The sequence below is a fragment of the Phoca vitulina genome, unplaced genomic scaffold, assembly GCF_004348235.1.
Source record: "Phoca vitulina isolate PV1807 unplaced genomic scaffold, GSC_HSeal_1.0 scaffold56, whole genome shotgun sequence".
NCBI classification, from domain to species: Eukaryota; Metazoa; Chordata; class Mammalia; order Carnivora; family Phocidae; genus Phoca; species Phoca vitulina.
This window is the reverse complement of record NW_022589759.1, coordinates 1,724,620-1,787,248: the sequence shown is the minus strand read 5'-3', so window position 1 is coordinate 1,787,248 and position 62,629 is coordinate 1,724,620. Positions and strand designations below refer to the sequence as shown.

At 60.5% G+C, this 62,629-nt stretch overlaps 1 protein-coding gene across 1 annotated transcript; it reads right to left on the bottom strand.

Moving 5' to 3' along the window:
- Positions 1-27,039: 27,039 nt before the first annotated feature.
- SLC7A5 (solute carrier family 7 member 5) lies at positions 27,040-60,219 on the bottom strand. Its single transcript, XM_032389849.1, has 10 exons — positions 59,676-60,219; positions 46,125-46,250; positions 35,928-36,033; positions 35,092-35,136; positions 34,573-34,696; positions 33,566-33,669; positions 33,062-33,158; positions 32,499-32,648; positions 30,672-30,849; positions 27,040-29,290 (listed from the first exon to the last, which is right to left on the bottom strand). The coding sequence occupies exons 1-10, from the start codon at positions 60,217-60,219 to the stop codon at positions 29,235-29,237; spliced, it is 1,530 nt and encodes a 509-aa protein (XP_032245740.1). The 3' UTR covers positions 27,040-29,234.
- Between the last annotated feature and the right edge of the window lie 2,410 nt (positions 60,220-62,629).

Below are 62,629 nucleotides of genomic sequence, written 5' to 3'. Positions count from 1 at the left end.
TTGGTGTTGGATCTTTTTTGCCAATTTTCACAATTTCAAAGTTTCTTTCAAATCCTTTGAATTTGTTTTCTTTTGAATTTTAAACTGTCTCTCCTTTTGTTCTGCTCGTCCCCTAAAAGCATCGCTTCCTTGTGCGACCTTCACTCTTGGGCTTCTTCTGTTTAGTCTACATTTATGAAATAATCGTTCCTTTATTTTTAATTCTTTGCTTGAGTGTCTCACCTCACTTCTGAGTTTTAAACATTAACTTGCGGTGCTGGCATTTTCTTCCCCCTATATTTTGTATCATTTTCTCAAACAGTTTTAGTTTACTCTGAAACAGCATGTTACAATTTTGATATTTCCTTTTTTTTGTCCTGTTTTGAGCACATGCTTCTGCAATGCTCTCTTCTCTGTAAGGAAGGTCATTCTGCGGCATATTCTCATTTTTCTTGCAGTAACTTTGTATGGGATTTGCCCTTGATGCTTTTCTGTTGCTTGATGTGAATTTAAGGCTCTTGAGCCTCTTGAAGAAGACCTGTTACAGCTTTTGCCATTTCCCGGATGGCCCTCTCTTGTTGCTCTCCCAAGCAAACTGTGACTCCCGAGGCTTTAACAAACGTGGTCACTGGCCCTGCTCCCTCCCTGCTGTTGTCCACCGCTCTCCCTCGCTGCTCTCTGTTGTCCTTGTCCTGCTCGGTTCCGACCCAGCAGTATTCCCTCTGTGCGGGGCTCTGTCCTGAAAGGAGGTCCTGGCCACCAGGGGCTGGACCATCCATCCCCGTGAGACATTTCTTATTTTAAACACTTATTTATTAATTCATTTAAAACATTAATAACCATCCTATTACATGTTAACATAAACTACCTACTTTTAATGAAAAGCAACTATATCTCTTTTTAATAAAAAGTGACAGCATTTCATGAAAAGATGAGTGTGATTTGATGTTTCTGCAGATGTCTCAAAGGCTGGCTTTACAGACAACAGATAGATTTCTTATATCTGCTTGTGCATTTAATCTGTTGGGCGATAACATGTCCCCTGGCCTCTGGAAAACTCCACTGTACGCTCATGAGAGTCCCTGGAAATTTTACTTTTCTTTTTAGTTGTACTATCTGTTTTTATGTGGGGCTTCAGAATATCTAAAAACCATGAGGCCACGGCCATCTCTCCAGAACCCTTCATAGGCTTTTTGATGGGGGGAAGGAGGTAAGAAATTGGTGAATCGACAGCATCCTCTCTTACCACATAGATTTAACATGGCAAAGACAAGCTAGCCACACAAAAATGCAGGAAAAAACAAATAAAAGGCATAAGGTTTGAGAAAGGGGACTCTAAACTGTCATCACTCACACAGAACATAGTGTAAAAAAATCCAAAGGCATCTACCAATAATCTATTCAAATTAAGAGGTAAACTTAGCTAGGCTGCTGGATACAAGATCAACATATAAAAACTGGTTTTTGTTTTGCTTTGTTTTGTTTTATACCAGCAACAAATAAATGGAAAATAAAAAATCTTTAGAAGTGACCATTTATAGGAGCATCAAAACCATCAAATACCTAGGAACAGAGTGAGCAGGAGATGGACAAGACCTCTACACTGAGGACTACATTGCACCGTTGAGGAGAAACCTAAGCAGACCTACTATGTATGGAGAGAGAGGTCTGAGAGATGAGAGGAGACTCACTACTAGAAAGGTTTCAATCTCCCCAAAATGACCTATAGATTCAACACCACTTCACCAAAATCCCGGGGGGCTCTCTGCATACATGTGTGTGTGCGTGCGCACTCACAAACTGACAAGGCGATTCTAAAATTTAAACGGAAATGCCAAGGACTGAGAAGGACAAGGCAACATGCGAAGCCGAATAAGCTATTGTTTGCCACTTTCACTTGAAAAAACAAATGACTGATGAATCTTTGGACCACAGAGCGATGTCAGGAGCTGCTGGTGTTCTTTGCTCAGGGGAGGTACTATTGAAAGGGCCCACAAGTCTGCATTTGGCAGTTGCCCTTCTTTCTGAACCAAGACTCATGCACGGCCTGAAATCTTTGGCAAACTATCGAAAAATGACAGGATGAACGAAAGGCCAGGACGAAAGTCAGGTTGGTGGGAAGCAGCTCCCCGGACTTGTTGGATCGTGTTAGGGACTCCATTAATCTGTTGGAGTAAGAGCCAGCAACTCTTGGGCCCCTCCAGCGGCTTCATTCCTTGGGAATTAACGCACAGGATCCTGCAGGTTTCAACAAACAAATCCAGCAAAGGGGGTGGGGGCTGGATACGCCCCGAGCATCCGGGGCCACGGTCCCAGGGATGGCGCAAGGGAATGCTGCTCTGGACACATGAGGCCTGAGCTGCCGTGCCGGGTCCCTCCATCCACGAGACGGTCAGCAGTTGGTTTGGCTGTGCCTGTCACAGACCTGGCTTCACAGGGGTGCAGAAATTTGCCGGGCAGACCATGACACGGCACGGCTGCTGTGAAGGGCGCTGTGGGTGGGGAGGCTTCTGAGAATGTGCTCACCATGGCAGCCCCCATCCCATGGATGTAGTTGTAGAAGCTCCGTGGGACCCTGTGGACACCTTGCACCCTTTCCCATAGAAAGCAGGCTGATGCCCCCTGCTTGGGTGTTTGCTTTTGGCCTCTTTGCTTTGCTCTTTGGGGGTCTCCAGGGTTTTCAGAGGTCTCTTCCCTGGGGGAGCAAATGGAAATAAACTCACGTTAGGCTTGCCATTTGTATTAATCCAGAGAAGACTCTTGCTTCATTGGCCTTCTTTCTACTTGGCTAGTGGACACATCTTTCCAGCCTTGGGCAAAATCATGCAACGCTCTAATTCTCCGGAGATAATTGTAGGTCTCTGTAATTAACAACCACACCAGAATGGAGTGAAGGACCCTGCTGCTCGGGGCAGGGACGGTGAATGTGCTGAGACTCGGCTGCGCTTCTTGCCTCCCGGGCTTGGCTGAGCATCAGCACCTTCCTGGTTCCCCCAGGGCTCTCCTGCCTAGAAGGAACAAGCCATTTCCTGCTGCCAAGATGCAGGGCATCATTTATCTCGTGGTTACAAAGCTCAGTCAAGCAGAGGCACCCTGCCAATGAATACTATTCTGCGCTGCCGACAGCCAAGGCCAAACTCGGATTTGAAAGTGGCGGGTTGCAGAAGCAAGATTCCCAGATCACGCGTGGAGAAGACTCTGCAGAGGAGCATGGCTCCCTGATTCACTGGTCACTTCCTTACAGTCGGAGGGAAGTTCATCTGCTCAAGGAGCACAACGAGGGCCCAGAGCCCGGACACTCGGGCGTCCCCGCCACACACTGTGCCCTCTGTTTCCTCCAGCCGAGGCCAAGAGCGCTTTGTGCGTCTGAATCATTGGCCGGGAACTGGGTGACAAGCCCGTGCCAAGAAACAGACGACAGGGCTGGCTTTAACTCATGAGCCTCTGCAGGAATGCCTCGTTCATTCGACAAATATTTGTCGAGTGCCTGCCATGTCCTAGGCCTGCTCTGGGCTCCCTGGACCCTCGGCTGGGGAAGTCCGTTTCTGGAGGCCACACGGGTGGGAAACAAGTGAACGGAATCACAGATGGGTTTGGATAATGATCAGTGTGTGAATAAGTTAAACAGGACAGCACCGTATGGAGGAGGGGCTTCCTTCGGGGGAGGGCGGGAAGACTCTTGAGGACAGGCCCGGTGACAGAGTGATGTGGGCGTTGGGGGCTGCTAGGGTGTGGGTGAGGGTGGGTGGAGAGGCAGGGCCCCCTCCTCTGGGGTCACCAGCATGGGGAGGGGTCTGGATTTTGTTCTAAGCACCACGGGAGCTGCTGGTGGGTAGTAAGCAGGGCAGTGACAGGAAGGGACCCACCCTTTAGAGAAAGAGCACTGTAACCCCTGTGCACTGAGGGGTGGACGGTGAGGGCAGCAGGGTCACCGCGTTCTGATCCCCAGGAGGACCCTGTGGATGTGTGACCTTGTGCGGGCAGGTGCAGAGGGGACTTTGCATGTGGCAGTCAGCGGGGATCTTGAGTGGGGAGACCATCCCGGGCTGTCAGACTGGTCCCAGTGTCATCACTGGGGTCCTTACAACGGGAGGGGGGAGTCCGAGTCAGAGGGAGGTGGAAAGGCCCCCACGGCTGGCTCTGGACGTGGAGGGAGGCCACAGCTGAGGGTGTGGGTGGAGAGAACAGAGGAACCACCCCGCGGACACCTTGATTCTTGTTGGCCCCTAGAGACCCAGTTTGCACGTCTGACACCCAGAACGATAAGAGAATAAATATGTATGTTTTGAGACGCTAAATTGGTGGTGATTACAACAAAAGGAAACTAATACAGATGGCAAGAGGCCATTGGAGTGGCCCGGGTGAGAAAGGTGAGTGCCCAGGTGCCCAGCTGTGCCGACACGTTCACCTCGCAGCACACAAGAGAAGGGAGGTCACCGATGGCCACCAGGGCAGGTGGGTGATGTGGCCGACTGGGATGGGAGGGGCTCAGGGTCTCTGCATCGGTGGCCCTTGGCCTCCTGCGCTTCAGGGATGTTCTGGGCTGGAGTCCATGACAGGTGGGGGAGGAGGCTGAGTGAGAGGCCGAGTGAGAGGCCCAGGCAGACAGCTAAGGCCCAGGAGGCGTGTGATGCACTCTCCTCCGTGTCCTCCCTCTGCCTTCACCGGCTCCGCTCCCCACTGATCTGTAGGTGCTTCTGTCCGTGTATGCAAATACTCAGAAAAGGTGATTCTGGTTCTTTTGGTCAAAAAGTCAGATACTTTCCTAATATCCTGATTTCATGATAAATCAAGACAGAAACCGATGGTAAGGAAAATGTAGAACAAACAAGGTGGGTGCATAGCTTCAGTGTATTAGAAATAGGAACCAACAGGGTGTACAAGGGTCCTGGGGCCACCATAACAAACTGCCACAAAGTGGGAGGGGGTGCTGAAACACAGAAATCTATTGTCTCACAATTCTGGAGGCCAAACGTCCAAAATCAGGGTGCTGGTGGGGCTGTGCTCCCTCCAAAGGCTCTGGGAAGGATCTTCTCTCAACCCTGTGGCAGCCAGTGATCCCTGGTGATCCCTGGTGTTCCTAGGCCTGTGGCAGCTTCAGGCCAGGCTCTGCTTGTCTTCACATGGGTTTCTCTCTCTGTCTTCACATGTCTTCATACAAAGACACCAGTGGTTGGATTTAGGGCCACCTTCATCCAGGGTGAAGCAGTGAGTTGAAAAGCATCCCCCCAAAAGATATGTCCAAGTCCTAACCTCTGCTCCCTGGGGTGTGACCTCATTTGGAAATAGGGTCTTTCCAGATGTGATTAGTTTACAAAATCTTTGCTGAATCTCCTTGAAAGAGACAGGAGAGGGAGATCTGGGACATAGGGACACAGGGAGAGGCCATGTGAGAACAGAGGCAGAGAGTGGAGGGAGGTGGTCCACAAGCCCAGGGATCCCCGGAGCCACCAGACCCTAGAAGAGGCAAGAAGTGTGTGATGGATTTTATGTGTCAACTTGACTGGGTCACAGGGTGCCCTGATATTTGGTCAAACATTATTCTGAGTGTTTCTGTGAAGAGAGTTTTGGACGAGATTAATGGTAAAATCGGTAGACTGAGTAAAGCAAATTGTCCTTTGTCGTGACGGTGGGTCTCGTCTCATCAGCTGAAGGCCTGAGGAGATCCAAAGGCTGACCCTCCTCTGAGTAAGAGAGAATTCTTCCTGCTTGGAAGCCCTTTGTCCTGCCTTTGAATTCAAAGTGACATGCTGGTTCTTCCCGGATCTCCGATTGCCTGCTCCCTTGCCCTCTTGGCTCTCGGCACCTCCATAACCACGTCAGCCGGTTTTTTACGATAGATCTCTTCCCATCTACGTACATGTCCTCCTACTTCTTGCCTGCAGAGAAGCCTGACTAGTCCAGAAGGATCTAGCCTGCAGCGCTGGGAGGGAGCGCGGCCCTGCCCACACCCGACTTCAGCCTCTGGCCTCCACATTCCTGTCGCTGGAAGGCCCCAGGACACGCTCAAGAAACCCAACAAAATGCAGAGAGGCCACGCTCAGTTACCGGGAGACCTCTTTTCCAGAACCTCACTCTTCCTTCGAAACGCAGACTTACCCACGGGCACCGGTGACCCTCAGCGTGGAGGCGTCTCACCCCAGGGCCAGCCCTGCCCCTGCAGAAGGCCGGCTTCTGTGGGCTTGCCTGTCCCTGAGCTGCAGGGGGGATGCCAGGAGGGAGGGAGGGACGCAGTGGGCTCCCCTCCGGAACTCTCGCTTCCATCTCTATACTGTGCGTCTCCAACAGCCTCCAGCGGCCTCCAGGCGGGTTCTCGCACTTGCAGCTTTTAGGCCCAAAGGGAGGGAAGGCTCTGGGCCTGTCTCTTTGGCTTTCAAATGAGAGCTTTGACCGAGGAGCTCCCCCAGACTTCTGGCCCTTTCCATAGGTGTGACCCAGGAGTTCACACCTTAACGGAGTGTCCGGAGTGTCCGGGTGTGGATCCCCCTCTCCTGGGGCCTGCATGGCTCCATGGGCAAGTCCCCAGGCCACCGGGACGAGAGCTGCCCCTGGCTAAGGCGCCGGTGCCCCCACCCCCCGGCGGCCTGGGGTCCCCTCAGGGACACCTGAACATCTAGCAGGACGGAAGTCTATGCTCTCCTGGCTGTTTCAGTCTGAGAATGTTCCAGCACACAGAGCGCAACTGCCTGTTTGGGGTCACAGGCAGCGATGGGGGACAGTCCCCGGCGATGAATTGCTTACCCTGGATCTTGGGTCTCCCGCCTCCCCTGCTTGGGTCGGCGTCGATCCTTCGTTCTCCACCGCATCTGCCACTGTCACGTGCTGAGTGGCTCCTCGAGGCTCCAGCCAGGTCTGCTGCAAAGCCTCCCCTCCATCCTGCACGCTCGGGAGGCGGCTCCTGAGCCGTGCCCTTGACTCGCGGGAAGGTGTGAGGTTCAGTCCCTCCCAGGTGACCACGCAGATGTGGGAAGCCTAGAGATAGGACAGACGCTTCATTTTCCCTGGGGTCCCCTCCCTGGGCCGCCAGGCCCTGCCCACGGTGCACCTCAGCTACCCCTCGGGGGTGACCGTGTCACCCCATGAACACTCACCTGCCCAACAAGGCTGGGGGCTCCCAGAAAGCAGGGGTGGGGTTTTACTCATTTAGGGGTCCCTCCAGCTCCGAGTACGAGGTCCTGCCTTGGGCTGCCCCCTGGTCCATACGGGGAGGTCTTGGACTGAAATTGGCTGGACAGAGGCTTTGGGCCTCCTTGCCTCCAGGGGTGGGGTCCACAACCCCGACGCTCTGCCGGTTCTGGGCTGGGCCTTGGGAGCCTGGCAGCTTCCACTTCTGGTCTCTCGGAACAGTGATTCCTGGGGCCCAGAATTCCCACCAAAGAACCACGGAGAGGCTGGCAGGCTGTGGGGCTCCCCGCACCAGTCCCACGGAGAGGCTGCAGCCCGCACCAGTCCCACGGAGAGGCTGCAGGGAGACACACGTGCCCGACCAGGCCTTGCAGCTCCAGCCATCCCAGCCCAGGGGCCAGACGTGGGGACCAGGAGGCCGTGACCTGACTAGACCTAGCTGTCCTCTGACCCCGGCTGTACGTCAGACCCTGCAGGAGCGGTCCAGTTGGGCCGAACTGCCCGGAGCCATGAGCCTCATAATGAATTGTCTTAAGACACTAACTTTTGGGCTGATTTGTTACATGGCGATTGCTGGAGCAGATGGCTTGGCGAGAGCGGAAAAAAAGTCTTCCCCTCTGGGGTGACACACTGTTCAAAAGTACTCCCTCTGGGTGGGCACAGTGGATGGCTTGGCTATTGGGGGGGATTCTGTGCAAAGAAGCAGATGCCCTGTGCTCGAGCTGCAGGAGGCCCAGGCGAGGTCACACAGGGTGCACACGGAGCACTGGCCATGCCGCGTGCCTTTTGCAGTGTACAAACTGTGCAACTGTATGTGGCGCCCTGCGTAGAGGCCTCACTACCCACAGAGGGAGGCAGGAAGTGTCTGTTTCAGACGGGTGCTCCCTCACTGTTCCTCATCGCAGCTCCCTTGCTGTTCATCTCAGTCACAGCAGGCCCTTCCTTGAGCCGGCCACTTTTGGCGGCTGGGGAGCTCAGCCAAGTAGGGACCTGTAGGAATGCTCGCACAGAAGCAGGTCCAGGTGCCAGGAGGGCACAGAGGCGGTGCCGGGGAGTGCCAGCAAGGCTCTGCAGCTCTAAGATCGGGTCTTGACCCCACCTCCCAGGGCACGGTCTCTAGTCGCCGCTTGTCCAGCCCTGTGTATCCCAAAGAGCTCTTTTGAAGTCCGTTGCTGGGGAAGATCACAGGGGCCCTGATCCGGAACCGAGCACCCACCCCCAGCCCTCTAATCCCTGGCTGCCCCTCCTGGGGCGGATGTGGCTCTCCCACCTCTTCCCTGTGACCCCAGCCTGCCTGGAGCCACCTGGCCTCATAATCAGCCTGCTCTACCAGGGCCTGGAAGGACCTGAGCCGCCCTGCCTGAGGCTCCTCCAAGTCCTCCCTCTGCCTGCCCTCCCTCCGCCGTGTCCTCCCTCCTCCCTGTCCTCCCTCCGCCGTGTCCTCCCTCCGCCGTGTCCTCCCTCCACCCTGCCCTCCCTCTGCCCTGCCCTCCCTCCGCCGTGTCCTCCCTCCTCCCTGTCCTCCCTCCGCCGTGTCCTCCCTCCGCCGTGTCCTCCCTCCACCCTGCCTTCCCTCTGCCCTGCCCTCCCTCGGCCGTGCCCTCCCTCTGCGGTGGCCTCCATCCTGCACCTCGAGGCCTCTCTGGATGGGCAGCTCCCCGCTCTGGTGCCCACTGGCTGCCAGCAGGATTTGCCCAATGAGGATGGTACCGCAGGAGCCCTGGAGCTGATGTTGGAGAGGCAGGGAGGCCAGGGAAGGATGTGTTCCAGGCCCTTCCTGCAGGGTGCGGCCGCATGCCCTCGGAGGGCACCTACCAGGCGGCCCCTCCCGCAGCCGCGAGAATCTCTGGGTGCTCCTGACCTGGGCAGTCCTGGCTCCTAGTCTTGCCAGCCCCCTGGCCGTCATCTTGGTGACTAGCTCCTTGGCACCCCCATTGGGGGGCTGCCTGTCCCACTGGGACCCCGGCGGCGTGGAATTAAAGGGAAAACAAGCTGGCTTGAACAACCCGTGAGAAGGCCTCCATCCTTCCTCTGACTCAGAAAAACCCCAAAAGAAGGGGCCTCGGGAAGGCACCTCCCCCAAGACAGCTGTCCACTTCACCCCATGTCTTTGGGGTCGGATGGGGGCAGGGGCAGCATGTGCCGCAGAAAGGGAAAACCCGGCCCTCGCCCTCCCTCACCAGACTCCCACGTTTTGGGGTCACACATCCTCCCTGCGCCCCGTTCCTGCTGTGTGTGATAATAAGAGACTAGCAACACAATGTCCCCGGGCTTCGACGAAGACTCCTTGACCTGTGTCTAGTCAGGCTCCTCTGGGCACTTTTTCAGCTAGGCCTCATCAGCGGGCACGTCCTCAAGAGCGCTGTGTTAGCAGGAACACTGCTACGTCGGTTTACCCAGAACCCTCACGCTGAATATCTGGTCGCCTGTTTAGCCAGAGCCTCCCTCGCCCCGATGTTCCTCTTCGCGATTCACCACTCCTGACCCCAGGGCCCCTTGGCTGTAAATCCCACTCGCCCCCAGCGTGCTGGGAACGTACATCTCTCTCCCCTCCGGCCGGTCCCCGCTGCTCTGGTCCCTACGCCCAGCACAAAGCCTGCCTCCCCGTCCCCCGCTGATGAGTGTGATGCGCGAAAGCCCCAGCATGGCGCCTGCCGGATGCTGCCCCTCTCCTCGGTGGATGAACCCTTCGACTTTTGACCTTCGAGAGGGGACCCTGTTCTGGATGCCTGAGCAGGTGCTTCTCCCCTGGTCTTAGGGCCTCTCAGCAGAACTCTGAAGGGACCAAGATGAAACCTGAAGCTTGGAAATTCTGTCTTCACCTTGGACGAGTGGGGTGGGGGCTTCCCTGCTCCTGTGGACGTGTTAGTGGGAGTCCTTCCCTGGAGCCCAACCCAGCAGAGGGTGACGGAAGTGGAGGCAGGGGCTGGCCAGGCTTCAAAGAGGCCAGGGCCAAGAAGGCCAAGGGACGGGGAGATGTGTCTGTGGTGGGTGGGTGGCAGAGCTGGGGCAGGAGGGACAGGACGTTCCGCTGAGCAGAGGAGGGAAGGACCGTTCCAGGGATTTGCTCAGCTCAGGGCCCCGGGGCTGGCACTCACCCAGGGGACACTTGGGATGTTTGCTGACATCTGTCTATACGGGGAGTGGGTGGGGACCGTGCCATGGCACCTGCTGGGTGGGCCCGCCAGGGAAGCCGCTCGACATCCTGGATGCAAGGGACAGCCCCACCACGGAGCACTTCCAGCCCCAAATGTTTGTGGGGTGGGCATGAAACCCGCGATGAAGGGCACAGCTGCCTGACTCCGGTCTGTCACCGTCCCCCCCCCCCCGGGGGTCATGACAGTGAGGAGATTTCCTGTGTCCCAGGCCCCCAGGCGCCTACTCAACAGAGAGCTAGGAGGCGTGGGTGCTGTGCAAACCCAGCTCCCAGGCCACCGTCCCCGCCACGCCGGCCCCTCTGTCAGCCGCCGGGTGCGGCCCGCGCCTCTCCCGGCTCCAGGGGCTCAGCGCCTCCCCGGAGTTCCGGGGCAGGACTCCGCGGCCGGGTCCCGCTGAAGACTGGCGACGCTGTTTCCGTCCTTCTCGGGGCCACAGGCCCTACCGCCAGCCCCCACCCCGGGCTCGCGGGCTCTGTGTGGGGAGACGCGTGCGTGCGCGCCCGTTTTCCTTTCCGCCACCTGTGCCCCGAGCCTCCCGTCCCAGCTCCCCCTCGGCAGGGCCCCAGCAAGGCCCGTCGGACTCTGACCGCGGCCCACTCGCTTGCGGAGGCCCACGCGGCCCACGCGGCCGCCTCCCGCCTTCTGAGCAAGCGGCCGGCCGTTTGCGTTCATGCTTCCCCGCCGAGGGCAGTTCCGGGGAACAGAGCAATCCCGGGGCCTCTTGCATCAGCCGCCCTTTTGCATGAGGGGTGGGGTGAGGACAGAGAGGAGGCTGGAGCCGCCACCTGGCTCCTGGGCTCAGGGAGGAGTGGAAACGAGCGTGCCCCGGGGGTTTCTTTCCCAACAGAGCGCGCTCAGCCTTCTCCGTGCAGGCTGGTACTTGCGTCACGGGAGGCGACCGTTGTGGTCGGGCCACATGGTCCTCGCCGTTGCTCTGACACACGCCTGCCCTCACCTGGGTCTGTGAGTCACAGACCCCGCAAGGAAGCACCGGGGGCAGGGGTGCTGGGAGTGAGGGGCGGGGCAGGGGTGCTGGGAGTGAGGGGGCAGGGGTGCTGGGAGTGAGGGGCGGGGCAGGCGTGCTGGGAGTGAGGGGGGGCAGGCGTGCTGGGAGTGAGGGGGGGCACGCGTGCTGGGAGTGAGGGGGGACAGGCGTGCTGGGAGTGAGGGGGGCAGGGGTGCTGGGAGTGAGGGGCGGGGCAGGCGTGCTGGGAGTGAGGGGCGGGGCAGGGGTGCTGGGAGTGAGGGGGGCAGGGGTGCTGGGAGTGAGGGGCAGCGTCTGCGTGTTGACATGAGGCATGAGTTCTGGAGGGGGTCACTGCTAGAGCGAGGATTCACGCACCAGGACACTCAGGGCAGGAGGGCAGAGAGGCTCCCCCAGGCCGACCCCGGTTGGCTGGGGCCCTGAGAGACATGTGGCCTTAGTTCTCAAGCAGGGATGCCCGGTCGGCCGTGACTGGGTACAGCTTGGGGAGGGGGGTACCATGGGCCTCAAGTGCGTCCAGGCCAGAGATGCTGCTCCATGTCCTTCAATGCACAGACGGTCCCCCCCAAACACACACATCCACAAAGAATGATCCGGCCCCAAACGTCCAGAGCCCCAGGGAGAAAGTGGCCTGGAGAGAAAAGGAGCTGTATGGTCCGCTGCTTCTGTCGGCCCCTGGCACTGGGGAGGCGAGCGGTGAGGCTCTGCTGTTCCGTCCTGATCCCAGACCCACCTGGCAAGCTGTCCTGAACGAAGGTGGCTAATCCATTTCACCTCCTCCCCACTTCTCTCTGGGCCTTTCCCTCCCACAGCCTCTGTGCTGCCGGCCCGGGAGGGCCCCGGGGCACGAACAGATGCTCGACCCCGGCCCCTTGTTGCACAACCCAGGGTTTCCACAACCTGGTGGCCTTTTTGGATTGCTATTTTCTTGGGGATGGCTCTTAGATGGGCGGGAGTTGGAATCTCAAAGGCCTCCAGGGCCCAGACCTGGAAGAGAATGAGTGGAAGGGGCAGGTGGAGGCCATGGTTCAGTGCCCAGGCCCGCTGAGAAACTGGGCAGCCACTGGGCCGCTCCAGGGGACCAGGAGCCCGAAACTGCTGGATTGCTGAAATTTTTTTTAAAGAGAGAAGTTAGAAATTTGTGAATGTGAAATTTTCCCATTTTTAAATTTGAACGCACATTGTTTGAAAATACCGTGTGTGGGGGGGCAGGGAACAGAGTCGGTGGTCCGCATCAGGCCCCCCCGCCCCCCCCGCCCCGTCCCGTGCGCAGCTTCTGTGGCTCGTCAGGCAGGGTCCAGCTCCCTAAGTCACAGTGACGTGCACCTGCCCAGGTGACAGCACCCCGCGAGCTCCGGGCCCACGACCGTGACGTCATTTTCCCCACCTGTCCAAGGACACACACTCAAGGGGCTTGGGCCAGAAGACGACACGGCGTGGGAGCGTGGAGGGACGGGACCCAGGAGCGAGTCCCTGTCTGGGCTTTCAGACCCAGCCCCAACCCAGCACCTTCCAGCTGGCTTCCCCACGGCACCCTTCTGGGAACCCCTTAAACTACGGACCCCAGGGCTCTGCCCAAGCCTTGCTAGACCAGAATCCTGCAGGTTTGACCAGGAATCTGTTTTCCAAAAAACTTTTTTTTAAAAAGATGTATTTAGGGACGCCTGGGTGGCTCAGTCGGTTAAGGGTCTGCCTTCAGCTCAGGCCATGATCCCGGGGTCCTGGGATCGAGTCCTACGCCGGGCTCCCTGCTCAGAGGGGAGCCTGCTTCTCCCTCTGCTTGCTGCTCTGCCTACTTGTGCACGCGCTCTCTCTCAAATAGATAAAAAATCTTAAAAAATAAAATAAAAAGATGTATTTATTTATGTGAGAGAGCGCAGCAGTGGGGCGGGGGGCAGAGGGAGAAGCAGACTCCCCGCTGAGCACGTCATGCGGCTCAATCCCATGTCCCTGAGATCATGACCTGAGCCGAAATCAAGAGTCAGACGCTCAACTGACTGAGCCACCCAGGTGCCCCCCCCAAACAACTTTTTAGTAATGTTTTCTATCTTAATGGGGTGTTAGGTTCCCAAGTGTGTGTGTTTCGTTGGCCCAGTCTTCAAGCGGTGAGCTTCGTTGTGTGTAATTTTACAGAAAGAAGGAAATGAAGGAAGACAGAGAAAGGAAGAGAGAACTAAGGCGGTATTTGGATAGAAGTAGGGCCTACGTCCCCACTTCCTGGGGTCCCGGGGTGTCTCAAACCTCAGTCATCCCACGGTCTCCCCATCACCGTTCTCTTACCGTTTTTCTTTAAATGGACTCACTTAACGGGAAAACCAGCCATAAATACAAGGTAGGCCTAAACAAAGACAAGGAACAAAATACTACGTTGGGGTCTCGCGGGTTTGACCGTTTGCCAAAAGATGGGAACGACAGGTCTGCGGAAACAGAGAAGAACGATCGCAAGTGTGGAGAGAGGATGGAAGCCGACCAGCAGCTAAGTGGGACTGATGGGGGCAGAAGGTTCTGGAGACACGACTCAGCGCCATTCCACACAGGGTCTTTAGACCCCGAGTCACCTCTGGGGATCACCTCCGAGGCCCCGATCTGCGCTTCGAGGAAGGATGCCCTGCACCCCGCGGCCCGGCTGTGTGTGAGAGACGCCCCCTCCTCTCTAAGGAGGCGGCCAGGTGAGCGGGCCCTGAGAGTGGGGCTCAAACCTTCAGTCAGATCAAAGGGAAGACGGGTGACCCAGCGATTCTACTCCCCGGCATGAACCCCAAAGACAGGAAGCTTGGTGTTTGCATCGGCACCGGTCACAACAGCCAAGAGTGGAAACAGCACACATGTCCAGACAGCGCTGAATGCATGAGCAGCACGCAGTGAGTGGGACGCAGCCACAGGGAGGAGGAATGGGAGCTCTGGTTCGCCCCGCCGCATGGACCCACATCGATCACGTGATGCTCGGTGACAGAAGCTGGTCACAAAAGGCCACACAGGACATGATTCCATGCCTAGGATGTGTCTAGAACCAGTGAATCCATGGAGACAGAAACTCGATTGCTGGGGCGCCTGGGTGGCTGTCGTTGAGCGTCTGCCTTCAGCTCAGGTCATGATCCCAGGGTCCTGGGATCGAGTCCCGCATCGGGCTCCCTGCTCTACGGGGAGCCTGCTTCTCCCTCTCCCTCTGCCTACTTGTGTTCTCTCTCTATCTCTCTGTCAAATAAATAAATAAAATCTTTTAAATAAATAAATAAATAAATAAATAAATAAATAAATAAATAAATAAATAATAAAAGTAGATGGCCAGGGGCGCCTGGGTGGCTCAGATGGTTAAGCATCTGCCTTCGGCTCAGGTCATGGTCCCAGGGTCCCGGAATCGAGCCCCGCATCGGGCTCCCTGCTCGGCGGAAGGCCTGCTTCTCCCTCTCCCACTCCCCCTGCTTGTGTTTCCTCTCTCGCTGTGTCTCTCTCTCTGTCAAATAAATAAATAAAATCTTAAAAAAAAAAAAAGAAACTCGATTGCTGGTTGCTGAGGCTGGGGGAGGGGAGGGGCGCGGCGTGACTGCTCGCAGCTTCGGGGCTGGCTGTACGGGAGGGAAATGCTCTGGAACCCGGGAGAGTGGTGGGTGCTCACGGCTGTGAATTTACTAAATACCACTGAACTGGACCCTTTAAACTGCTCGACTTCATGGTGTGTGAATTATACTTCAATTTAAAAAATCCTTTAAAAATAGGGGTGCCTGGGTGACTCAGTTGGTTAAGCGACTGCCTTCGGCTCGAGTCATGATCTTGGAGTCCTGGGATCGAGCCCCATGTCGGGCTCCCTGCTCAGCGGGGAGTCTGCGTCTCCGAGTTCTGACCCTCCCCCTTCTCGTGCTCTCTGTCTCTCATTCTCTCTCTCAAATACATAAATAAAATCTTAAAAAATAAAAATAAAAAATCCCTTAAAAATAATTTAAAAAAAAGAAACTGGGGAAGAAGGGGCGGGGATGGCTTAGTGCGTGAAGCTGAGACTCTGAGCAGCAGGTGCCCCGACCCCTTCCTCGGACAAGCACAGTCCTTGCTGGGTGAAGGAGGACATGGGCGGTGCACGCCACCAGGAGAGTCCCCGACGCCCAGGGCTCTGCATTCGTGCAGAAGCCCCTCCTCCTCACATTTGCTCAGGTTCCGGGGACGCGGGGGAGGGCCCCGGGGCCAGGCGATCTTTGCCACTTCCCACGCTTTCCTGCAAGCAGCAGCTCGTACGGAAGAACCGCGGGCAGAGGTCAGCACATCTCCAGCCAAAAGAGAGACATGTCTGAAATCATCCCCTCTCTGCAGACTCACGGACGCCTGCAGGTCACTGATATCCATGAAGTGACCAGCCCTCTGCTCTCTCATGCGTATCACAGGAGCTCGCTTAATCCTCCTGCCGGACAGAAGTATTATCCCCACTGGAAAAAGTCAGCCACATGGAAATGAGGAGAAGGCCAGGCCCCACGAGGTCAGGGGGCTGCCCCACGCCAACGCTGCACCCCGGCAGGCTTGGCAGGGCTCACGATTGACTTGGCGCTCCCCAGCGAACAGTCGAGACCACCTACACCAGATATGCCAGGAGCTGGCTACACATGTGACTTGTAGCCCCCCGTTGTGGGTGACAGAGTGACCCCCCCACCTCAAAACGTATGTCCACCGGGAAGCTCAGATGCAACCTCATTTGGAGATAGGGTCTTGGGAGATATAATTAGTTAAGTTTAGATGAGGACATTCTGGATTAAGGCGGCCCTAAATCCAGTGACTGGGTTCATTACATTTGAGACACAGACACAGAGACTAGAGGGATGTGGTCACAGCAGGGGGACGCCTGGGGCCCCCAGGAGCTGGGAGCAGCAGGAAGGACCCTCCCCTGGAGACTTTGGAGGGAGCGCAGCCCTGTGACTCCTCGATTGTGGACTCTGGCCTCCAGAGCTGGGATAGGACAGATTTCTGTGGTTCTGCCCCCGCCTGTGGTCATCTTCTGCGGCAGCCCCGGGACACGGATGCCGCTCCCCCCCACCCTCTGGCCTCACAAGCATGTGGTCTCGGGGAAGGGTGTCCTTCCCAGACCTCTCTGCTGACACGAGGCCAGCTCCAGGCTCACCCAGAGCTTCCTCCAGCCCGGCTCTCACGCCCCCGTGGGAGCACCAGGTGCTGTCCCCACCCCACCCACCGCGGCCGCAGCCCCACACCACCCCCGGTCCGCACCGAGCCATGACTCGCAGAGCCCAGCAACTACAAGAAATGTGGTCCTCATCCTCTTTCGTCTTGGAGGCTGCTGGAGCTTGCCCAAGACCACCGTGTGGTGACCGGGACTGTGACGGGGACTCAGCATTTGGGAACAGCCAAGACACCTCACAGGACACATGTGTGACGCAGTCAGATGGGCAGACAGGGCTCAGGGGAAGCACCTCCGATCAGCAGAACCTCCAGGACAAGGGGCAACCAGCTTCCCGGAACCTGGTGAGAACCGTCGCAGCAGTGTCCGGGCCACTGCAGCAAAGGACCATGGGAGGGGCAGCTCAGAGCAACAGAGACTTACTCTCTCCCAGTCTGGAGGCCGGAGTCCGAAATCCAGGTGTTGCAAGAAAATATTCACATCCAGCCAGAACCTCAGAATGTGACCTTTATTTGGAAAGAAGGACATTGCAGATGTAATTAAGGTAAGAATCTCAAGAGGAGATCATCCTGGATTCAGATGGACCCTGAATCCAAGGACGGTGTGCTAAGGGAGACAGGAAACACAGAGACACAGAACCACGGGACAGGCCACGTGAGGACGGTGGCCACAGTTGGAGGGATGCTCCACGGGGTGTGGAGCCCACCCAGCTGCCCATGGCAGGAAGGACCGCCCCGGAGCCTCCCGAGGGAGCATGGCGGCCCTGCGGACACCTCGATCTAGACCTCTCCTCCAGGGCCCAGGCAAGCGTGTGTCTGCGGCCGGGCGCTCTGTGTGGTCCTCTGTCACAGCAGCACACTGGTACAGAGACCAATGGGGCCTCTACGCTTTCCCCACGGAGAGCAAACAAAGCATCTTATGTGGTCTTCGCGATGGGCCTGACCACGTAGGACAATCCTGGATGCAGCTCCTCACGGGAACGATCTCTCCTGTGGTCAAGGCTTCGTCTGCCCAGAGCCCCTCCCTGGAGGGCCCACAGCGTGCAGGGAAACGCGCCACCCCTCTCAGCCTCCCTTTCCAAGCAGAGCGTCTGTTTATACTGAATTCACTGGTCGGCATTTTCCAGCAGGTCACCTTCACCCATGGCTGTGCTGAGGGAGAGCCTGGACATCCTGGTTCAAGATGAGTCCAAGTCCCTGTTCCAGTAAAGAGAGTTATTTACAAGCAGGAGACACTGAATGTTCTCTCTCCGTCACATCAAACATTGCGTATCTTTACATCTTCTCTGAGGAAGTGTTTAAACACTGTGGTGGCTTAAATCCAAACCTACAGCACCATCCATGCCCCATCTCCGGGGGCTAACACTGCCCCTGAGTGTCCCTCTGCCCCACCTGGGGACCCCGCTGGGCAGCCGGCTGAGTGCTGACTCATCCGTCCACGGAAGGCCGTCCACAGAAGGTCACGGGGCCAGCCGCTAACGGCTCCGTGGCCACGTTTCCCTGGACCCTGCCCAGAAGGATCGCTGGAGACCCAGTGCCGACCGCCAGGAAAACGAGGGGGAAAGAGCTGAAGAATCCAAGAGGACGTTGTTTCCAGTGGGAGAGCTCCACCCGTGAAGCCCTCGGTGCCCACACGGGCATCTCTCTGCCGAGGATCCCGGTTCTGCTCCTGCTCTGGCCCCTCCTTCCGTACCTGGGGGCGTCCGCCACACATCCGTTGGGGTGGGAAACATCGAGTCCCTGATGAAACCCCAGACTTCAGCCATCTTGCTGTGGAAGGCACCAGGGCCAGAGAGTTTTCTGGAACTTGAGATCTTGAACAGCACCCTACCCTACCTACCCTACCCAGTTCAGACATCCACCCAAAACTCCCGGCTGTATCCAACATCTGAATCCGTTCTCTAACAAACCACCAGTCGCCATCCTGCATCCTGCTCTTAGAGCTCCTGGTGGCTCCGCCCTTTCAGTCTCCCACGGGGTGACATAGCTTCATCCCCCAGACCCACCCAGGGGCGGCTCAGGCGCAGCTCACCTGCCCAGACTCCCCTTCTCTCTCAGAGGCCCCAAGGTAGATAAGGGTTCAGCAGAATAACAGCCCCCAGGACGCCCGTGTCCTAATATCCTGAACCTGTGGATCAGTTACAGAGCGAAGGGGACGTTACGGGTGTGATTAAGTGCAGGACCCTGAGATGAGGAGACGGTCCTGGGGTCTCCACGTGGGCCCAGGGTCAGCGCACGTCCTTCTAAGAGACAGGCAGGAAGTCACAGAGGAGCCAAGGGGATAAACGTCAGTTGCTAAAGCCCTTGCTTGTGCTGATGCGTTACAGCGGCCCCAGGACCCTGGCACAATACCCCTACCACCTGCCACGCAGACTCACTGATCCTGCCCCAAGTTTCAGACTTTCTGGGACTAGGATCATGCAGTGGGCAGCTCACGGTGAAGGCTTCTCTCACCGGGCCGTGGTCTGTGGCACTCCTCCACGTGGCCGTGCCTAGCTACAGCCCATCAACCCTCACCAATGCTCATTGTCCCAACGCATGACCACAGTGTCTCCTTTCTGGGATTCACGGTCTTGTGGGCAGTTCCCAGTTTGGGTCGCCGGGACCAGAATGGCTGCAAACAGTCTCGCACATGCCCTGGGGTGCATGCGTACCCAGAAATGGGATTGCTGAGTCACAGGTGCGAACAAACACTGCTTAAACATGTCCGGAAGGCTTGCACTCATTTACTCCCCTTCACAAAGCGAAGTAAGAAAATGAGGGACGCTGCTGATACTGGACACCGGCCGTCCTCTTGCCTGAAAGCAAGGACAGAAAGCAGAGTGGGGGAGGACAGGGGTCAGGAAACACGGGGACTCAGGGGATATTTATCCAAATGGGGTTTTTGCCGCCTGCAGAGTTCTGAAAATTATGTACAGAGCTGGGCTAAAGCAGTCCAGATCGTCGGGATCGGAGAGTTTAGGTCCGCTTAGAAGAGCTAATCATGCCCGCCGTGCCCTGGCCCGCAAGCCATGCAGAAGGAATGTCAGGACGTCCGCAGAAGCGGGCTCTGTCCTCTGTGAGGTTCCCAGGGACGGTCCTAAGCACCCCGTGTTTGGTGAGAGATGCAGATTTTCCTCTGGAGCCAAAGAAAAGAAGCAGGAAGCAGTAGGTGGCAACAAAGCAAGGAAGCTGGACACAGCCTCTGGTGTCCGAGAGGCCAGGACTTCTTGGCGCCCTTGCTGTGCCCTGGGGTGGCATCGGGCACCCCATTTGATCAGCCCCCCGATTCCCTGGCTTTCCTCAGGCTTCTCATGTGCACAGGGTACCAGTGTTCCAGCGAAGACAGAGAGCAGGGTACAAGGTGGATCAGACCAACTTGCCCTTCTCCCGTGGTCGTGACCGTGGCCTGCGTGGCCCCTCTTGCGTGGGTTCCCAGGAGGCAGGCTCTGACACAGGGATGTGAGGTGAGGGCCTGCTGGGGTGGCCCCGCCGGGCAGAGGGAGACGCTGAGCTCTGGTCATGACAGAGGCCTCAGCTGACCCCACAGGACTCGGGGCTGGGAGGGCTGCAGGAATTGTCCCAAATTGGGGCGGAGGGGCCTCGTTACACGTCCAGCCACCAGCAGACGCGGGCTGCCTGCAGAGAGGCGAGCGGACCCTCCGGCCGAGGGCGAGTCCGGGAGGGCTGAGCGTGGCCAGCAGCCGCCCTGGGAAAGGCAAGACCCAGTCCTGACGGGACGTCTGGGCCGTGCCAGACAGCGTCCACTCCAGCAGCCCGAACCAAGCTGGGGACCAGCGCCGTCATCCCTGGGCAGCTCCCGGAGGTGGTGGGGCTTTCCCGGCCGTGGTGAAGGCTCCTACCTCAGGTCCTGGGCATGGCTCTTGTGCTCGAAGCCACACCAGGAGCCCTGGCTTCAGGACCCCGCAGTGTCCAGCAGGGAAGCCGCAGGAGCTCGTCTGGTCTCCACGGTAACCAGCGTCCAGAGGGAGGGGTGCCTCTGCTGACCGCACGCCCCCCCCGCACCCCTTCTGCCCCTGTGGGCCCTGCCCTGCGTGCAGGTCGGCCTCCTGCTCATGCTGGGCTCGCCATGTCCCGAGGAAGGGGGACTTCCCCAGAGGCCGCTGCACTTCTCCCTCAGAGTTCTCGCCCAACCACGCACCCTCTGCTCCCGAAGCAGGCCTGGGAAGTGGCCAATCTATCAGTGGCCTCAGGGTCCTGGAGGGGAAGGGGGAGGAAGGACGAGGTCTAGGCCGCTTGTCTTAACCCTTACCACCTAGGAGATCACAGGTGGGGAAACTGAGCCTGGGAAACGGGAGCCACGTGCTCAAAGTTGCATAGCTGGAGAGCGGTGCGCCGGGATCCTTTCAGATCCCGGGAGAACCACCTACTCTCTTCTATAGCTTCCATCTAAGCATCTCAAAGAATCTCCAGTATCCAAAATGTTCTTACACGTGAGCAACAAAAAGAAGCCAAAAGGCAATTCACAACATCCCAATAAACCTGGAGGGGTGGAGAGAAGGCTCTGCGTCTAGGGAGCAGCTTGGAGGTGCTCAGGTGGGAGGAGAGCAGCACTTAGTGGGCGAGGCGGTGGGAAGAGCAGCTCAGTGTGGAAACAGCACGTACAAACGCCCTGAGGTGTGTCCCAGGCACAGAACGTTCCGGCAATGGAAGAAGGCCATCACGGCCTGGAATGCAGACGGAGGGTGAGGTGGTTCCACAATTTAGGAAAGTAGGCAGGTGGCCGATGTGTGAGGCCCTGAGCATTTAAGGAGCCGGATCTTTGTGTCAAAGGCAGTAGGCGCCGCCTTAGGCACCTTCGTGTTTGCTCCTGACACCTTCCGCGTGTTCGCTGAGGCAAGGGTAGAAGCGGGGGACAAACAGGGCTCAGGACAGAAACTGTGGCCTCCCTGCAGGCATCCCACACCCCACATGGCCTGAGAGTAACTCACCAGCTCCTCTGAGGACGGCAGTCCAGCCTGAGAAGTCCAGCCGCTGGTCTTCCTGTCTTTGGGGAACGAGGATCCATGAAACCAGCAGCCTGAATGCCTCCGCCCTACCTCATGGCTCCGGACCTGCCCATCTAGCAAGTCCCACCCCCTAGACCCCCCTGAAAATCCAGGTCTGGCCCTAGTGGTCAGATCGCCTCCTTCTGTAAGAGCTCACACATTGTCCTCCCATGAATCAGCTCTGGATGTTTCCCCAGCCTGAAAGACCCCACGGGGTGGTTTGTGCGCCTCCCCCTTCCCTTCGTAAGAACAGCTGTGGGGAGGGGGGCGGCTCTTCTCCTTCCAGCCTTCCACAGGTGAGCACACTTTCTAGTTCTTTCTGTCTGTACCCTAGGATGTACCCGTCTAAGCCCACTGCTTAAGCTCATTGCCATCACTTCATTAGTGGCCCCTGTGTGCTCTGCGTCCTTCTGAATAGGTCGTGAGGACCCTGGAAGCCTGGGAAGAGAACCGGGGGGGAGGGGGCCGGAAACCTGCTTTCAATACACACCTGAGGACCGTTGAGTTGTGCGCATTTGCATATATCAGCTGTTCAAAAATATGCAATTAGCGAAAGCAGTGAGATCATTGTGTTTGGCGGAGAGGATGAAATCCTAGCAGGCGTTCACACTCTTACCAGACCGAGGGCCTCCCACTCTCATGCTCTCTCGCTCGCTGTCTGCCTCAGTTTCTCCATCTGTAAAATGGTCTTGGTGCAGCCCTTTGACTTTCTGAGTTTGTGATTTTAACTCATGGTAGCCTGGGGATGTGGCTGGTTCCTTGAGCCATCTTCGTCATACTGCCAAGCCTGTCAAGTAGCAACGAGTCAGCCCTACAGAAGCAAGCCCGGTCAGGGCTGAGAGCCACTCAGGGAGAAGGTGGAGGAGTCCCGGGTGGCTGCCCAGGACAGCGAGGTGGGGCCTCCTGGTGTGGAGCCCTGAAGGTCATCCCAGCCGGGGCTTCATAACCCTCTCCTGGGGCGCCACGAAGGTCCCCGAGAGGTCCTGACCCTCCCAGCCGAAGAAGCCTCATCAAGATAGAAGCAGAGGTATAGAATCAATGAGAGCGGGCTTGCTGATGTCTCAGGCATATCTGGTCCCTGATGGGCTCTCGGAGTCTCTATTGGAGGAGCCAAGCCTCAGAAGGCAGGGAAAGGGCTCAAGGTGGCAGGTGACTCCCAGGACCTGGGAAGGCCTGAATGCTGGCCCCATTTCCCACCAGCCTGGGAATCTGCCAACACAAATGAGCCCCTTGTCACCGCCCGCCCCTCCCCGCACCCATATCACTGGGGCCCCCCAGAGCCTCCTGTCTAGCTCCTGATGAGCGAGGAGTTCATGGCCAGGGCTGGAGAGGAAGGGATGCCAACGCCCCATCCTCACACGTGGGAGGGTGGATACTGCGGTCTGCGGGGCACATGGAGCACGCACAGCGAGATCAAGGCAGAGGCCAGGCAGCAACATGTCCAGTGCACACTTTAAAGACTGTGTAGAAAGGGCACAACCCTTCACAGCACAATTAATTTGCACCACCCAGATCACACACAGAACAGTGCTGGCATCCCAGAGAGCCTGCTGATTTGTAAAAGCTCATTTAAAAATATTGTTTTCGTGAATGGGTGAATCATCCACGTGATTCCAGACCCACAAGGAGCAAAAGGGCACAAGGCAAAAATCCCTTTTCCTGCCACATCCGCAGGACCTCCAGTTCCCTACCTGGAGGTTCCCGAGGTGGCTGATTTCCACAGACTCTCCCAGGGATCTTCCGACCTCAGAGAAACATATTTGTATACTCTTTCCACCTTTTCTTTTAAGATTTTATTTTATTTATTTGAGAGAGAGCACGAGCAGGGGGTGGAGAGGCAGAGGGAGAGGGAGAAGCAGACTCCCCGCTGAACAGGGAGCCCGATGTGGGGCTCCATCCCAGGACCCTGGGATCATGACTTGAGCCCGAGGCAGACGCTTTACCGACTGAGCCACCCAGGCGCCCGTTTCCTCCTTTTTAATAAAAATGGTGGCACACTGGCCACCGTTCTGCACCTTGCTGGTTCCACGTGGTGACGTGCTCTGTCCACGGGCCGTGCCATCCAGCACACGAAGTGCACAATTCAGTGGTTTCTGGCACACTCGCCAGGTCGGGGTGAGGACGCGCTCGTCCCCACGGTCAGCTTTCGCAGCTGCGTCATACGCCACTGTGTGCTTGGACCCGTCCCGCACCAGCTTCCTATGGATCCACTGTCCTCGACACCCATTCCTACTTCCCTGTGGGGTGTGCACCTCTAATTTCAACCCCGATCGCTCATGAAGCCGGATGAACGTGTCTCCCCGACCCGATGGGAAGCTTGGCGGTGGCGAGAGCCCACTACGTCCACTCACAGAACCGTGTGCTCTGTGGCCAGCAGGAGCCCCTGAGAAGGGAGGAAAACATGGCCGGGATCAGCACGTGTGCGGCCCCATGAAGGGGGCCGGCAGTGGGGCCCAGTGACAGAGGCGACAGGTGGCCGGGGTGGGGGCAATGTGTCCAGGTGCAGACCACGACAGCCCCGTCCTCCTTTGCAGGCTGCTGAACCTCAGTGCGGTCTCCCACCCTGGAGGACAACCGGGGCTCACAAGCCCTCTCCCTTCGTGTTCTGGAAACAGCTCACCGCCAGGGACCCCCTTCCCCGACGACCAGAGGACACTCTCTGGTGACCAGGTCGGACAAAGGTCCTCAAACTCCCTCTGTGCCTCGGCAGTGATGACCCCACTGATCCACCGGAACAAAATGCTCGTTAACCAGACTGTGCTTTGGCCTCCCTTCCTCCCCAGACCCCTGACCCTGGTCCCCCTCAGGGCGAGCCAGCAGACGGCCTCCGGGTAGGGGGACAGCTGCTCTGCCCCGGCCCCTCCCGGCCACCCTCCAGAAGAGAAACCCTGGCCTGTCCCCCCGGCGCTGGCAAGCTCACAGTCCGAACCGCAACGGCCCAGCCCTTCCAAATAAAGTCTCTCCTTACTCAGTCGAGACAGTCCAGACCGTCCAGACGCAGGTTTTATTTGACAAATCCCTCCCTGTGGGAATCGCTGCTATCCGCAAGGGCCTGAGCCGAGCCCAGAAATCAAACAATAGCAGCTTCAGTGGAAGAAGTCTGGACGCAGCCTCCAAGCCCCAACGTGGCTCCTTGAGAGCGAGGCCGAGCCGTCCACGCGGGCGCCACAACCGGGAGAAAGGTCGCCAGAGCGAGAGGAACAGGACGGGGCAGCCGTCATGTCCAGGGACACCCTCCCACCGCCCTGGCTGCCCAGGAGGACACAGCTGGGCCCTCCAGGAAGGCCAGGCAAGTGCTCCCGGAAGACTGAAGTCAGCCGTCGGTTGTGTAATAGTTGGAGCGGCTCATCAAGACGAGGAGCGGCCCGGCTGACCTCGGGGTCGGGGATTGTCCACACGCTGCTTTCCCCACCTCCAGCCAGGGGCTGTCCAAGGGCTTTGGAGGGCGGCCTCCCCCAGGAGGGACGGGCGGGACCACAGGTGGGCAGGGATGGACCCACGCCTTGACTCTGGGCCCCGAGCCCCCCTTTGGGGGGAGAAGAGCCTCCCCGGGGCCCACGTGCCGCTCTCCAGACAGCTTGCACAGAGGCTGCTGAGCGAGAGGGATCTTCTGGAGCCTTCCACGCCCTCTCTGACCTGGACAGGATTTGCTCTCCAGGGGAACTGGTAGAGACTTGTTCTGTGAGTGATCCGCTCACCCGGGCGCTGTGGGTGTGTGTGCTGTAAGCCTCCGACTTTAATCACACGGTGGGGCTCCTGTTGGCAGCATGGAGTCACCCTCCGGCTGGAAGAGAAGGGTCTGGGTCTTGCCTGAACTGGACCCCAAGAAGTACAGAGGGCAGCGCTCAGCGTGTTTGGAATGCAGGAATTTAGAACTTTCTGGCTGCAGAAAGTTCTGGGCCCCCAAGCGATACCTCTGGTGTGGGCACCCCGTGTGCGTGCAGGGGAGAGGGTCTGCCTGCTTTCACGGGAGACCAGACCAGAGGATGTGGGCTCAGGGCCCCTCCCACCCTCACCATCTCTGGAGGCTGTTCAGTGGTTGGGGGGGCGGGGTAAGGGTTTATGGGACTCTGGAGGCCACAGAAGGGTAGTGTATTTGGGATGCTCAGAAAGGGTCTTGTCTGGAAGCAGGCACACTCTCCCTCCCTGGGGTCCTTGTGACACCCCAAGGTTCCCGAGCTCTCCCACCTGGCCCGGGGGTCGCCCCACCCCCTCAGCTCAGAATCCCCGTTCCCCTTGCCGGACCCCTATTCCCACAGCCTGCAGAAACCCTACACTCACTGGGTTCTGGCTAATTCCACGGGCAACGGTCCCTGTCTCGCTGCTGCTGGCCTGACCCCTCTAAACCCCTCACCAGCTCTCCATACAGGCGCCCGGTGAATCTGGGGAGCCTGGCAGGATTTCCTAGGACCCGGGGGACCGCGAGAAGTCTCCCATAGCACCAGCGTTGCTCCCCGCCTCCCCACGGCTCCTCCAAACGCAACAGTCCTCCCCTTGCACATGGAGCAGCGGATGCAAGTTGTGGCATGGACGTGCCTAGTACCCCCGCCTCGTGGACCCCTCTCCCTACTCCCTCCCTTCCTCTCTGGTCTCCCTGCCTCCATGTCCCTCCCCCCGCCCCTCACGGGAAGAGTGGGACCTCGGTCCACTGTGGTTGGTCTGAGCACCGTCCTTTGCAGCGCCGAGACCCTATTTCATCGGCAATAGTGAAAGGACAGCTGTCCCTGGGCCGGGGCCAGGGCCACAGGTTTCCCACCTGCTTCCCTGGGAATGGATGTGGGATTTCTGCACGCAGCACGAGCTGTGAGTTTAGCGGGGCTCCCTGGAGCAGACAGGGGAGTGGCACGGTGCTTGGGCAGGAGTGTGGACCATCGTGGGCCCCTGGCCCCCAGGGGCAGAGTGGGAGGGCGTCCAGCGGGGGCAGCAGCTCCGGGCAGCCCCGCCCATGCAGCCCCCTACCCGCTCGGCTTTGGGGCTCAGTGTGCAGGGGTGCACAGGCGGGGTCAGGAGGCCCTGGTGTTGTCGGGTGGCAGGAGGCAGCACTCCCCCCCCACAAGCCCGTCTGAGGAACGGGACGGAAACCCCCTCACTGAACACCCAGACCTGCAGACCCAAGGTTCAGGCCGTGGCCGCCCCACAAAGCCCTTCCCATCCTGGCAGACCCTTGCCCGCCCGTCCTCGAGGCCCCGTGCGAACGCTAACACTCAGATGCAGTGTGCCAGAGTTCCGCGTCGTCCGTGGAAGAGTGGTGTGGCCTGCAGCCCCGCTCCACCCCGGGGCTCAACGAGATACTCGGATGTCGTGGGAATGAGGGAAGGGCTTGGCCCTTCCTCCTGACTCCAAGCTGGTATGTGCCTCCCCTGCTCTCAGGGTGCCGGCCCGGCAGCAGTCCCCGCCGCCTGCAGGCCCGAGGCCACGCAACGCTCCCTCCGAGAGGCAGATCCGAACTCTCGCTCAGCCCCCGGCCTCCTTCCGGGCCTTCACCACCCATCCCGAGACGGGGGCTGTGGCCACCGTGGTGGGCTTCCCACGCTGCCGGCCTCTAGGAGGCCACGTCGGTGAATGAATGAGGTGGGCCAAGAGGTGCACAATCAACCCCCTCCATGGGGACAACACCCAGGGTCATTCCTACACCCAGAATCTGGCGCTGAACAAAAGACACAGAAGACCACCAGTAGTACTTAAGATTATTTTTCTTCAAAAACCAACGAAAAACCCCACACACAAAAACCCCAGACTCCCCACCCTGAACCAGCCGAGTCAACAGGTTAGCCATTGACGGGAAAAGAGAAAGAGACCTTAGGCCACCCACACACCATTCTGCAGCGGGCGTCCCGGCTGGGCTGCCGCGGCCGGGACACACGGGGACGCCAGGACAGCGGGAATACCACGCACCAGCAAGGGCGGCCGCCAACCCCGCAAATAAATACACATGGTGCCCACAGCATCCTTTAAGTTAGTGACATGTTAGGACAAGATAAAACAGCAGGCCCACGGGCAAACGCTTGCTGGTTACAACACGGTTTGCTTTAAAAAGAAATAAAATAAACGAAGCCCAACAGATACGCGTGCTCGGGACACCTGTCAGTACAGAGTGGTCAGAAAAAGCGGAGTCTCTGCCTTGCCCAGAACGCCACCATGGAAGTGTGCCTGGTGTCTGGGGCGCCATCGGAGGGGGCCCCTGGGCTGGGGGGGGGGGGGGGCGTGGCTCCAGGAACGGCAGCCTGGGCCGCCAGCAGGCCTGGGACCTGCCTGCGTGAGAGGAGACCCCGGCCCCCATCCATCCCCGCAGGCTGGGGGAGCAGGCCGCCACGGGCAGGCTGCCAGGGCCCCTTGGCTCCCCGCATCCCTCCCAGAGCCAGCACCGTGCCCAGGCACAGAGCAGGCAGGATGGACGACGGGCCGCCTTCCTGGCCTCCTGAGCTGCTTTCAGGTTGTTCTGGGTCCCAGCGGCTGGCTGGCCACGCCAAGCTCACGCGGCCCTGGGGGCTGAAGCAGCTCCTCCGGCCGCAGCCCAGTGCCCGAGGGCCCAGCTCGACCGCCACACTGGCCTCAGCAGCCGGCCCTGAGGAGAGCAGCACGGGCACCGCAAAGAGAAGAGCCCGAGGGGTCAGGACAGCCCCGGGAGCAGGTGCAGCGAGAGCCCAGCATCCCAGCAGCGGAGTCCGGCCTGGCGGGGGGGGGGCCTCCCCCACCAGGAAATGGAGCCAGCTCCAGGCGGCTCGCTGGGGTCAGTTCTTCAGGCCCAGGGAGGGGTTGTCTCGAGAGACTACCCGGCTGGGAGTCCTTGAGGACTCCCCATCACGGTGTCTGCCGTTCTTGCCCGGTTTGTTCTAGATTTTGAGTGTGAGTCTTCGCCAGGAACAACTCTCCGTCAGCCCCAGTACCGGATGCGGGACAGCCCAGAGGCCGCGCGACCCACAGCCCACACCCGAGTCGTCCTGCCGTTGTGGCTCCGCTCATGCGGGCGTCCGGGGTGGGATGTACGAAGCCAGAAGCCCAGCGCGTCCCAGGTGGTGCACGCGGTTGGGAGCTCGGGGTGGTCTGGGTGCCCGTGACCTCTGCTCGGCCCCCCCCCCACCAGGCAGCAGACACCAGGTGCAGGAACCCGCCTTCCGCTGAGTCAGGGCCGGCGTCACTCTCTGAAAGCAGCTGTTCTGGTGACCTTCTCTGCTCTCTTCTGGGGGGTCTGGGAGGGATCTACCCTTGGGTCTTTAAGGCAAAGAGACCTAAGTCCCGAGATTAGTTTTTGCTAAAATCACTACATCTACAACAACAACAAAAGAAAGCCAAGCGCGTGGTCTGGGCGGCCGTCTGTCAGTGCAACTCGGAGGTCCACACAGCGAGGCCTGAGTCTTGGTGGCTCTGCTTGTGGGACTGGAGTGTCTGGTGCTCAGAACCCCTCCCTTCCAGGGGGCCTGTGTCGGGCCAGGCTGGGCGCTGCGCGCCACAACACGACCTGGTCCCTCGGAGGCACATCGTGCTGCGGGGGCGGAGGGGAAAACTCTCCCCACTCCCCCTCATTGCTTTAGAAAATAATCATCTTGGTGGCGTCAACTTGACCCAAAATTTAAGTTAAAAAAATAATACAAATAAACCAAGGCTGAAAGGAGCACGGCCCAAGGTGGCAAACAGCCTGCGGAGGGTCAGGGGCCTGGCCTCTTCTCGGTGCTGCACTCACGGAGGTTAAGACAGAAGTTCGCTTTCTGGGGCTGAAGTCGTACCAGTTTTCACTGGGGCCCAGCCCCCTGACCCGCTGCAGGAACGGTGCGGGCGCTCAGCTGAGCTGCCTGGACGACAGGACTGGAGTCGCTTTTCAAGGTGATGAGATGTTTCAACACCACCTTTGTGTTTTCTTTCTGGCAGCTTCTTGGTCCTTCTCGCTTACGTCTCCTGGGGCACCACCTGCATGAGCTTCTGGCAGAGGACCGTCGTGGAAACTGGGGGGGGGAGGGAACAGCTGGGTCAGCTCGGGGGGGTGGGCATCACCGGGCGGTATGGGCTGCAGCTCACGCCGTCCCCCGCAGCCGCACCTCCCAAAGCTACAAGAGTGGCTAGAAACCCAGCGTTCTCTCTGAAACCTCCCGACGCGTGTACATCTGCCCCGGGCCTGTGGGCCTCCCTGCTGCGGGGACCAGCCCGCAGGTCAGCTTAGAAGTGCCGAACGCTGTGCAAGCCGCCCAGCTGGTGTGGCCAAGGAACCTTAGCCCTCAGCCCGTGTCAGAGCCCGGGCTTCTCAGCAGCCACAGTGGGACGGAGGGTCCGGGCACACCCTCCTCAGGATGACCGCCGCTCGCAGGCGGGTGTCTACCAGGGGCCCGACCGACACCTGTCACCCACGGGTCTGCAAGCACTCATTCTGGGGGCTGATTTCCGCATGGAGGGGCTCCTGCTTCAGGCCCTCGGGTGGTGTGTTCTGAAAGATGACTGACAGAGAGCCTCTGGGCTGGGCTGGAAGCAAAGCTTCACCAAAATGACCGACAGGCGGGCACCAGTGAGAATGCAGATGGCCACCTGGCACACGGTGACTGAGGCGCAGGCCTGTGGACGCCCTGACTCTCCCAGAAGCCGGCCACATTCGACGTGGTTTCAGTCACGGGTCCTAAGCTTGGCTTGTGAACGGAGCCCAGGACGGCGGTCCCAGATCCCGCATTGTCCTTTCTGCCTTTCTAGGTCAGCCGGCTGTGTTTAAGCCGGCGACAGACGGTGGGATTTCATTACTTGGCAAAAGCAGCCTGGTTCTCTGGAATCCCTTGTTCTGAGATTAGCTGGTGCCAAGCTGAGCGTCTTATCCCTGAAATACGTGGGCCGGACGTCACTGCCAAACACGCCACAGCGCCCCAAACCTCGGTCGGCGCCGTGAACGCCTCACTGCCGGCCCCTCGGCCAGGGCCTCGCACACCTGTCGTCACCCCGGCTGACCCTGGAACCTGGGACAGTGGGCGCCCTGCTGCTCCCGGATGGGGGGGGTTAGACTGCAGCTGCAGACGGCCCTGCTCTGGGGTCCGGGGGGCGGCGCGAGGGGCTGGGGGGGTTAGACCAGAGCTGCAGACGGCCCTGCTCTGGGGCCTGGGGGGGGGCCGGCTGAAGGGATGGGGGGGGTAGGCCAGGGCTGCAGACGGCCCCGCTCTGGGGGGGGGGGGTGGCCCCAAGGGGCTGGGGGAGGCCCGAGGGGCTGCGGGGGTTAGACCAGAGCTGCAGACGGCCCCCACTCTGGGGTCTGGGGGGATACCGACTGAAGGGATGGGGGGTTAGACCAGAGTTGCAGACGGCCCCGCTCTGGGGTGGGGGGGGGCCCAGACTGTGGATAAAGGTACTCACAGATGCCCTGGAGGAGCCACTTGGGCTTGTTTTTCCACCAGACCCCGAAGAAGTAGACGGGCAGGCCGCTGAGGATGATGGTGAAGCCGATGCCACACTCCACAGGGGTCTTCCAGAAGGAGACGGCGATCAGGAAGACGCAGGCCAGGATGAAGAACACTGGGAGGGCCAAGTTCATCTGGGGACGGGGACGGGGATGGGGCTGATGCCCGGCAGCCTGTCGCCCGTCAGTCCCGTCCCACACCTCCCACGGCCTGCTGTCCGGAGTCCCGTCTGCCCTGCTGAACGCAGCGCATCCCCCGTGCCCTCGGCACACCCTGCGCGCCCCGCTCCGAGCCAGTCCTGCGTCCCGGCCGAGCTCAGAACGGCTCTGACCTCCGGGGCCTGTTCTAGCCTCTACCGGCTCTGGCCTGAGGGGTTTTCTGAGTTGGCCTGGGCGAGGCGGCGGGGCTCCTGGCCACGGAGACCTCTACCGCCCTCAGCACGCCGGGCCGCGCAGCAACTAAGCACAGAGAGCGCTGACAGGCAAATGGAAACCACCAGGTTGGGCCCTTGAGGAGTCCCGAGGTCAGGGAAGGTCAGCCTCCGGCTTCCCTCACAGGGTGGCGACCTTGGCCCAGCACCTGATCCACTGTCTCCCAAAGGAGGGGCCCGGCGCTTCCGGGAAGACCGTGGCCACCCACTAATCACTAACCGCACAGCGGCACCCGCCTCCTCAGAGAGCCCTTTGTGCAGAGGTGGGGCCGCGGGCTGCACCCCACGGGCGCGCCGCCCACCCGCAGCGTTCAAAGTGGAGGAGCCGCGGACATGCCCACAGCCCGGCGCGCGGCTCCCCGCACCCCTGCCCGCTTCTGCCGGGCCGGCTCACCTACACACGGAATCGGCCGTCTGTCTACACACTGGCAGAAACCCCGGGGGGGTGAAGGACGAGCGAGGGTCCCACTAGGTCAGCCCACACGGCATGCCCGCCCCCGCCGCCGGCCCCACTGGGACAGCACCCCCGACAAGCGAGGGCCGAGATGATCCCAGGCACTGAGGTTGCCTTGGTCCCCCCCCAAGGACCCGTCCCGGACCCCGCTGGCCTCTGCAAGGGTGCTTGGTGGGGAGCCAGGGAGGAGGCCCGCGGACAGGTGCCCACTGTGAGGCCCACATGCCAGCAGGGGCTGCACGAGGGACAGGAGCTGCCGGCCAGCGACTGCCTGCTGGCCAGGACGTGAGGGTGGAGAGATGCCTTCTTGGAGAGACAGGGTCACCTCTGGGAAGCTGGACCCCAGTCCCAGGCTGACAAGGGCCAGCACCCTGCTTTCTCCCGGGCAGGCCGAGGCCAGGGCGGGCGCAGCGGGCCCCTCCACCTACGGCCCAGCTGGTCTCCCCTCCTGCCCTGACACCTGCCCCTCCCCGGCCGTCCGGTTCACTGCTGCCCCAGGCCAGTCAGGGCCTCACCTGCCCACCTGCCCTGCGGCGCTCATCACCCCCCACCTGGCACGCGGGTTTCTTGCTCGCTTCTGCCCTCCTTAGAAGAGAAGCTCTAGGGGACTTAGGGCTCTAATTTGTTCTCTGATGAACCCCAGCACCTGGAATCACGTGGTCAGCACTCAAGAGGTTCCCAATCACGGCCATCACGTGAACTAATTAACTGTCTAGTTTGGAAGCACGTTCACACAGATCTGGCTCGAGCCTTACCAGAAGGTTCCGGAGAGGGTACCCTGACCCCTCGCTGGCAGAGGGAAGATGGAGGGACAGGGGCTTGCCCGGCCACATGCCTGAAGGCACAGCGCCCGGGGCGGACACTCAGGCCCTGTTTCTGAGGCACGGGGCTCCGCTCACCTTGACGGGCCGCTCCAGCTCGGGCTTCCTGCAGCGGAGCCACAGCATCCCGGCGATGGCCAGGGCCACGCACAGCCAGTTGAAGAAGCTGAAGAAGTTGATGACGGAGAAGATGTCTCCGGAGAAGGCGTACAGCAGGGTCATGACGCACTGCGGGCAGACACGGCACCTCGTGACAAAGGCGCACTCTGCGCACGTGCCCGCATGGCTCCCACACGCGGCCCGCGCCCGGCCGTCTCCCCACAGCTCCCCTGCCCGCGCTTCCAGGTCTTCTGTTTTACGACCACTACGTGTAATTTTTGGAATTAAAAACTTAAAAAAAATCCGTGAAGCACGAGGTGAGGAGGTTACGTGTGTCTCAGTGTCGGCCTCGAGCGTCAGCCGGCGGACAGCAGGCGAGGCCGCGACAGGCTTCGTGTGGAGGACGCGCAGCCTCCCTCCCGCCGCCCGCCTCCGTGGGGAAGCCACCCAGATGGGCCCGAGGGACACGCCAGTCCCCTGCTTCGGCCCGCCAGCCATCGCCCCAGGGACGGAGGACAGATGCTGCCGCACCGCCCGCTTACCGTAAAGATGAGGGACGGCATGGGTGTCAGGAGCTGGGGGTGGATCATGGACAGGATGGAGGGCAGGTGGCCCTCCCTGGCCCCCACGAAGAACAGCCTGTGGACAGAGCAGTGGGCATTCAGCCTCCTCCCCACGTGCCCCCAGGCAGGGCAGGGAGTGGAGCGGGCCCATCCCAAGGGCCGGGCTCCCTGCGTGGGCTTCCCGGCGTCCCTGAGGGGCTCAGCTGGCAAGGGGAAGACAGCCTTCCTCATCTCCAGTCCCCCTGGGCAGGGTTTCGAAACGAACTCGTGAGAGAGTCCGGAGGGACACAGTTGTCACCTCTGGGCAGGGGGCCGGGGGGCAGAGCAGAGTTCATGGTTCCCTTATTTCTGTATTCCTCAAACGCGACAAGGCAAAACTTAGAGCACACGTCGGAAGGCGGTGTGCAGCGGGCCGCCCCCCAGCTGAGCCTCCTGCCTCTCCCCCAGAGCTGGGCGATGCGCGGGTGTCGGGTGCGGGCTCACCGAGAGGACGTGAAGAGGGACCCGTTGACGGAGCCGAAGCAGGACAGGCCCACGAAGACGGGGATGATCCAGGACATGACGCCCAGGTGATAGGTCCCGAAGTCCTAGGCACACAGTGAGCATGAGCCCCTCGGCCCCGGGCACCCCAGCACAGGGCTCCAGCCTCTCAGGCCGGACGACAGGCCGTCCTCACAGCCTGGCCCTGGCACACTTCTGCCTACACGGCTCCCCACATGCTCATCGTGAGTCTGTACTCGGAGTGACCCCCCCCCCCGGGGTCTGGACTTCGGGGGGCAGCCCCAGGGACAGGACCTGGTTCAGCACGGGGCCCTGTGCCTCAGTCCCCTCCACAGTCTCGGGCACTTGTCACCCCACATGATGCCGGGGGGGTCCTGTGCACAGTGTCCCCCCGTCAGCACAGCCCATCCGCTCAAGGGAGCGCAGCTGTCTCTGGCTGGGCCCCCAGTGTCCCCCGCCCCCCCCCCCCCAAGCAGGACTTGGTGTTTATTCAGAAGGTAGAGTGGGTGGGTGTTGCAAGAGCAGAGTCCCCTGGCTCTGGGGCCACCCTGCTTGGTCTGGGGGTTGACAAGGCACTCAGCCAGCCACCTCGGCGCAGCCCGGACATGTCGCACCCTCCGCTGAACCCAGGGGCCGTGGTGCCCAGTACAGGAGACTCAGGATGCATCCGGGCTGCCGGTGGGGGAAGGACACCCAGCTGCACCACCCCGCGCTCAGGGCTGGAGGCCCCGCTTGCCTGGGACTCGCTCTTTCCCCAAACCCATACTCGGCTCGACAAATCGCTCCACGTGCTGCCCTACAGCTGGCCTGGGGGAGGCTGGGCACCGCTGCCGGAAAGCCCCGCGTCTCCCGTGAGCCCGGGCGAAGAGCCCGTGCCCTACTCCGTCTGGGGGGTGGCAAAGCACAGCTCGACCCCTCCGAGGAGGGTGTGGTTCGCGGCTGAGGGGCCTGGTCTGCTCGGCGTCAGGGGCTCAGAGGTGGCGTCTTACCACGGCCACAGCCTCCGACGTCAGCATCTGCTCCGTGGACAGTGTGGTGAAGTAGGCCAGGTTCGTCAGCACGTACACCAGGGTGACGATGGGGAGGGAGATGATGATGGCCAGGGGCAGGTTTCTGGAAGGAGGGGGAGGGGGACATCATCCAAGGGCAGCCGGGCACGGGGCCAGACTGGATGGTGGGGAGCGGGTGCCCCATCTGACACACAGGGGCCGGGCCGGAGCCTCACTGCGCGGGGAAGGCGGTGAGCGGCAAGGCGGCCACCAGCACGGGTAAGGGGCCGGAAGCTGCAGGTGGACGGCTGTGCGAACCTGGGCCAGTGACTCAACTCCTCCAGCCCTGGGCCCCGGTCCCGCGGGGCAGCCTTGTTCCAGGTCACACGGCCACCCTGTGGACAGCGTGGGGCCAAAGCCAGCACCCCGCCCCAGCGCCCCTCCTGCTCTCGTCTGAGACAGAACCAGGCTTCCTCCTCCTCTCACGTTAAAGTAACACGAGTCTGCGCATACTCATACCTGTAGGGATTGATCATCTCCTCTGTGACAAAATTCAAGTAGTTCCTGGAAATGAGAGAGCAGAACTTAACTACACATCCCTCCCACAACACGGATCCCCCGGGAGCCCCCATCCACCTGCGGGGCCCCCCTTGGTGAGCAGCCGTCCTGAGGGAGGTCCGTGCTGCCACCCCCACGTGGCCTGTGCTCTGGTGGACTCTGTCCCCCCGGGCAGAGGCACAGCCCGGCCCACAGCGGGGGCACCCTGGGCACCTCCCCCCTGCAAACCCGCTCCGTGTGCAGCTCTTCACGTCACTCGAGCACTCGAGGGCAGGCTCAGAGGCCACGTGGGGAAAGAGACCCGAAGGGCAGCCCTCACGGCTTCCGTGTCCCCGTGGAAGGTCTGCTGCACTAAGCACAAGGCATCCCTGTCTGCTGCCTGACCCTTTCCGGCATCTTCCGTGCCGCCGGCCTGCCCACCCACCGCAGCCACTCTTGTGGCTCAAGAGCAGGGGCCACGGCTGGGGACCCAGGGGACAGAAGGCGTCGGCTGGGGCTGTAGGCAGGCACCTTGCTCCTGGCGGGGAGAGGTCAAGAACCACCAAGCCCAGCACCTTGAGCCTAAAGGCTTTGAGCCCGTCAGCAAAGGTCTGCGTACAGGAACCAGGCTCGCGGCGAGCAGCAGCCACATCTGCGCCCGGGCACGGCTGCACTTTTCTGGGACGCGTGGGGCGAGCAGCAGCCCGAGAGCCCTGCCTGCGTTCCCCAGAACAGCCCGCGGATGGCTAAGAGGCCCGGATTTCTGGACCCTTGAGGGTCCACCCAAGGCCCAGAGACCGCGACATTCTAGAACGTACCATCCCCCATAGGCAAAGAGGCCACTGTACAATGCCAGCACAATGTTCCCCACGTCCAGCTTGGTGCCCTCGAACGAGAACGTAGGATCCAGATTGGACACGTCACCTGGCAAAGGCCAAACACACAGAAAGGAATGCCAGGTTAGAGATTACTGCAAAGAGGTCTCACCACAACTTCTGGAATGTTCCTGGAGCAAAATACAGTCACATTCAGAAATGCTGGGGTGAAGGCTCTCCGCTGCCAGAAATTCAATGCACCTGCTGAGCCACCTGGCCAGCGTCCCCACACTTACCTGGGGCCAGGAGCGAGCAGGCACGGGTGACCCGGGGAACCTGGCCCCAAAGATGCCCCTAGCCCACCCGTGAGGGGGAGGCAGCTCTGCAGACTCTTGGTCACTCTAAGTACCAGCGGACTATGTGCGCTGAAGGATGGGATGCCCAGATAGGTGGAGGCAGGGGCATGTGTGTGTCTACCCGCAATTCATTCCGGTCAGGAGGAGGGGCCGGTCGCCCCGGTCACCTCAGGGGACACCCCTGCAGAACCCCTCACCTGAGCCCTAGATCAGGGGCACCTAGGCTTGAGTCTCGGCTCCCCCTTAGTGCTGGGAATATCTCGGGCTGCTAACCCTAAACCCAGGTTCCTTGCTTGGGGGACAGAGCTCAGAGCATGACCTGTCAGCAAGTGTCAGCAGGAAATTTCTCAAAACAACTCAGATCTGTCCCTGGAACCTGGATGTGCCCGAGAGACTGCAGCGGCATGAGGTGATGGGGCCACGCAGTGTGAGCACCTCCTAGACAGCCGTCCCTGGGGGCATCTCGGCCTCGGTCCTCCGCATGGACACATGACAGCAAGGCCCGGCAGAGCTGTGTCCACCTCTCTGCTGACCGTTTCCACCGGGAGCGGCCCAGGGGGCCCCAGTGTGCAGTCACACCACCCCAGTGTCTGCCCTTGTCCTCTCGTGGCTTCTCTGCTGTGTCTCCCCTCTGTCTTACCAGGACATGTGTCCCTGGGTTTAGGGCCCACCCTGATCCAGGATGGTCTCGTCTCAATCCTTCCCTCAAACACATCCGTGAAGACCCTTTCTCCACATAAGGGCACACTCTAGGTCCCAGGGGACACGGGTTTGGGTCCACCACCCAACCTGGCACACGTGACTAGAAATGGGGGTCTTGGGGGGACCCTGGCTACCGGGGCTCTTTCTTAGGCTCCGCCCGGTACCCTCGGGCCCAGAGTCACTTGCTCCGTAACGAGGGGCCAGCCTGCCAGCCGGCCCCATGCTTCTCCAGCTCCTGGCTCTGGGGACGTCTGCAACGGGGACATGGGACATGGCCGGTCACTCAGCCCACCCGTGGCGGCGGCCTGCCAGGCACACACAGCTGGAGGAGGGGCTGTACTCTTGGTCAGGTGTGGATTGCTCCTTAGTTTGGGGACATTTCTAACAGTCCTTGTGGCTCTGCATGTGAAGGCCTGTGTTGCATCCAGCTGAGAAGCCATGGGCCCAGGCACCGTGGGGCGAGGCAGGGATGTGACCCCGACCCACAGCCGGTGGGTCTTCAGGCCCCTGGGGAGCCCAAGGTTCCCCACACCCTCCCACAAGGGTGATGGCCTCAGTCACCCCAGGAACAGGACACAATGACAGCAGGTCAGGGGACTGCTGAAGGGAGATCCTGTCACACCTTATCTCCCCCAGTAGAAGCCTGCCCTTCAAAAGCAGCTCTGGACCTCCTACATGTTCTAGACTCCACCCTTGAGCTTGTTTGTCCTGACCCCACAGGTGTGCTGAGGCCTTTGATCTCAAACCTGAGCTGGAGGTGGATGTGGCCACGGTCTCGTGACAGACTGTTTGGCCCCGGGGTGGCCGGAACCTCACCCACTGCCCGCATGTGACCTGTCTTAGAGGCCCAGGTCCTGGGACTGCCTGGTCACAGGGTGGTCAGCAGGCTGGGTGGACGGGGGCCGTGCAGAGAGCGGGCTCAGGACAGCGCGCCCTTCATTCAACAGCACCCAGGAGCAACAGCACCCCCTGGGCTCCCTCCTGGCGGCTCCCCCATGGAAATGGTCTGCAATGTGCACTCCACGTCTGCAGAGCTCCACCACACCCCATGGCCCTGTCCACGTGTTTCTGCTGTCCAGCAGCTGGGGACATGGAGGCTTGGGCCACCTGCCCTGGGGGTGGGGAACCACCAACACGCAGGGGGATCTAGGACCAGGATTGGGAACCCGTCCACACCACCTACACCACCTACACCTCCCAGAGGGCCCCAGCTGCTCCTAAGAGTCTGGGGGCGCCGCTGAGACCGCCCTCACTCCCCCAGACCTCCCGAGGACGCAGTCCCACAGCCGCTTCTGGAGCACGGAAGGCTCTCCCCAAGAACGGCCCCTCACACGTAGTGCACGCACGTCTGGAACCTACGATTTTCTCACGAACCTGCCCCATCTTCCTACTAGAATACACATCTATGTATCCTGTTTACTCTTCAAATTTAACAATTTTCCCATTTGCTGTGATATACGTTTGGGGGCAGTTGTTAAAACTGGTCCCCCCTGAATTAGTGACAGCGTGTGTGCACGTGTGGGTTGGAGACATTCCATGCAGAGGTCACTTTTGGGGGCCACCACCCAGCCTGGTACAGGAAAGATGAAGTGTGGGTGCGCAGAAGGATCCTGGCTACTGCAGATAAAGGGCCGGGACAGGGATAAGATTCGAGGTGGGACCTGCCGCCTGCGGTTTCCAGCTAAGAACCAGATGCGTTCAGCCCTGCGAAGGCCCGCGCAGCCTCGATGTCCTCCTCAGGCGCCGCTCTCCCCGTGGCCACCAGCTCCGAGCCAGACACGTACACACAGCCGTCCGAGACGGTCATGCGGGGCGTGGTACTGCCGACGTACGACAGGATTTCCTGGGACTTACAGCCTGATTTCCTCCAAGGAAATACTAGCTGCTCTGACCAAACACAGAGGAAAGAATCTCACTGGGGGCCTCGGCCAGGCCCCTCCCAAACAGACTGCAAAGATTTCTATTCCTAGGACAAGTGTGGTTGGGCCACCTGCTGGGGCCTCCCTTGGCCGTCTGCGACCTCACCCCCTGGCTGCAAAGCGCCCAGTCCCTCGGAGGAAAGCAGACATCCGGGCGCACAGAGGGACCGCGCCCCCAGACCCCGCAGCGGCCCCCAGACCCCGCAGCACCACGTGGGCCTGGCAGCCCTCCTGCTTCTCTCGTGGTGTGTGTTGGGGGGGTGGGGAGCAGGCAGAGCTCTCCCAAGGATTTGGTTGCTGCGTCTGGCTGCCGATCAACCCTCTGCCCAGTTCCTCTGGGCCGTCGCCCACCCCATCACCTCCCGGAGACGCAGCGTGCCTCACTGCACACCAGGGACAGAGGGAGGGGTCTGACAGTGACCCGTCCTGAGTGGGCAGCGTGCATGCGCCCCCGGCAGGGCTCCCGGCTTTGTTCAGACACAGACTGTCCTGGATGCCGGCCCAGAAGGGAAACCCGCAGCTTCTCCAGGCTCCTGACCAAATGCTGGCCAAGCACGCTGCCCCTCCTTCTCAATGGGCACCAAGGAGCGGGCACTGGGTCTGCTTGGCCTGTGCGGCCCTCGCTGTCCTGGGGTCCTGCTGGGGCTGGAGCCCTAACAGCAGGTGGTCTCCAGGGAGGTGTGGAGAGCTGGAGGGAGGGCCCGCCTGCCCGTCTCCACCCGCTCCCGCCAGAAGCGGGGGAGGCGGCCACACCTGGGCGTCGTGATGTGCATTAGCAGCTGCGCTGTGTGGCCACGGTGGTGGTGAGCAGGGGCGGGGCGCAGAGGAGACACGAGCCCTCCTGGGAGGAGGGCAGATTCTAGAAGACTCCACGTGCGGTCTCAACCACCCACCTGCCCTCTGCAGCCGGGGGACATATGGCGATATCTGGAGACACGCAGGCTTGACAGGGCGGGGGCGGGGGCGGGGGCCGTCTGGTGGGTGGAGGCCGGCGGTGCCGCTCAAGAGGCTGGGATGCAGAGGGCGGCTGCCCCGGACGGCAACGACACAGGGCAGGACTCTGCTCGGGCGAGTAGTGGCCGATGCTGGGCCCGCGTGCACCGCTCCCACGGCTGGGGCAGACACGCTGACTGTGCTGGGCCCCAAAACGGGGTGCCTCAGACACGGATGAACGACAACAGCCCCCAGACGGCCACCGTGCTCTAAGCTACTCAGTCGGGCTCTCTCCCCACGGGGCCCCCGCCCCCCCAAGAGCAGGCCAGAGAATGATTGAGACAGACAGACACAGTGCAGGTCCTCCCGCGGGCTCCAAGAGCGGGGGCGTGGGCACCCTGGGACCCCACAGTTTAACGGGGTCCCGTGCCACCACCCCTTCTCTGGGGCTTCTCTGCACACCGCACTGCTGCCCAGAGAGAAGGCAGCATGCCGGCTGAGGCCGGGTCCCGGCCGTCGGCTCACCCGCGGTGCACGCGAGTCCCTGGAGCCCCCGGACCTTCACGTCTGCCTCTACTAGCCCGAACACGCAGCCCTCCCAGAAGGGCTGCTGGGAATGTGAACGCCAGCACACAGCCGGAAGCTGGGCCCGCCTCCCGCCCACGGGGACCCCTTGGGGACCGGGGTAATTGGGGTGGAAAGCTCCAAGGCCCAGGGAGTGCTGTCAGGGAAAGCCAGCCCGAATCCCCACGTCACACAGCCAGCCATAGGAACCAGCAGCTCTGTGCACACGGGGACAGGCGCGGTCCTTCCTCCCACCGGGCGAATGTGGCAGCCCTCCGGCTTCTGACCTGGGAGGACCAGGGCTCCCCCCACACCCGCGTCCCCTGAGACCTGGCCTCCGCGTGGGGGGGGGGAAGGCTGGGCAGATGCTCACCAGCGCTTCTCCAGGGCCCCGGGAGCCTGTCAACGCCACATGTGGGGCGGGGCCGCAGGGAATCCCAGAACCTTCGGGCTGGCGGGGCCCCACCCCACCCCCACCCCGTGCTTTCCCACAGGCAGAGCAGCCCTGAGGCACCCCTCCTGGGCTGGGGACACTGTGAGAAAGTCAGCCCCAAACTGGGGAACATCCACCAGGCTGGAAGCTTCTGCTTCTCGTCCCACTTTATCCCTCTGGGGTTCCATGGGATGGTCATTTACATCACGAAATGGGAAGAGGGTCCCCCTATTAATCTGGAACCTCTGAATGTGACCTGGTTTGACGACGGAATGGAGGTGAGGATCTCAAGATGAGATCACGGATTAGGGTGGGCCCTGAACCCACGAGGGTCCTTGGAAGACACAGAGACACGGAAAGGGGCCGAGAGCTATAGCTACAAGCCCAGGGACCGCCGGAAGCTGGAACAGACAAGGAGGGACGCCCCACGAATTTCAGAGGGCTACAGCCCTGCGTTTGGACTTCTGTTCCCCAGAACCAGGAGGGGACGACGGGACCCAGAACAGTCCCGTTGGTCTGTTCTGCAGACAGACCAACGGGACTCACTCCGTCTGCACCAGACGCCCTGGTCTCCACTCCGTGCCTCAGGGACGTGGCTGGGACAAGTTGTGGCCTTGGATCCTGCTTTGCAATCAGTGGCCAAGCGAACAGCGTTTGGCCTCAGGCTCCTGCTCTGCAAGATGGGCTGTCACGTGTGGGGCCACCGGGCCTCCGCGCTCTTGAGTCCCACCTGGTGAGGGAGCTCCGCGTGACCGGTGCCCTTAACGGGCCTGGGCAGAAAGCACCGCGATGGGTGTCCTGCTTCACCCAGAGACCAGCGTCCTGGGAGGGCATGCATCCTGCAGCTGGCTCATCGGGCTCCTCTTTCGCATTTCCCCGCCCTGGAGGGACGTGCCTGGCACGTGGTGCCTGTCCTGCCTCTGCCTGATGTCTGGGAACGGTGATGGGGCAAAAATCTGGGTGTGGGCAGGCTGACAGGAGGTCGGGGCTTGTTCACCTGGCCAGTGTCTGTCCCTGGGACCCTCTGTCTTTGAGACCCCCGGAGGAGCGGGCCCCTTGGCCTCAAGATCTGCTTTAAACCTCAAATCCCAGTTGCAAAGGGACCTCTCCCCACTGAGCAGGCTGGGAGAGACCCCTGAGAACCAACTGTGCCCAGCACAGGACTCTGTGCTGCCACGGCCCAGGGCCCAGGCGAGCTGAGGGCCTCAGTGGGAGAGAGCCCGACTTCCCCGACTTTGCTTTCATGCCGGAGGGCAGCACCAGCAACGCACGTGATTTCAAAGCTGTTAGGATTCTGGATGCTGAGTTAGCGCAGAGGCGTGCAGGCCCAAGGAAAAGGCCTCAATTAAAAATTATCAAAGAAAAGGAGCGCCTGGGTGGCTCAGCCTGTTGAGTACTGACTCGTGATTTTGGCTCAGGTCATGATCTCAGGGTCGTGGGATGGAGCCCCGTGTCAGGCACTTCGCTCAGTGGGGAGTCTGCTGGGAATTTTCCCTCTGCCCCTCCCCCGCTCACATTTCCTCTTTCTCTCAAATAAATCTTCAAAAAAAGATTTATCAAAGAACATCCACAGGAAAAACCACCAAGCCTGCCTCGATGGCACGTTCAGTACAAGTCTTCCCCCAGGGCAGCCCTGCCCTGCCCCGGCCCCTGCCCTGCCTGGCCCCTTCCCTGCTCCTGGGACCCCGGTGACCAGAGGAGAACCACACCCCAGCCCTGCACAGCCCCCCGGTGCAGTGCCCTGCGGTCCCAGCAGGACCCCGAGCCCCTCTGAAATGGGCCCTGAAGTCCTGTCAGGGGAGGCCTGCAAGGGCTCGCCCCTTCCTGTCTGGGCTGTCTCCCACGTGTCCCCCATTCTGAGATACCCCTGTCATGTTGGGACAGCGCCCAGACGTACGAGATAATCAACACCGGGTTCAGGAGCCTCCGCTTGCCGTGCAGACCACACCCATGTCTCCCAGCATTTTGGGGCCAACATCTCGGCAGCGGGGTGAGTTCGTGTGAGCTGCTGCAAGCCTGGGGTGTAGGGGCAGGGGGCTGGGGGGCAGGACTGCTTGGCGCATGGAGACCTAGCCGCCACGACCTCCCTCGGCAGAGGATATCCTGCTCAGACTCGGCGTGGGAGGGAGGAGGCGCTCTATGGGCCCTTTACACCCGGACACCCGGGCAGTCCACGCCGTAACCGCTCTCCCGCCGGCGCTGCAGCGCGAGCAAAACCACACGGGTCCCACTGTGTGTCCTCCGGGACCGACCTGGGCAGAGGAACGCGCCTTCTGCACCCCACTCCCATCTCTGGTCTGAGGAACGCCTGCCTGGCTTTGGGGACGGCCTGGCCTTAGGGCCGTGGCCCCCGTGGGGCGTCACACATAAGGGGTCCACAGACCAAAAGGGCAAAAGCAGGTGGCAAGCATGAGCCCCCAAGTGCCCTCCACCCACCCAGTCTGCCTGCTTCTCTGTGGCCTCCCCTGCCTTGTGCCACTGGATCCAAAATGCTGACCTGAGCTCTGTCTCCCCTCCTGAAAATGCTGGGAGCAAATCCAGACACCTCGCATGGCGCCAGGCACCACGGTGCCCTCCCACCCACAGCCACAGGGCAGCTGAGCAGCTCCCACACCAAGATCCCAGCCTGGGGCCGTGCAGAGCCGTCCCTTTGTCCCCTTAACTCTGTGCCTTCATCCAGCTGCCCCCCCGCCGCCCTCAGTCCTGGTCTGCGCTGGCGCCTCGTCTGCCTGTCTACAATTCTCCTGTTCATGCGCTGTCTGGTGTCCCCATCCCACAGCCGAGCCCTGGCCAGCAGGGCCAAGTCCTTGTCGGGGCTCAGCAGCCAGTCACACTCAGGGCCTCAGAAGGTTCCAGTGAAGGATAGTGGGAAGAACAAGGGTGGACTGCTCACGGGTCTCGAGGGAATGAGCCCAGCAGAGGCCTGGTGGCTGACCAATGGCCAGCTGAACTCAAACCCCCTCTGCAGCCCTCGGGCCCCCGTGGGTGCTTGGTGGGCTGGGGAGGAAGACTGACCACTCAGAGTCCGGGGGAGCAGGGCACCCGGGGTCTGTGCCATGATGCAGCCTGGCTGGGGACAGTCTGAGCACAATCGAGCCGAGCCCCGGCCCCAAGGATCCGGGCCCTCCCGCCTGCCATCAGCATGGGGACCCAGGGCGACGGGCAGGCTGCCCGAGGGAAGAGTCAGACCACGGACTCCGTGGGAGGAGAAGGGCGTCAATTTTGCAACCATATGTCCCCCAGAAGGGAAGGCATTCATCTGGGAACAACACAACTGTCTTGAAGAAAACCAGGAGGCAAAATTCTGCAGACGCCACACTGTATCCCGAGTTCAGAAAGGAACTGCTTCAGGGCAAGGGGGGTGTGGGGGGGCAAGGGCGGGGGGATGTTTCCTACAGCAACAGCATCACAAACACATTAGGTATTCGAGCCGAACAAACGCTCTTTGCTATCCAACTGAATTTGTTTTTACAAAAGTCAGGTCACCCCCTCCACATTCCTCATCTGTCTGTAGCTAATCAGACCGGCCCAGCGAATACCTTCACCAGCAGATCTTCTATCAAATGACACACTTCCTGGCTGCACAAGGTCTGGTCCGCCAGGTCCCGCCCAGCTGACTGCTCCACGAGGCCGCACAGGGAAGCCCTGACCGGGGTCCTCAAGACTCGAGGACTAAGGCAGATGGTAAAGTCCTGTCTTCAAGGAGGTGCTAGACCCTGGAGCCCCGGGAAGGCTCTCGGAGTGCGGTGGGAGCCCCCGGAGCAGCGGCCCCTCCCAGCCCTGCCTGGTCCGCACACCCGAGGCTGGGTGGGGGGTAAGGATTTCCTGGCTGATCTGACACATGCTCCCAGGATGACGGCCGGCTCCCTTTCTTGCCCCAGAAAGCGGTCTGGAAATCAGGTGGGATTTCCCCCTCGATGCTGCTGATGATCGTAGCTCGTGGGTGCTGGAGTCTCATTAGGTCCCAGAGCCACGCTAGGAACCTTCACACACGTGAACGTACTCAATAAAGACGGTCTGCCCAAATTATCTGGGTTCTCACTTCCACGTTACTAGGCTGGTGTAGACCAGCATGTGGGCTTCTCTCTAGCCCCAGAGAGGGCCCATGTGCACCCAATTCTCCCAAATCATGAACGCCCCCCTGCACAGGCCCACGGCCTGCAGATGCTGAGTTCCTAGGATGCGTGGGGCCCTGTGTGGCCATTAGGGGAGGGGAGCATGAGAGCCCAGGAACTGAAGGAACGGATTTCTGGGTATCACGGGCAGAAGCCCGGAGGACACGGCAGATACGGGGCCATTACAGGCTTTCCACACAGTCGATTCATAGCTAGGCAGCACGTGAAGAGGGTGGGCTAGGATGAAGACGCCCACAGAGGCCCACGGGTGCCCTGCTGGGGAAGCCTGCACACGCGGGGCATGAGCCCTGTGCTGGCACGCGATCCTGGACGACGCGGATCCAGCCCCAATCCCGGCTCTCCTGCTGCTAAGCCGGGGGACGGGTGCTGCCCTCCCGCACCCCAGGGCTCTGAGAGCACTCGGTCGTGGACAGAGGCCAACACAGAGGCTACGGGGCACCACTGTGCCTCCGCGTGTCGCCCGCACGTGGCTGTGCGCCCTCTTGGTGACCCTCTCTGAAGGGGCCCTCAGAAGCTGCCCTGCGCCAGCCCCTGGGGGATCGCTGGTCTGTGAGAGCCAAGCAGATGCCCACCCCACCAGGAGAAACGCGTACTTCCCTTCGCAGCACTGAGAGGACGCACTGCCACCAAGCACCACGCCATGGGTGACCCACATGGATAAGACAAAGTGGGAGACCATGGTGGGAGGGGTTGGCATGGCAAGATGCTGGGGCTGGTGGGGGGCTCCTACATCCTCCCTGGGGGCGGCCACCCTCCATCGAACAGGCACTTGAGATGTGGGCCCCCGTGTGCGCGATCTGCCTCGGTAACGGTTCCATCCCACCTCGAGTTCCGTGTGCCGGGCGCAGCCCCGAGGTCCCTCTGTGAACTGCCATGTCCCCATCCTACCCCCGCCCTCACGTGTGGGTAGGAGAGGGGGGTTTGAGGGGACAGGGTTGGTCCATTTCTCCGCATCACTCGGGATTTAACTTTGCTGTTCAGTCTCTGTAACAACGTCAGTGCTTCTTGCCAGCCAGTGGGACCGGCTCAAAGGACACCGTGCGTCCTGGCGCGGCAGACCTTCGGGCCGGGGCATTCAGGGACGGGGACCACTCCCACCACAGGCACAGCAGGGCCTCGAAGGACACCTGGTGGGGGCGCCCGGAGCTTGCACTCACCCTTCCCGATCTGGATGAAGCCGAGCAGAATGATCAAGGCCAGCGCCAGGAGCTTGGCGGCGGCGAAGGCGTCCTGGACCCGGGTGGCGGCCTTCACGCTGTAGCAGTTCACGGCCGTGAGCAGCACTGCGGAGAGAGGGCAGCAGTGAGTCGCACGGGACAGGCGGCCCCAGCGGACAGGGCAGCCCCAGAGAGGGGAGCCCAGCCCCTCTGGCGGCTCACACCTTCTGGGCCTTGTTCTGACTGACAGCTCTCCAGGCTCAAGGTCAGAGGCTGAGAACCACACTTCTTGACTCTCAAAAAGCTACAATCCCACACACCCCTAGGCTATCATAAAGATTTTTTAAAAAGATTTTTATTTATTTGAGAGAGAGCGCGAGAGGGAACACGAGCAGGGGGAGTGGCAGGGAGAGGGAAAAGCAGGCTTCCCGCCAAGCAGGGAGCCGGACATGGGACTCGATGCCAGGACCCGGGGATCATGAGCCGAAGGCTGAGCCACCCAGGTGCCCTGTCATAAAGAACTTTTAATGAATGAATTTCAACCTCCTGCCAGACTCTGACCACAGCCCTGCCCCGCCCTGCCCACGGCCCACCTGCTGCACACCTGAGGCCTATCCTCAGAGCGCAGGTTACAAACACAAATGCACCTTTGCCACTGGAAGGAGCCTGTGCTCACCTGTGTGCACCCCTCCCCATTGCAGCCTAACTCAGGTGCCCACACAGCCCACCTAACTTCCCGGAGGTGGGAAACTCTTTTTGCAGAGAGAACCTTCTGGAATCCCACAGAGGAAACAGGTAAGTGAGGTACTGTTAGCATGAATCCACGTGACAAGCCAAGTGGTGGGACCACGGGGGGCAATTCTGACACATGAGATAGGGACTGAAGGCGAGGCCAAGCCCAAGGAGGGGGCGTCAGCCAGAGGCGACACTCAGCTGGGCCAGCTGGGGGCTTTAATAGTGTACGTTGAAAACTGGAAGTCCCACCAATCATAGCTGGTCCCGACCTGGAAGGCGGGGGGCCGTGGGGCTGGGCGGAGGGGGGCACAGGTGGGCCCCCAGGCCAGGCTCCACAAATGCGCCCGGACGCACACAAGCAGGCCCTGCCTGGCTTCCCGGGAGACCCCTGGCCCTGACCGGAGCTGGAGGCATCCGTGTGGTGACATAGTGGGTGTGCAGGGACCCCGGGAGCTGGCTGTTAGCGCACCCACTTACAACGAAGCAAAACTACATTAAAACGAAGGCAACAGATCCTCAGCGCTCAGACCTTCCAGTCCACTGCTCCTCCGTCGTGTGTGCTCTCGGCCGCCGCGAGGGCGAGCTGGCCAGGCTGCGGCTCGGCTCTGCGCACGGTGCCCTCCCGGAGGCTCGCGCGACCAGCTGCCCACCCACAGCAGGGAATCCGCAAGGGCACAGAGCGGGGCCCTCCTTTCTCGGGGGCTGGTCCTCCGACTTTAACCCGCAGGGCCTGGACCTGGGAAGGGCCTCTGCACGAGCCCTCCACACCCGCTGCTTCTCCATGGGCTGCAGTTAAGGTAAGAAACGCTGGAGAGGTCTCACATCTTTTCTCTTTTCGACACAGAACTAACCCAGGACTGGCAGACCCCAAGGGGGGCTTCTTCCCCAGCTAAAGTCAATCAGTGAAATTTTACAATTTGAGCAGTAAGGCCCAAAAAATTAAATCTGCACTAATGAACTGGATAAGACCTGGCAGTTCAGGTAGAAGAAAAACATGAACTCTTCCGGCCCGCTGCACCCTGCCACCTGCTTATGGCTCCAGGAAATTAACTGACACCTTAGTAGCGCCCCTCCCCCACGGCCACGTTCCTCACTGCTCGGAGCCCCGGCTGAGGCAGGCAGGCCAAGACTGTGCTCCGCACTGAAAGTTCAGATTGAAAACTGCTCTCAAAGTCGTGACTTGTAGCTGCCACTCCGGAGTTGGAATACTCAGGAGTTCCCTGCGCTGGGTGGGGCAGCAAAGAGCAGTGGCCTTTGGGCCTGGCATGGACCCCAGCCCAGTCCCTTGGGGCTCCTAGGCTGTCTGTTCCTGCACCTGCCAGGCCACATAGTAAAATGAGCTGCCGAGAGGAGGCGGGGCTCCAGACACAGTGTCCACACCGCAGGGCTGAAGGAGGAGCTGAGCCTGGCCGGGAAAGGCTCAAATGTGCATGGGGCAGACAGCCCCGGGGACCTTCAGTGTGGTCAGTCCAGGCCCCCAGAGTCAACGGGGAGATGGCTGTCCTTATCAGCCACGTCAGCGCTGTCATTCCCCGCACAGAGTGACCCCTGCCCCAAGATGGTAGGGGCAGACCCCAGACTGAGACCCAGGTCTCTAGGGTCTACCTGGCAGCCCCACAGTAATCACAGTGGAGGGCAGGGAGGGGAGAAGTAGCAGGATCCCCTTGTCCTAGGCTTCCAGGGGAATGCTTTCAGTCCGCTGCTCATCGATCCCACCGGCCACATGGCTGGGATCCGGGATGGAAGGGCCTTGGAGGGCAAGCCCACGCTCAGGGCCTGTTCCTTCCTGCCACCGGATCCCAGGGAGCCTGTGCACAGCAAGAGGGCGGCGCCGAGGTTTTCTGGGACAGCCTCACATTTCCTTACGGGGTGAGCGTGACGGTCATGGGGGCACAAATGCCTCTGGCCCCCGTCACCAGGCCCAAGTGGCTAGCATTCTGTAGGCAGATGCACTTCCGGCAGGAGGCCAGCCCACTGCATCACTCCCCCCATCCATGCCCCAGGGAGGCAGGGCGGGTGGGGGAGGTGCGGCCCAGCCGCACTGGGAGGCGGCTCTTCCCCGCCCGCTGGACACCCTGCCCAATGTGGCTTCTGGCAGGCTGGTCTCCTGGCAGAGGCGTGCGGGCACGGCTCCGGACACCCGAACAGCCAAACCGCCGCCTCTGCTCCGCCTGCTCCTCTGGGGTCTTCCCACCCCTCTCCCCACTTCGCAGAGGACAATTCAGGCTCCAGGAAGGGGAGCAGGCTTGCCCGGAGCTCCCAGCTCGTGGTCGGTCCTGCTGCGGTGCCCACTAATGCTGTGCTGGTCTTAGCGGTCACTGGGGCAGGGCAGGGGCCCAGAGTCCCTCCTCTTCCACGCCGCTGCCCCTCCGTCGGGAACACGCGGCGCACAGCCTGCCCGGCCCAGGCCTGCCCCGATGCTCCCGCTGGCGCACCTTGAGCCCTTCAGGGCTCTCTTCACAGCGACGCGGCTCGAGGTCACATGCACGGTAACCCGGTCATGGTCAGGCAAGGCCGGCTGCAGGCGGGAGGGGAAGGGACCTGCTCACAGGACAAAGGGGACCTTGTAACATCCATTTCTTTTATAAAAAGAATTGAAATACTTGATGAAACTTTAATGTTCACTGACTGGCTCACGAGTAAACAAACGCTTTAGTATTCTCCATGGGGTTTTTTAAAAAAGTTTCAAAACAAAATATAATCTTAAGTAAGCACATGCGTTCCTCAGGGACCCCCTGGCTTCTGCCCGTCACGAAAGCAGCTGGTCGTGCATCTCAGGGCCTTGCCTATAGCTCCGGCACCTTGACCTTCAGAAGGGGGGCTGCCGCCGCGGGTCTGATGGGGACACTGGGGTCCGGGGTGTAAGGAGAGAAGGTGCTGAGGGTTATAGTGTGGTCCCTACGGACTCGCAGCCCTCCAGGGCCTGTGTCACACGAGTGGGCAGCGGGTAGCAGGCCGGCCGACAGGGGCAGAGGTGCCGTCGGGAAGGCTCCCCACACTCGCACCCCAGATAAGCAAGGCTGTGCCAGGAAGGTAAGCCAGCTCTGGGCGGCCGGTCCCGCACACTGGGAGCTTGTCCTTCAGGTCTGTGTCTGTCCCATCCTCGTCCTGCTACGACACGGGCCACATCACACCCAGCTCAACCTCAGCAAAGGAGCCAGGGTCTCGGGGCTCCCTCTGCACCTCAACGGTGGGCAGTGCTGCCCCGTGAGGGAAGGACGACCCCACAGCCTCACGGGACACCTGGTCCCAGGGAGAGCCTGGCTGCGAGCTCCGGCCCCGGCCCCAGGCTGACTGAGTAGGGACTTCCGTTGAGATTCCTGCCTGCAGACCCAGGGCTGCACATCCCCAGAGGGCCACTCGGCCCTGGGCGCCGGCGCCGTCCCACCTGTCATTCTCAGGCTCCCCTCAGGGAGCACTCTGGGACGCTCCCCGACCCTGAGCGTGCGGTATCCTTGGGGAATTGCCATCGGTGGTGCTTGACGTGACCCGGGACCCCCCGCATGCTCTCTGCTTCCCCATCCCATGTGGGGCCCATGCTGCTGACGTCACAGAGGCATCGGGGTGGGGAGCACGGAAGGTGTCCCGAGCGGGGGGGACGTACTCCCCACCAGCACACAGGTCACCAGCCTCCTCCTGGCAGTGGCCTCTGTCTCTGGGAAGGTGGTTATCTGAGCAGGACTCAAACGCTCCCTCCCCAGCCTGGCCCCACCTGACCTCTCATCCCCCAATGCCGCCAGGGACCCCAATCGCCCACCACAGCCCCGACTTCTCCTAGACAGCAGCCTCGTGTTAAATGTACTCATTCGGCTGTTTCACCCAGAGGAGGGGCGTTGAAACTCAAGGGCAGCCTGTTTTCATTTAAAAACACCAAAACAAAAAAAAATTTTAAAGATAAAAGTAAGTAAAAAAATAAACAAACACACCCAAACAAAACACAAAAAACACATCAACTGAGGGTAAAATGCTGACGCGCGTAGCCGACGCAGTAACCCGGCTGTGCTCTCTCACGCCTGTGTGGACGCCGGTACCAAGGTCAGCAAGGATCTTGCGAAAATGTGTGAGCACTCGATGCGGGCTCAGACTCACTCTGTCATTCGGTGCCCTCGGCGCACCCCGGTGGCAGGCCGACCCCACCCCCTCCGCTGACTTGGGGTCAAACACACCAGGGGAAGGTCACGAGTAAGCCCAAGAGAACCACCCGAAACCACAGCATCTGGGTCCTGGCTGGCACCTACTGATGAGGAAATCAGTCCAATGCCCCCCCCCCCCCCCCCCGGGGGGCCCCAATGACGCAGCCCACCCCCCCCCTCCCCCCCCTCCCCGGGGGCCCCGCGCCCCCCCCCCCGGGGGAAGAAACCCCCCCCCCCCCCCCCCCCCCCCCCAGGGGGCCGCAATGACGGAGCCCACCTCGTCCCTGGCCCAAGGCTTTGCAGGGACTGTCCACCCCCAGAGATGGAAGGCCCAGGGTCAGAGCCCCCTCGAACCTCACTGCCTGAGTCCCACCTAGAAGCCACAGGCGGGCTCCTCAAATGGGTCTCTCTAAAGAAAGTGCTTTCTGCATACGGTTTTCAGGCCCTGGACGCCAAGGGCCAACTTCCGACAGGGCGCCAGGCTGCTCCGCAGGCTCCTGTCCTGCCTTCGCCTTACTTATCCCAACCCACCCAGCACACGCAGGGGCCCAGAGCTTCGTGGGGGCTCATTTATCAGCACCTGCCCCCCTGGCCCCCGGAGGTGCACGTCCTCTGGGCTCACCGCGAGCCCCCCTCCCAACAGGCAGCCTGGTGACCCTGATCACCTGGGCCTCCCCCACCGAGCACTTCTTCGTGTCCTGCCTTAACTTTGTCGGCCCTCCCAGAGACAGATAGGATCTCACACTCCCGGACGCCAGAGGCCCCTGAGGGCCTCTTGGGACAGTTGGTGGGGCCCCATCCCAGAGCTTCTGACTGGCAGGCCTGGGTGGGGCCGAGAGTCTGCATTCCTAACTCTCCCCAGGGACGCCAGGGCTGAGGGCCCAGAGATCCCACTTGGAGAACCGGAGGGCGATTTCACCTTTGCTAGGCTCCAAGAAAAGGAATGCGCATGACCCCAAACCACGTGACAAGGCCGACTCCCCTCTGGAACGTGCTAGAACACAGAGCCACAGTTCAGGTCTAGAGCTCTGCTCCAGACCCACCCAGGGCAGGGAGCTGTTCCGACAGGGCCCAAGGCTCCCTCAGCCAAGAGGCCACTGGCAGCTTGTGGAGAGGCCAATGTGACCTCCCCATGCAAGTGGGACACTGGCTCTCAAGCGGTAGCCCCCCCCCCGCCCGCCCCCATCTTGTCCATTCACTGCTTCTCCGTGTAAAGAAATTACCAACAGGCCAGTGTCCCATTTTCAAATTCCCCATGACCACCCCTGGAACATGCATCTCCACATTTTTTCCCATTTTTAACCTGACCCCGGGGTTCACCAGGTGTCAGGAATGGGGCCGGCACGTTCGTGTCAGAACACACCAGCAAGGGGCAGATTTAGTCAGCTCAGAGAGCTGCCAGCCCCCCCGGGGCCTGGGGCGAGCAGGAGACCCCCACAGACGGCGGCATCTCGCTTTACTGGGCTTTCCTGAGGCACAGTCCTGGAGAACAGGCAGGTCCCCAGGGGCCACCTGCCCCAAGAACAGCCAGGACAACCGGGAGGGAAGCCCTCCCTCGGCTCTGAAGTGACCCCCGAGTGCCGACATACTGTGTGACGCTGGGCAGGTTGCTCAGTGTGTCTGGTCTCCGCACGGCTGCTGGGGGTGGGGGTGAAGAAACATGCGAACTCACTGCCCAGCACCCCACCAATCGGTCACTGCCAACTGTGAAGATCTGCTCAGGACAGACCAGGCTGTTGCTCAGGAGGCTCGGTGCCCCGCGGTCTCCCTTGTGGCCTGGAAACCCCCAGTCCATCCCCCCTGCTCCTCCAGTCATTTTACTGAAGAAGAAAATGGAGGGAAACCTGCTGTGGTCACAGGCCGAGAGGACAGGGGGCATCTAGCTTCATCTGATGGTTGGGTAAATGGAGCTCAGAGAGCTTGTCCGGCTGCTGAAAGTCACACAGCCCAGGGAGCAGGGAGAGGACGCTCAGGTCTCCCAAGTCCCACTCCTGTGCTTTGGAGCTTTGGGGCTTCGACCCTGGCTCCCCCACCCCACACTGTGCCCCCACCTTGCTAGTTCTGGGGAGCCTGGGCATCAATCCCCCCAACCAGGTGATTCTAAAGCCTACCGATGGGGCAAATCCCCCAGGGACCCACCCCCCCCGTGCACACGTGACGCCCGTGTACTGAGCACCGTCCAAAGGGAGGGGCTGGGTGAGTGGGGGGATGCTGGCCTGTGTGGGTTTAGGCCTGAGTCTGAAGCAGGCTGTCCCTCTGGTGTCTGCCGCTCTCTGGACAGAGGGTTCTCGTGCAGGCCATGCAGGGACCCTGCCCAGGACAGGGCCAGCCAAGGGCATCCTGGGAGGGTGCCCCCACGGCGTGCCCCCCACTAGGCAACAGGGCCTGACCGGAGCTAGAGAACGTGCCCACACACGTCTCCCTCCTCCCAGGTAAGGCTGCCCCAGGATGGGGCCCAGTCTGTGCCCCAGCCCTGACACATCAGCACGGGGTCTTCACGTGGGCTGCAGGCTGCTGAACCTCAGTGCGGTCTCCCACCCTGGAGGACAACCGGGGCTCACAAGCCCTCTCCCTTCGTGTTCTGGAAACAGCTCATCGCCAGGGACCCCCTTCCCCGACGACCAGAGGACACTCTCCGGTGACCAGGTCGGACAAAGGTCCTCAAACGCCCTCTGTGCCTTGGCAGTGATGACCCCACTGATCCACCGGAACAAAATGCTCGTTAACCAGACTGCTTCGGCCTCCCTTCCTCCCCAGACCCCTGACCCTGGTCCCCCTCAGGGCAAGCCAGCAGACGGTCTCCACGTGGGGGGAGACCTGTTCTGCCTGGGACCCACCGGCCATCGCCCCCCCCACATCCATCCCAGGTCCTTGGGTCCTCTCCCTTAGCTCTGGGGGGTCTAAGATGATTGCAGGAGACACCCCCTACCCCGGGCCTGTAACACGAGGGTGCCCAGATTAGACATGGCTCCAGCCAGGCCCCGTCTCCACACACTGCTGCACCCGGGAGGGCCACAGCTCCTGGTCCCCAGCTCATCCGCTGTTCCCCCAACCAGGCACAAGTGCTCTGTCGTGTTCGATTTCCAGACAGTCCCTCTTGTCATCTGTCCCTGCAGTGAGGAGATGACTGACTCATATACCCTCTGCAGGCATGACCTACACACCCCTGCCCTGCTCTGAGACACAGGCCCAGAGAAGCTAAGCACCCAGCCCCAGGTCACACAGCCCAAGGGACTCACAGAAGTTGGGGGACAGGGACAGGGCCTGGGCCAGTGTCCCCACAGGCCTTCTGCAGCAGCCCTACGTAACTCAGGCAGGACATGAATGTGTCTGGGCTGAGTGCTGAATCCCGTGCCAGCCCTAGGCAGCTCACACGGACATGGGCAAAGCACGAGGCTGGCCACAAGGTCACGGTGGGCTTCAGGCCCACGTTTCCCTGCAGTGGCCTCAGTTCTATATTGGCCACATTCTGAGTAACTCACAGACCATCGTGGACAATCAGTTGGGCCTCAGCAGCGACAGACGTCAGCCAGCAGCCAAGGTCAGGGCAACTGAGAGCAGGATCAGGTTGCGGGTACCGTGCTCCAAGGGCCCGATGGGAAGGTGGTGCCAACTCCTCACAGAGCGGAAGGGGTGCGTGTGGCCCCGAAAATGCCCCTGCAGGGAGACAGGTCTGCCTGGACAGGCATGCGGGGGAAAAGATGCCTCCCACCCATGCTCTAAGCCTTCCTATGGCACACGGGTCCTGGAGGGCCAGCTGGGATGGCGCAGCGTAGTCCTGTCAGCGGGATAAAGCCCAGCGGTGGGGACAAGTGCGCTCTGGGCAGCGCCCTAGGCCAGCGATCCAGAGAGGGCCCAGGAAGGTCACGCCCACTGGGGGGTGCAGAATCAGGCAGCCCCTGGTTCCCAGCACCCACAGGCTGTGGGTCACAGAAGGTGGACGGGGACTGGAGACGCACGTGGGCACGGGAAGGGGGCGCGTGCTGGGGGGCAGCTGGGGGCCTACCCCACCCCAGAAGCTCCTCTGCAAGGTAAAGATCTGGATGGGAAGAAGAAGGAAAGATGAAAGGTTCCCTAGCCAGCTGTGCATATGGGGGGGTCAGGGACCCCAGTCAGGGGGACAAGCACTCCCCAAAGAGTCCGGGATGGGACAAACCTCAGATCCCCACGTCTCCTTACCCTGGCTGACCAGATGCCTGGACCTGGTGACCGACATCACCCCAGGACCCTGACATCTGCCATTCCCTCCCAAGATGCGGCCATGTGTCCCCACACACGCGAGGACAAAAGGTGGTTCAGCACGGGCAGTGAGCTCTCAGCCCACCACTGCCTCAGTTTCCCAACAAGAGGGATGACAACAATGGTTTCAGAGGCTGGGGCAGGAGCATGTGAGGAGAGGCGTGAGTCCGAGCGCACGGCAGCCAGGAGACGCCAGATCCATTTCTGCCCCCCCTTGGGGGGCAGGGGTGTGAGAACCCCATGACTATGCACACTTTGGAGTTAATACGCCTGGAACACATTTCTGGGCAGAGTCTGCACATTCCATTGGATTATCAAAGGGGTCCGTGACCCAGGAAGAAAAGGGTTAGAAATGCCCACCCAGCATCTCCCGCTTCCTTGAGGTCATGCGCTGTTGTGAAGGACCCCACGGGGCTGAGCTCCAGTCCCGTGACTCGGCGTGACTTGCTCCGGTGGCCGGAGCATGTTCGTGTCTGGCTGGGAAAGTCAGACTTCAGTGCTAATGACTGGGCTGTCGTCTGCACTGAGCTCACGGCTTGTGACTCTGGGGTCGCCAGCAACTTGGAAACACCCCGAAGCCTTTGCCTCGTGCAGAGACGGGCCCAGCCCCGGCAGCTGGCAGGTGCTCAGACACCCTGAACAGTGGTGGACACATCGTGTAGGCACCCCACACGCCCAGGAGTGGTCACCGCCTGGAGCTGATGGAGAAGAGCCGGTCAACTAGAAGACTGGGGGGTACAGCCATGGCCTCCCCTCCCCTCCCCCTCTGGTCATTACCCCAACTGACTTAGCCTCACATCGGCTAGCCCTGACCCACAGCCAGCCAAACCCGTTCCTGATCTGTGCCCCTCACCTACGGGACAGCCAATCTCCTGCCCCCGGGGTGGGAAGGGGCTGCTTCCTGTGGGACAGGCATGTCGCGGCTCACACCCCAGCCCGAGAGGGAGACAGCAGCATTCACCTCTGGCTCTTCCTGCCTTCTCGCCATTCTCCCTCCCTCCTGCTCTTTGCTGAACTGGAAAAGAACAAGTTCTAGGGCAGCTCAAGATGTGAAAGGTAACAGCAGACAGAGGGTGGTGTTGAGAATAAATTCCAGCCACCACGTGGCCGGGACCCCGTGCGCCGTGCTCGATGAACACGTCGTGGCCGAGAGTCCTCGCGTTTACCCAGGCAGAGCTGTGACCAGTTCCCACTCCACGGATGTGGGCACTGTGCTGAGAGGCCCAAGCGAATTTCTTGAAGCAGAGCCCTGGTCTGTTCCCATGCAGAGCGCATGCTCTACCTGACACCAGGTGGAAAACATCTCAGGTCACAGGACCGCGGAGGAACACTGACCCCCACCTCATACGGATTTGCCTGAACCAGGGGCGTGGTGCGGGACTAACCCACTTGAGGGGAGCCTTGGCAACCCCGTGTGTCTCCCATGAGAAGGCAGAAGCAAGTGCCTTCCAGACCCCACGAAGGGCCACCACCCTGAAGGCGACCCTGAGTTCTGTAAGCACCTGCTGAGTCCAAGCCATGCTGTCCCAGGGGGCCCAGTCTCACCCCCTCCAACAGGGAGCGGGGAGAGGAGGGTGGGCCCCCAGCAGTCTGCAGCCCCTGGCCTGACACCTGTGTCGGGCAGGAGTGACCACGACGCAGCAGAGGGAGAAGCGGCCCTTTCAGACCCTTCTAAGAGCCCCTCCCGTGACACAAAGGACCCAAGCAGGTTTCTGGACTTGGGCCAACTCGCACTTTGTGCTCCTAGCTTGGGCCTCTCCAGAGGCCGATGGACCCATTTTACAGAGAAAGCTGGCCCAGGAAGGTGGGGTACACTGCCCGAGGCAAACTGAGGCTGGCGAGAATCTCAACTCCAGTCCGAGTGACTTCCGCCCAAAAGTAAAAGCCAGCGTCATTGTAGTTTCAAGCAAACGCTACCAGGTTTTGGTTTAGCAATAACGTTAAGGCTGGTCTCACGCCAGATCCCACACGGCCATCAGGACTTACAGAGCGAGTTTCTCTCACCTTTACGAGCACGGAGAAACCCCAGAGCCACACTAGACAAGGGCCCCATAGTGGTCGTTTCGGTCAGACCTGTAAGAAAAGGGCTTTATTCCCATATATATATTACTGGCAGGACCATACTAAGCACCAAAGGCGACCTGTTTCAGAACAGCCTTTTTTAGGAAGCAGAAACTGTGGTGGATTATGTCCAGGGCACTGAAAAGACCAACCAGCAAAACTGAGAACTTTGCTCAAGCACCCAGGACACACCACTGGAAGGAGCGGGCCACCGGGCCCTCCCAAGGGGCGCTGCGGAGCCGGGGGCTGCAGGGATGGGCTCGAGTCGGAGAGCAGAACAGAGCACCTTTCCTCTTCTTGGGGAGAAATTCTAGAACCCAGCCGTTGTGGGGTACCTGGAGGGCACTCAAACTGTCTGTGGCTCTTCATGGCCTTCTCGGATGCCCCTGCAAGGGCGGGCCTGCCTCCCTGGAAACCCATAACCGTTCTCCATGCTCAGTTCAGAGCAGCCTGCGCTGGGCAGCTCTGACTTCTGGGAGCCTGGGACCAGCCCTTGTCCCTTTCCAGACAGTGAGGCTCTAGACTAGTGCTCCTCCTGGCAGACAGGGAGTCCTTTTCTGTAATTGAAAATCCTCTTCCTCTCAGAGAAAGCCACCCACACCCAGGCACACGTAACACACTCCCAAGGAGGTTCAGGGAAGAAGAGCCACAAAGGCTGATCAGCACATGGAAAACATCACCCCCACTCACAACTCACACTGGCAGGGGCGCCTTCAACAGCACTCCTGGCCAGGCCCAGCAGTGCCACAGGGCCGTGGGGCAGGTGGGTGGGCCCACCGCAGTCCCTCTGCAATCTACTTAAACCTGAAAGTTTAAAAAGGCACTTACTTCTAAAGACTAGAGAGAGAACAGGCCTTTAAAGACATTATCTGGGCGCCTGCGTGGCTCAGTTGGTTGAGCATCTGCCTTCGGCTTGGGTTATGGTCTCAGAGTCCTGGGATCGAGCCCCACATGGACTCTCTGCTCAGCGGGGAGCCTGCTTCTCCCTCTCCCTCTGCCCCTACCCCTGCTTGTGCACGTGCTCTCTCTCACAAATAAATAAAGTCTTAAAAAAAAAAAGACATTATCTGTTTCACTACATAGTGGGCCCAAACGTTAAATCATGTGGTAATACGATTATTATAATTGTATCATAAAAAGTCCTTTTGCCTTTAGAGGGGCTTTTCCTTTCTCAGACCAATGTGTCGTCCCATAAAACCCTCATCTCAAAGCCCCACCAGAAACCACAGGTCTTCCTGTCCTCAAGCAGATCGACCTCCTACATTCAGACAAATGTTTTTTTTTTTTAAGCTGAGATCCACATCCTGAGACCGCTCCAAAAAAGGCAAATAATGCTCCTTCACCGGCGTAGCTGCTCTGTTCAGGGTCTCGGGAAAGCGTGTGATGTCAGGCGGCCAAGCAGAGCTGCCCTGGGTTTTGCCTTCTGGACTCACCACTTTATGAAACGTGCCTGTCCCCACACTACAGTGTGGCTCGTGCAGGAAACTTGGTCCACACACTCCATAATCCCCACAGCACCAGCAGGGCACTGCCGATCAGAAGCCACTCCTAGTAACTGCACAGTCCCTGAGTTTCGAGGCCAGGACCCCAACCCTGAACGTAGCCCTGCTGGCTCTGGACCTATATGCACTATTAACATCCAGGCAAATCCTCACATCAGGTGGCAGCTCTGAAAACAGGACGCTTCCATCCCGCGAGGTTCCTTAGAAGTTGGCCAAGGGATAGGTGTGAAAAGTGCCAACGGTCAAAAAAAGAGAAGAAAATCACATGATGTTTGGTACAAACGATTTTTTTCTGAAATCCACCAGAAAACTGTTTTGGCAAAGCACTCACAGTTCACCAGGACTGTATCCACCAGCGTAACGCAGACCATGCCCATCGTTAGGAAGATGACCAGGGGCTGTTTTCCAGCACAACTTGGGATCCCCGAAACCCACCCTCCACCCCAACACACACACATTTAATTTGCAGCCAACCACCCCTCGGTAACTACCCTAGACACCGCTGCCCAAAGGGGCACCACAGGATTCTGTTGGTACTGGTTTTGTGTGAGCTAGCCTCTGCCGGTTTCGAGAGCAGAAATGAATGAATTTTTTTCTCTTTAACTACAATTTCTGTCTGAGCAGTCAGCACGGGGAACCTCAAACAGGAAATGCGCTTTTCAGACCCTGTACGGATGCTCAGCTCATGAATGGACGAGGTGAGGAAGTGGGACACACACCCCCCTCCGCCCTCCCCGAGAGCAGGGCAGGGGCCCTGCTGACTCACCGCCGAATTCCCAAGATGCGGTGGCCGCGAATGAATGAGCCCCACGGGGGTTCTCCGGGGACGGGCCCGCCCGCGGCTCGGTGCCCACCCCCCGCCGCCCCGGGTCGGTACTCACGCACGCAGAGGCAGGCCACGAGCTTGGCGGCCTCCTCGGGCACCGGGCAGCTGGGGAAGAGCGGCTTGAGCAGGTAGGTGGCGAAGACGAGCGCCACGATGTACTGGGAGGAGGGCCGGATGATGAGCAGCTCGATCCAGAGCTTGAGGAAGGCGGGCAGCGAGCCGTACACCTCGAGCATGTAGGCGTAGTCGCCCCCCGACTTGGTGATGGTGGTCCCCAGCTCCGCGTAGCAGAGCGCGCCCACGATGGAGAAGACCCCGCACACGGCCCACACCACCAGCGCCAGTCCGGGCGAGCCCGCCTCCTTGAGCACGCCGGTGGGCGCCACGAAGATGCCCGAGCCAATGATCGTGCCCACGATGATGGCCACACCGTTGAAAAGCGTGATGCTCCGCTGCAGGGTCACGCCCTCCGCGCCCTCCGCGCCCTCCCCGCCGTCCGCGCGCCGCGTCGCCAGCATGCGCTCCCGCGCCTGCCGCTCCTCCTCCTCGGCCGCCGCGGGGGCCGCGGACACGCGCCGCTTCGGGCCGGAGCCTGCCATGCCGCCGCCGGCCGGACCACACCACGAGGCGCGCGCCGCCGCCAGCCCGCCGCCGCTCCCCGCGCGCCCCGGCTCCGAGCGCGGCTGCCGGCCGCTGCGTCAGGCCGCACCGCGCCGCCGGCTTTATACGCCGCCTCAGGCCCCGCCCCGGCCCCGCCCCGCGACGCCGCTGACCCTCCTTTCGGCGGCGCCGGCTACGCCCCGCCCCGTCCGGCTCCGCGCGGCGCCCGCAAGCACCTGCTCGGCCCGGCGCCCGGGACCCAGGCTGGGAGCTGGGGCGCCTGCCCGCCTGGCCCGTGCCAGGGCGCTCAGGCCCGGTGGGGGCGATCCCCCACCCCCGACGCGGTCTGCTCCTCCTGCCCACCTGGGAAGTCTCCAGGTTGGGCCTGGGGTACGGAGTCACAGTCTGAGGCCACATGCTGAGTCCCTGTCTGGGCCGGTTACCATTTTATCCTACGGGGACTCTCCGTGGCAGAGAGCAGAGTTCAGGGGCACGGCGCTAGAAGCAGCGACCTAGGCTTGGGGAAGCCAGAAGTCTGCATAAGCTCACTTATATTGACTTCATGGGGGATGCCTGGAAGGAGCCCCCCGAGGACCCTGCCCCCAAATCCAGCAGGAGGTGGAAAGAAGGCCATCTCAGGATGGATTACGGTTTCTCAAGGAAGGCGATCACGTGGCAGCGTTCTAAGGCGAGGTCCCAAGCACCTCACCTGCACTCAGGCAGCAGACACCTGCAAGGGTGTGTCCCCCGGGGCGGGCACTGCCCTGGCCTCCAGCACCTGAGCGGGAGGGCGTCCTCCAACAACAAAAGAGAGCCGATCAATAATCACACATGGAACTGTAATGAGCCAACGGGTGCTGCCAAGACCTGGAATGCCTGGCGGGAGCAAAGAGACCCGTCTAGTTTAGCTCTCCCGGGGTGAGGATTAAAGAGGGAGGCAGAGGGCCCCGCACGTGCACAGGGCCGTGCACAGGGGACTCGAGCGCAGGGCTCCTGAGAAGATGCGGGAGACCCTCCTGAGCTGGGTGATAACACCCCAGGAGTGCTCTCAAGATGCCCCAGGATCCCGGGGTCCCACTGTTACGCAACGCCGTCGATTGGTTTTCATCTGATAATGTCCTCAATTTCCTCTTGCAAGTCTGCCCCGGACATATTTGTATCTCAGAGTTCTCTGTGGCAAGTTGAACCCTCTTAAGAAATACCCAATATCCAACTCTCAAATATCAGCAAAGAGTGCCATCTACTGGTGGCGTCCTCAAGGACCTGTTTGTCCTACAGATGGAAGGCGGCCGCTCACAGGCAGCTTTTCAGCGCCAACCAGCGCTAGTTTCTAATTTATTCAAAGCTGTGACCTTTATTTTCACGAGGGCTGGTGGGGAGAATATCTTGGACATTTTTGTATAGAGGGAAAGTTCTCGGGAGTTTCTGCCAAAAGCCTTAAAGTGTGATGCCCTCTACCTAGTTATCCCGCTTCTGGGAATTTCTCTAAGGAGGTAAGGAGTGAGCTGTATTTTGGCTGCATGGTTGTTTACTATAGCTTTAAAACATAATGGCCAGTACTGGAAATAAACCAAAGAGCCGACGGACTTGCTTTGGTAAATGTGGCTGTATCCAGACCGTCGGTGGAATACGGGGGAACCGTGAAAAATCAGGATGTGAACGAGTATTTTCCTGGCACAATCTAGTCTTGATTTATTGAAGAGGAGGATGGGATGTAACATTCCAAAGCCCCATTTGGCGGACTCTTGATGTGCTCTGGCTAAACGGGGTCTCCCCTTCTATTTTTCCGAGACCTGGGAAGCTGCCATTTTGGAGGAGGAGCGGTTCCTGTTTCTCAGGTAGAGGGTGTAACCAGGCCCCAAGGGCAGTGCCTCTCCTGGGAAGGAACGTTTCCCAGGGCCTCTTGGAACAGGGAGGACTGGCCTTGAAGAAGCGGCACTGCCCTGGAGGAAAGTGTACACTGTGCTCCGCGGCGGGAGAGCCGTATCTGTTGTGGGGCTTGCAATTCACGACCCCTCTTAGGCGGCCTCTCTCTCTCTCCTGTTTGGAGCCCCAGAGGCTCTGGGGCCAATCTGGGCAGAAGAGAACCCATCGCAAGCCCCCCAGCCGCCGGAAGATGGGCTGGACGTTGGGCCAGTGTCGTATCCACTCTGCACACTCTTCTTGCTTTCTGAGCGCAGTCCTGTAATCTCCAGAGCGGCCTTGGGGTTCAGGTTCCTGGCGGCAAGATGCGGGGTGCAGGAAATGGGAAGTGGGGAAGGGCGAGGGAGGGGCATAGGGAGTCTGAAGACACAGACTCGGAAGTGTCAGTGCTGGCCGTGGTGTGGTCGGCAAGGGACCCGAGTTAACGGGTAACTATGTGAGGTGATGGTGCGAGGGAGACTCGCTGTGGGGTCACTCAGCCGCATA

Excerpts from the sequence above, each read along its gene's own strand:
- SLC7A5 (XM_032389849.1), bottom strand. The coding sequence starts at position 60,219 with ATGGCAGGCTCCGGCCCGAAGCGGCGCGTGTCCGCGGCCCCCGCGGCG. Across the intron at positions 35,137-35,927 it reads CTCTTTGCCTATGGGGGATG|GAACTACTTGAATTTTGTCA; the intron begins GTACGTTCTAGA and ends TCTCATTTCCAG. Across the intron at positions 29,291-30,671 it reads GTGGCTCCTCCAGGGCATCT|TTTCCACGACGGTCCTCTGC; the intron begins GTGAGTACCTTT and ends TCCCCCCCCCAG.